Source organism: Eschrichtius robustus, unplaced genomic scaffold (assembly GCF_028021215.1).
Source record: "Eschrichtius robustus isolate mEscRob2 unplaced genomic scaffold, mEscRob2.pri scaffold_201, whole genome shotgun sequence".
Classification (NCBI taxonomy): domain Eukaryota; kingdom Metazoa; phylum Chordata; class Mammalia; order Artiodactyla; family Eschrichtiidae; genus Eschrichtius; species Eschrichtius robustus.
In genome coordinates, this window is record NW_027175210.1 from 464,532 (window position 1) to 536,620 (window position 72,089).

Sequence of the window (72,089 nt, forward strand, 5' to 3'; positions counted from 1 at the left end):
TTAAGACTGTCACTGTATTGTGAGAACATTTCAAACACAGCAATATTTTGACTTGAAAATGAGAAAAAAGCTAAGAAGTACCTTTTAAATATTGCTGACTGTGGGGCTTCCCTGGTGGTGCAGTTGTTAAGAATCCACCCGCCAATGCAGAGGACACAGGTTCGAGCCCTGGTCCGGGAAGATCCCAGATGCTGCGGAACAACAAAGCCCGTGAGCCACAACTACTGAGCCTGAGCTCTAGAGCCTGCGACCCACAACTACTGAAGCCCACGCACCTACAGCCCGTGCTCTGCAACAAGAGAAGCCACCGCAATGAGAAGCCCGTGCACCATAACAAAGAGTAGCCCCTGCTCACCACAACTAGAGAAAGCCCATGCAACAACGAAGACCCAATGCAGCCAAAAATAAAATAAATAAAATAAATAAATTAAAAACAGAATGATTTGTAAAAATAAATAAAATAAATAGTGCTGACGTAAAAAAAAAAAAACACAACATGAGAGTTGTGAGTTAAGTTTTATTTGGGGCAAAATAAAGACTATATCCTGGGAGACAGAATCTCAGATAGCGCCAAGAAACTGCTCCAAAGAGGCAGGGGGAAGGTCAGTGTATATGTCATTTTGGTGAAGTGGGAATACACGCAATCGAGCACATATATTTATTGCAGAAGGTTTCTGCTCGTCTCATACAGGCTACGGCTAGTCACGAGGAGCAGACGTCACCATGAAGGATTTCAGTGCTTCTCTAGACACGAGGAGATACAAGAACTGGGCTCATAAAATCAGCTCCTGCAAGTATCTAACTCTCCGAAGAGCCTTCCTGCCAGCTTCCCCCGAGCACAGAGCGCCTCATTTAACATAGTGTGTTAACAACATTGCCACAGGGAGAGTCCCCATGAGAATTTATGTTCCTCAGTTCAGGTACAGAGAGGCATCTGTCAAGTCCCCCAGCCAGGGGGGAAAGCAGATGAAAGCTCTAGGGCTCAGGCTGAACATGTGCGCAGATGATCTTGGTCTCGAGCGCTCACCTCTCATCCTGCCAGCCACGACCTGGGTTGTGGGCATGACAGATGCCCCAGGCTGCCGACATCTATCAACCCACTTCTGCCCTGGAAGGACGTACCCCTCATCCCCTGCCCCCGCCACCCCCTTCACACACAAACAATGCTGGGCTGCGGTATGGAGCTGGCCTGCACTGGGCTGCCCTCTGTTACCTTTCGGTGCCTCCTGCCAAATGGCCAGAGGTATCGGTGATGAGGGCTGAGCAATGTCCACAGCGACAGAAAAGTCCCTCAGCCCAGAGCCTCTGAAAAGTGGGGCACAACAGGAGAATAGATTGTTCTCTTGAGAGTCTCCAGTGGAGTTAGCTGTTGGGGGGCTCTCCCTATAATGTGGGTACCTCGTTACCAGTGTTTAAGTTCTGCTGGGACCTCTCACCAAGGAACTGAAGTCACTTATTCAAGAGTTTATTACCTGGGATCCTCCCTTCAATCAAATCTACCCAAATCCGCTTCTAGGCTGTTAACTGCTCCCCCCACCCCCATATCCTCTTTTTTGTACACGATGAGGTGACACAGCCCTGGCCACAGCTGTCTGGAAATGTAATTAGGGTCCTAACTTTCAGGAGACAGAGCTGAAATCAGTCCGTTTTCTCACCAGTTCTGTGTCCTGGAAAACACCCTGCTCCTCTCAGCTGTTCCTCAGTCTTCCAAACTGCACAGTGGACATCGGGCTAGAATGTGCTTTCTAGGAGCATCGCCATGTGCATTGAGATAATATCTATAACAGCTGTGGCTGGTGTCACGTGTGTCTAAGGCACAAAGGAGAGACTGAAAAATTACAAGAAGGGGTGGGACCCAGCATAAAATAACTCAAAAGAGGTCTGAGTTTCAGTAAGGTGATATTGGAACTGTCACTTCCCCTCTTTGTCTCACTTTTAGGTCAGCAGCATGAGGGGTTGAAATTAATGGAAATTCACACATTGTCACCCTTTGGAGTAAAGCTGTTCAATTGTTTCCTGTTATCATTTGAATGAGACCCAAGTGACGCAAATTGGCCTGTGTGGTGGGCAGCCTCCACAGGGCACCCAGTGACCCCACCTTTGCTATACATACCCCTGTGTAACTACTAAGTGCTTAGCAAATACCCCAATAAGTAGATTTTACCCAAAGTGATGGAATGTCATGTGTACGCTTTAATTAAAAAAATCGCTCACCTCCCTTTTATTCCCTTTCTAATTTTCCACTTCTCGCTCTCTTATCCCTGAATTGAGGAATCAAGCACAGATGTTTTGAGCTGTCATATAAAGAGTCCCACAAAGGAGAGAATGGAGGCATTGCCCAAGTCAACACACGGAAAGGAACTCAAACTCCAAATCCAACCTGCATCCTGAACCCTGTGAGTAAAGTAGGGACCAAATCCTCTGTCACTTGAGTCTCAGTTGAGGCTGCAGCCCCAGCCTGTGAGACACTTTGATGCAGAGGAATCCATTAAGCTGTGCCCGTATTTCTTACCCACAAAAATTGCGAGCTATTAGATGTATGTAATTTTAAGATGCAAGGTTTGGGGTAAATGTTGTTAGAAAGAAACAGATACCTAACAGTCTACCAGACCCCAGGATATGGCCCTGACTTCCTGACTCCCCCTAACCTCCGCAGGTTTTTTTGCAGTCCCACTCATCACTTTCCAGGTTCTCCGGCCCACTCACTTCTGCCCACAGGTGTCTGCAGCAGTGGCGACTTCTCCCTGACATGCTGCTCCCAGATGTGTGTAGGGCTGGCCCGCTGTTGTCATTCTGGTCCCAGTAACTGTCACTCCAGTGAGGCCTCTGAGACCCTCCTACCCAGGGACTCCCCAGACCTCTCTCAAAGCACAGTCTTTATTTCCAGTCTAGCACTTGCTCTTTTCTTTCATATGTCTTGCTCTTGTACTTTTGGCCATCTCTGCTCCAGGCTGTGAGCTCCTGGAAACTAGGGAACTCTTGGTCATTGTGGGCCCCACACATGGGCACCTGGCAGAGAGGGAGTGCTTGTTGCATAGTTGCTGAAGGAATATATGTGACTATCTTGGCGCCCTCCTCCCTTTTAACCAGTTGGACTGTGGAGGTGAAAGCTACTAACAAGAGTTTAAAGTTGTATGTTGAGCAGGGGGGACCATAAAGTCCTCTGTGTGACCTTCAGTGGGCATCAGTGATGCAAAAGCCTGTCTGCTCCTAGGTGGCCAGCACTACAACTGTGGCTCCGGGCCTGCACACCCCCGAAAACTGGTATCTTTATTTGGGTGTCCTCAACACAGAGGCTCTTCAGAGTCACAGGGGCATAGAGTAGAACATACAGGCTCCAGGGCAGTGCAGTAAAAGGGGTCTCAGAAGCTTCCTTTTCCCCACCTTTTTGTCCATCACTGTGGTGTCTCCTTACTCGTGAGGGATGACCTCAGCCAAAACAATGATATCCCCACATCCAAATGAGGACCACGAGGCCCCAACTAGGACTGGTCTTCTTTCTAGAACCCTGGCTCTGGGTCTGAGGCTCTGCCCACTTCTGCTCACAAGGCTTCATTTCCCCAGCTCATCCCTCCTCTGAGGGACCTCCGTGAAGTGGAAAGCATTTTGCCAAACTCTCAGAACACAGTGGTCAGTGGTGGAGAACCAAGGTTCTCAACAGACTTTCCAAGCATGCGGAACACTTGCAAGCCGCCACGGCAAGCACACAATTTGTAGAGAAGGAAAGCCCTTCTCCCCTGCAGCACTGTCTACACTGGGAAATGGGGTGTGTTCTAAGCCGGGTTCTAGAAGATCAGAATGGTGGACTGTACGACCCCAGGCCCTGTCCCCTGGAGAACACTAGGGAGATGGCCCACGCCCAGGCAGGACTCTGGGAACTTGGAGAATTCCCCTCATGCTTTGGACCTCTGGACACACTGCCAGGGCGGTGGACGCCCCTGTTCCATGGCAGAGCTGTCTCCAACCTTTTCCTGCTCTCCTCAGCACTTACATTGTGTTTTCTCTTCCGTGACCACCCTTGCATCATCCCCAGCTGTGAACCCTATTTCTATTTGTACATACTTGTGTCTGTATGGAGATGCGGAGAGAGTAATGGTCCAAACTGTGCCGGGTTGGCAGGAGTTCACCAGGATCTTAGGGGCTCTTATTTCAAAACCAAACATGATGAGAGGGACTGAGTACTGGCTTAGAGAGCTGGATTCCTCACTTTTCTTCTGGCCTCTGCTCACATATGGTGTCCTAGACAAGTCCCTGCCTCTTTCTCGGCTTCAGTTTTCAAATTATATAAAGAGGGCTTCGATGCAGAGATGCATAGGCGCATGCACAGCCAGACTGGTTCTCAGGCTCCAGCAACAATAGATGGGTTGTTGGCGTGAGTGAGCTCAGGCAGGCACAGGTGCACAGGCCTCTTAACATGGGCAGATGCAGGCGGACATGTAGCAGGAGTGGCCAGGACACCTGTCGATGTCGTAGCACAAGCAAGAGACAGTTAGGGCACCTGTAACCCACCTCCCTGCACCAGCATGAACACAGGAAGAAGGGTTCTGCTCAAAGGTGAGCTCTTTCTGATGCCCCCACATGCAACCTCTAAAAGGCTCACATCCTCTGGAGCCTTAAGGACGAAGATCATTCACAGTGAACTGGTTCCCAGCAAGTAAATTGGGGGTGGAAGTGATATTTGCTGTGTATAGGCTCAGGCACTGAAAACACGCTCCATGATGTGCCATACATTTCCCCTTTACAACTGAGTGGAATAAACCCAAGGAACATACCCGTAGTTGAAAGCACATGTTGATGATGGAAAATCCACAAATCGAAGGTTGCTGGGTCCCTGAATCTCTTATTGGAAGAATATCAACAAGCAGAATCATTTGCTAATTCAAAGCCTTTGTTAAGCTGTTATATGCTGTGAGTGTAAGTTTATGAAAGGTTCAAACAACTGATATTTTCATGTATATCTGTTAAGCAGCTAACTGTAAAAGTCTGTAAGAAAAGTATGTTCTGACGAAATTTTTTCAAGAAAAATTACATTCCAAAGTCTGAAAACAGCAAATCCCACGTGAAGTTCTGAAAGGATAAGTTTTAAAACGTAATTCATGAGTTTGTTTATTTAAGAAACTGAGTTTGAATTTTGTAAATCATTTTGGATATTAGAAATGTGTATCTTAAGTACATTATCATCTTGTTTTCTGATATTTTATATTTAACGTATTTTACATTACTTTCTTGTGCATAAAAATATAATTGAATAAAGATGGTCATAAGCAGAATGTTTTTTCTTGTTTCCTTATTTTTTGAGAGGATTTGCTAAATGAGGGAAAACACAGTTTGATTCCCTCCCTGACAAGCTCCAAGGTATGCCAGCTGTATTCCACTGCTTCAGATAGCTAATGATTTCTGGGAATTAACTGTGGACTCCTATCCTCAAATGAGGAAAAGTCCATAGATTTTCCACTCTCATCTTCTGTTTCAGTTCCTTGTGATTGTGATCAAGTCTGTATATTACTTTAGAGAATTTTATTCCAAGCAGAGCAGCTGTCCTCTGTGTCTAACAGGTTGAAGATCCAGTGGAGAGTCTGATGGTGGAAATTGGTGGCTCTTTTCTAGGGACCTGAAATGGATACTGTCATTGTGGCATAGAATAGAGGCTATTATCATTTTTTTTGGATGACCTAAAAACCAGATGACATGGCTCCAAAGAGCGGGGCACATCCCAGGCAAGAGAGCAGGCATGGCTGGATCAGAGCATCACGAGTGCCATCAGCAGAGAGGCTGAGGCACTGCGATTTTGAGTAACTTAGCATCCTGGCTGGGAGGGGGCACATGTTCTCCAGTGAGTTCTGAGCATCCTGCACTGCCCCCAAGGGCCTGCAGGGGGGGCGCGCAGCCACTATGTCACAGGAGATGCGGCGCATGCGCAACTTCACCCGGACTTGATGGGCGGTCTTCCCTGAGGACGGAGAAGAGGCGCCATGGCGGCTGCGGGCCCGCGCGTGGGGCTGGCTGGTCTGCGGGAGGAAGACGTTCCCCGCCCGCGCCCCGGCCGGTGAAAAGGGGCTGTGCCCGCTCCTCGCGGCTCCGCGCCTTCCTTTCCCGCCGCCCCGCGCGGTGTATCCCCACCTTCTCAGGTAACGTTCGATGTCGCTTGTTGTCCCTCGGATCCGGTCTCCGAGGGGCCGGGGGCGTGGAGGCTGTTCCCGGCGGGGCGTCTGTTCCGGACGCGGGGCGGTTGGCGGGAGGAGCCCCGCCCGGGGCGGAGCGCGGGAAGCGCGTGTCCTAGCGGGCGGCGCGGCCGCGCCCCGGACCCTCGGGCGGCGGGGAAGGAGCGGGGGCGCGGGCGACGGGGAGAGTTCGCCGTCGCGGACAGACTGCTGCGTTTCCTCAGACGCCCCCGGAAGGTTGTAAAAATGTCCCTTTTTCTTAGTGGCCAAGAGAAATGTTTCCGCCCCTTGTCCTCAACAGCACGGAATTATCCACTTATTCCTTTGTTCAAAGACCTTAACTAACAAACTATACACGGATGATGTGCAGGTAACGTGGATGTAGTTGAAAAAATATTGAAAAAGTAAAAAAATGTGTAGTAAAACACACTATGTTAAGTTTTATAGTTTAAACATGTCAGAATCAGAATTTAGTGTACTTTTACTTTCCTGTCTTAAAGGAATAAAATTATTTGGAGCGTATTGTCAGCTATGGATCGGCACTTGCCATGTACCTCGACAAGGATTAAATCAGGTGCTGGCGCAGCTGCTGCAGCCGCTGACCTTCAACACCCCCTGAAAGGAGTTCAGGGTGGAGAGCAGAAATGAGGCGCTCTGTGCTTGGGGGAAGCTGGCAGGACAGCTCTTCAGAGAGTTAGATACTTGCAGGAGCTGATTTTATGAGCCCAGTTCTTGTATCTCCTCATGTCTAGAGAAGCACTGAAATCCTTCATGGTGACGTCTGCTCCTCGTGACTAGCCGTAGCCTGCATGAGACGAGCAGAAACCTTCTGCAAAAAATATATGTGCTCGATTGCCTGTACTCCCCCTTCACCAAAATGACATATATACTGACCTTCCCCCTGCCTCTTTGGAGCAGTTTCTTGGAGCTATCTGAGATCCTGTCTCCCAGGATATAGTCTTTATTTTGCCCCAAATAAAACTTAACTCGCAACTCTCATGTTGTGCATTTTTTTTTACCTCAGCAATATTTACTATTTTTGTTTTACAAATCATTATTTTTTAAATTTATTTATTTTATTTATTTTATTTTTGTCTGCATTGTGTCTTCGTTGTTGCATGGGCTTTCTCTAGTTGTGGCGAGCGGGGGCTACTCTTTGTTGTGGTGCGCGGGCTTCTCATTGTGGTGGCTTCTCTTGTTGCAGAGCACGGGCTGTAGGTGCGTGAGCTTCAGTAGTTGTGGGTCGCAGGCTCCAGAGCTCAGGCTAAGTAGTTGTGGCTCACGGGCTTAGCTGTTCCACGGCATGTGGGATCTTCCTGGACCAGGGCTCGAACCCGTGTCCTCTGCATTGGCGGGTGGATTCTTAACCACTGCACCACCAGGGAAGCCCCACAGTCAGCAATATTTAAAATGGACTTCTTAGATTTTTCTCATTTTCAAGTCAAAATATTGCTGTGTTTGAAATGTTCTCACAATACAGTGACAGTCTTAAATATTTATACACATATGCTCATTGAAAAATCTTCTGCAATATTCCAATGTGACTAGTATTATTAAAAATCATAATATTCAGGTCAATACCAAATTTTTATAAGAATGTAATTTAAAACATTGTGAATCACTTTTAGAAGTTCCAGACACAGTGACGATTTTTAACTACCAACCATTGAATACTTCATAAGACCATTTAAGATGAAATATATTAAAACTTAAAACTTCAACAGAATACTTAAAAGGTGAGACAGGGGCTGCTTTTTGTAAATTAAATACATTCATAGCAAACAAATTTTCTCCTAATACAGGATATGAAGGTTTTTAGCTTAATTTTGTATATCTCCATTCAAAAGGTAAAATTAGGATATCTATAATCTCCTTATTATTTATTTTAAGCCTCTTTCCATAAGAAATGATATTTCTATCTGTAGAATCTTCATAGTTTATTCTTTTACTTTTTTTTTTGGTTTATTTTCTTCAACAGAAAGAGTATTCGTATGTCTTGTTTAAGTGTTTTTTCTCCTAACCTAGTTCAAGGTTACTTTCTGACATTGGTTGTAAACAAGGGGAGAGGCCTTATAATAAGCATGCGTTTTTTCCTATACTCAAGATTTTTTTCTTGGACAACTTTCTTTACAATTTCCACTTTGGTGACAATATTATCCCATTGTGACAACTGCATAAAAATTTGTAATCTATTTATACCTAGATGCTTCTGATTTCACCACAGTGCATTTGCTAATATGATTTTACATTAAATATTAATATAATAGAGTTGATTTTATTCATATATGCTAACATGTTTGATGTAGGTGCACACATATATGAATATTTGCTACATGCCATTCATATGCATGGAATGATAGCTGATTTCATCTGATCTTGCTGACTGACAATTGGATAGTCTTATGTGTGTTTAAAGTACTACTTAGAGCAGACATTAAAATATCACACCCTCTCATTATACAGTATTTTCAAGGTCATATTTTAAATTGTGGGAGCAGAAATTTTGTCCATGAAGGTTAAGAAATGAATCAGGTCACAAATTGGGCATCGTCATGTTGAGTGGAGGAACATGGCTTCTATGTCTTCGTACATCTGCCACAGTTGCACCTGTATAATATCTGTGACCATGAGCATTTTTATGTCAACATTACCTTTTTCCAATATACTCATAATTACCTGAGGTATATCATATCTATTTTTTCCTTTTACTACAGTACAATCAATAAAGCTTTCTTTTGCAGTGATGGCATTGTTTTTAACATGAAGGTACCTTGTCATCTGACATATTTGTACAAGATGGACTACTGCTCTTGTACAAAGCAAGGAAGAGTACTTTCATTTCATATTTTCGTCTGTATTCCAGATCTAACCTGATTTCTTAGGAGCATTATATACTTTTTTAAACTGTATTAAACACAGAAGAACAGATCACTTTTTATCTTTACCTACCTCATTAGCTAAATGGATATAGACATTATAATAACATGTAAGTCTAACAAAATTGGGAAGCATTCCAGGGTTTGAGCTTCAAGTAATTTTATGTAATCTTCTAAGAGGTAATTTATTTCTGGCACATTATATGGCAACATCTAAAATCACTTTCAAGTTTGTCTGCCGCTTGGGGTTTCTGATTTTGTCACTTTCAGCTATCCCCTAGGAACTGACTTTGAATATTTTAAAAAACACTTCTGATTAGAAAATATCAGGATGAAACATTGAATTTTTGTGGTCACAACTCTGTCATTATTCTAATGTGATATTTGAGTTGGCAGATAATTTGATTTTGTTCCATTAGTATGAAATGTAAACATGGAAACAAAATTTTTAAAAAAGCATTCTTGGAATAAATGAGCCAGTCACAATGAATTATTAGTTATTTTATTTTTATTTTATAAATGGGCTGTTTGAATATATTCAGCCAAGAAGTGACATGTAGAGTCACTTCTGAGTCCTGACAGACATCTCTGGTGAGTAACTTCTTAGAAAGTGACCCAGGACACAGCCATACCAGTAAAATGACAACAGCCAGAAGAAAAAAAAAAAAAAAAAAACCTCCCAAATAACATAATATATAATAAATAATTATACACATGTGCATTAATAATTTAACATAGAATATGTAAAATTGGTGTTATTGGAAATTTTCTACTATCATGGGTTATTTACTTCTCTCTGTTATAAATCCTATTTAACAAAATGAAACAGTACAACTAGGTGATAGGGGAAATTAATAGTAATTACTGGTAGGACAATTTAAAAATAATACGTGTTAGAAAAAAATAAAAATTTTGTTTAATCCATTTTCATTTTAAAATTGTTTTAGATTTATAGAAAATTTGCAAGAATAGTGCAGGATTTCACAAGTAGCCCAGACTCAGTTTCCTATCTTATTACAGTTTCATGTCATTAGGGTACATTTTTACAGTTAATGAGCTAGTGTTGACACCTGATTCTTAACTACAACCCACTCTGTTTTCAAATTTTCTTAGACTCACCTTTTTCTCTTCTAGGATTGCATTCAGGATATCTCACCCTCATTCCATTTAGCTGCCATTTCTCTTCAGGACACTGTTAGTTGTTCGAGTTTCTGAGACATTTCTTGTTTTTGATGACCTTGACAGTCTCCAATTGGGATTTACCTGTTGTTTCCCTCGTGATTAGCCTAGGGTTATGTGTTTCTGGAGAAGAACAAATGGAATTCACACTTCATATCAAGGGCACATGCTCTGCAGATGACTTATTACTGTTGATGTTGCCCTTGATCACCTGGCTGAGGTGGGGTTTGTCAAGTTCCTCACTGTAACATCCATCTTTTCCCCCATCCATTCAGTGTGTACTTTGTGGAAGGATGTCACTGCGTGCAGGACACATTCAAGGAGTTGGGAAGTTATGTTCCACCTTTCTGAGAGTTAAACCTCTGTATCTATTATTTGGGATTATGCCTGAGCGATACCTACACTCCCATATTTATGCATCTGTTTTTTCCAGAAAAAATAGCCAGTAAGTTTATGAAGTGAGGCTCCACCTCAGTAAGATCAGAGAGATGCTCGGTCCAAACCTCTGTGCCTTGAATAGTGTCTGGCACATAGTCTTGCTCAGTAAATACCTGTGAATAAGACTTAAAAGATATGAAGGAGGCCATACATAGTGTGCATAGGTGGCAAAAACAGATTCCAGGCAGAGGGGACAGCAAGGTAAAATGCTGTAAAGAAGGAACATGGCTGGCTTGTTTGAGAAAAGTTGGGAATGCTGGGTGGTTGAAGTTAAGTGAGCAATGGATAGAGCCCATGGGGGTGTCAACAGATTGTTGGCCATTTAAAGGACATTGGCTTTTACTCTGGGTGAATGGTTTTAAACAGATGAGGGCTATCATCTGACTTCTTCTGGCTGTTGTCCTACCAACTGACTGAGGGGGAAAAAGCAGAATTGGGGCACCAATTAGGAGACTGCTGCAGTAACCAAGGTGGGAGCTCAGGCAGGTTGTTAGCCCTGGTGATGGGGACCAGTGGTCAGATTTTCATTGTGGTTTTGCAGGTAGAACTGGGGCCAACTACATGGATATGACACAAGATTCTTCACTCAGAAATGCCCATGCTTGATTTCATGCTCTTGTATCCATCTTGAAATCCTTTTTTTTTTTTTTTTCCTTCAGACTTATTGAGGCACAATTGCTATAAAGCATTGTGTAAGTTTAAGATGTACAGTGTGGTGATTTGATACAGATATATAGTGTGAAATGATTACCACAATAAGGATTCTTCCATAAACTCACATCATTAACTTTTTTGTGTGGTAAAATTTTTGAGATCTGCTCTCTTAGCAACTTTCAAATATATAATACAGAATTGTTAGCTATAGTCACCATGCTGTACATTAAAGTTCCCAGAACTTACTCATCTTAACGCTGAAAGTTTATACTCTTTGATGCAACATATGATTTGCAGATATTCTCTCCTACTCTGTATGTAGACTTTATATTTTTTATATATATAAAAAGGTTTTTAGTTTGATATAATCCCATCTGTTGGTTTTTACTTTTCTGGCTTATGCTGTTGGGACCATATCCACAAATTATTGCCCAAACCAGTGTTAAGTAGATTCTTCTTTATGTTGTCTTCTAGCAGTTTTATAGTATCTGGTCTTATGTTTCAGTCTTCAATCCATTTCAAATTAATATTTGTGAGTGGTATAAGATAGGTGTCCATTTTCATTTTTCTGCATGTGGTTTTCCACTTTTCCCAACAGCATTTGTTGAAGACACTATCCTTTCCCCATTCAAAATTGCATTAAAACCAATCAATATTTAAGAATAAATTTAACGAAGGAAGTGAAAAATTTGTACTTTGAAAACTACAAGACTTTGATCAAAAAAATTGAAGAAGACAAAAGAAGTGGAAAGATATACAGTACTGTGTTCATGGATCAGAAGAATTATTGTTGTTAAAATGTCCATACTACCCAAAGGCATCTATAGGTTAAATGCAACCTCTATCAAAATTCTAACAGCATCTTTTACAGATATAGAGAAATCAGTTTTAAAATTTTGTGCATGACCACAGGAGACCCCAAATAGCCAAAGCAATCCTGAGAAAGAACAAATTGGGAGTCATCACACTCCCTGATTTAAAACTGTATTACAGGGGCTTCCCTGGTGTTGCAGTGGTTAGGAATCCGCCTGCCAATGCAGGGGACACGAGTTCAAGCCCTTATCTGGGAGGATCCCACATGACGCAGAGCAACTAAGCCAGTGCACCACAACTAATGAGACTGTGCTCTAGACACCGTGAACCACAACTTCTGAACCCACGTGCCACAACTACTGAAGCCCGTGTGCCTAGAGCCCGTGCTCTGCAACAAGAGAAGCCACCACAATGAGAAGCCCTTACACTGCAATGAAGAGTAACCCCCGCTCGAAGAAACTAGAGAAAGCCCGCTCACAACAACGAAGACCCAGCGCAGCCAAAAATAAGTAAATAAATAAATAAATTTATTTTAAACAACAAAAAAACCATATTACAGTGCTGTAGTTATGCGACACTATGTTACTGACATTAAAATACACACATAGACTAAAGGAACAGAATAGAGAGCCGAGAAGTAAACCCCTGTGTATAAGCAACTAATATTTGAGATGGGAGTAAAGCACACTCAGTTGGCAGGACAGTCTCTTCAACAAATGGTACTGGGACAACTGGATACTACTTATAGTTTTGGGGGGAACCTCCATACTGTTTTTCATAGTGCTTGTGTTAATTTACATCTTTACCAACAATGCACAAGGATTTTCTTTTCTCCATGTTCTTTCAAACACTTGTAATCTCTTGTCATTTGGCTGTAGCCATTCTAACAGGAGTGACATGATCTTGTGGTTTTGATTTTCATTTCCCTGATGATTAAAGACGTTGAACATTTTTTTCATATATCTGTTGGACATTTGTATGTCTTCTTTGGAAAAAATATCTATTCAGATCCTTTATCCCTTTTTAATTAGTTGTTTTTTGTTTTGATTTTCTTTTGTGTGTTGTTTTTTTTTGTGTGTGTGTGTTTTCTGTGCAGAAGGTTTTTTAGGCTGACTTAGTCCTACTTGTTTATTTTTGCTTTTGCTTTGTTGCCTGTCCTTTGGGGTCATAACCAAAAAATCACTCTTCCCAAGACCAAGGTCAAGGAGATTTTCCCCCAGAATTTTTTTAGGAGTTTTATGGTTTCAAGTCATACATTTGTGTATTTAATCTCTTTTGAGTTAATTTTTGTGAGAAGTGTGAGATAGGGGTCCAATTTAATTCTTTTTTTAAAAAATTTATTTATTATTTATTTATTATTTATTTTTAGCTGTGTTGGGTCTTCTTTTCTGTGTGAGGGCTTTCTCTAGTTGCAGCAAGAGAGGGCCATTCTTCATCACGATGCGCGGGCCTCTCACTATCGCAGCCTCTCTTGTTGCGGAGCACAGGCTCCAGACGCACAGGCTCAGTAGTTGTGGCTCACGGGCCTAGTTGCTCCGTGGCATGTGGGATCTTCCCAGACCAGGGCTCGAACCCATGTCCCCTGCATTGGCAGGCAGATTCTCAACCACTGCGCCACTAGGAAAGCCCCAATTTAATTCTTTTACATTCATTAGACTGTACCAGTTTACATTTCCACCAAAATTGCACACGAGTTGCCGTTTCTTCACATTCTAACAAACATTTGTTTTTACTTGTGATTTTTATAATAGCCATTCTAACAGGTGTGAGCTGATGTATCATTGTGGTTTTGATTTGCATTTCTCTGATGATTAGTGATGTTGAGCATCTGTTCATGTACCTGTTGTCCATCTGTATGCCTTTTGGGGGGAAAAATGTCTTTTCAAGTCCTTTAGCCCATTTTTTATTTAATTTTTGACTGCTATTATTTTATGTTACTTATATATTTTGAATATTAAACTCATAAAAAAAAGGGTTGCACATATGTTCTTCTGTTCTATAGTTGCTTTTTGGTTGCTGATTGTTCATTTTGCTATGCAAAGTTTTTCCTTTGTTTGTTTGCTGTAGTTCCACTTTTTTGTTTTGTTTTGTTTGCTTTTGCGGCTTCCACATTTGGTGCTATATCTGAAAAATATTTGCCAAAACTATATTGAGGAACTTGTTCTTTATGCTGTTTTCAAGTAGTTTTACAGCTTTAGGTCTTATATTTAAGCCTTCAGTCCACTTTGAGTTAATTTTTGTGACTGGTACAAGAAAGGGGTCCAATTGTATTCTTCTGTAGGTTGTTATCTAGTTTTTTTCCAGCACCATTTATTGAAGAGACTGCATTTCCCCTACTGCATCTCCTTGGCCCCCTTGTCAAATATTTATTAACAGTAAATGACTGGTTTTATTTCTGTGCTCTTGATTCTGTTTCATTGGACTAGGTCTCTATTTTTTTGCCAGAATCTAGTGTTTTGATTACTATAGCTTTGTAATAAAGTTTGAAGTTAGGAATTGTGATGTCCCTAGATTTGTTCTTCTTTGACCAGGTTGATTTGGCTATTAGTGGTGTTTTGTGGTTCCATACAAATTTTAGGGTTGTTTTCTCTTTCTGTGTAAAAATCATTGGAATATTGACAGGGATTGCACTGAATTTATAGACAGCTTTGGGTAGTATAAATATTTTTACAATATTCTTCTGGTTCATAACCATGAAATTAAACTTTTTTCATTTATTTGTATCTTCAGTTTTTTCATCAGTGTTTTGTCACTTTCAGTGTGTGGATATTTTACCTACTTGGTTTAATTTATTCCTAAATGCTTTATTTATTTCTGGTACCATTTTAAATATGATTGCTTTTTACATTTCTTTTTCAAATTGTTAGTATGTAGAAGTACAATTTGTCTTCACATGTTGATTTTGTATCTTGCAACTTGACTGAATTTGTCTATAACTTGTAATACATTTTTTTGTGGAATCTTTGGGATTTTCTCTATATAAGATTATATTAAATGCAAACAGAAATAGCTTTACTTTATCCTTTTCAATTTGGATTTCTTTTATTTCTTTTTCTTGCCTAATTGCTCTGTATATGACTTCCAGTATTATGCTGAAAAGGAGTGGTGAGAGTGCACAAACTTATTTTGTTTATATTTTTAGCAGAAAAACTTTCAAACTTTCACCATTGAGTATGATGTCTGCTGTGAATTTGTTCAATATGACCTTTATTGTGTTGAGGTACATTCTACGTATAACAATTTGTTCAGTATTTTTTTACCATGGAAGGTTCTTTAATTATTTCACATGCTCTTTCTGTATCTATTGAGATAACCATATGATTTTCATATTTCATTCTCTTAATGTAGTGCACCACATGTTTGATTTACATACGTTGAATTACCGTTGCATTCTAGGGATAAATTCCACTTGATCATTGTGTATGATCCTTTCAATATACTGTTGAATTTTGTTTGCTAGTATTTCACTGAGAATTTTTGCATCTATATCAGTAATACTTGACAATTTTTTTTTCTTGTAATGTTCTTATCTAGCTTTGGTATCAAAATAATGTTGGACTCATCAAATGAGTTTGGGAATGTACCTCAAAGTTTTATAGAAAAGTTTGACATGAATTTGTTTTGATTCAACTTAAATGTTTCGTTGAATTTCCCAGTGAAACTATCTGGTCTTACCATATTTTTCTTTTCTTTTTTTCTTTTTTTGTAAATTTTTTATTACTGATATAATCTTTTCACTCATCGTTGGTTGGTTTGGTTTGTCTATTTCCTCATGATTCACTTTTGGTATTTTTTATGTTGCTAGGAATTCATTTCTTCTAGGGTATCAAATTTGATGGTATATATTTGTTGATGGTCACCTCTCATGAGCTGTTGTATTTTTGTTGTATCAGTTGTCATGTCTCCTTTTTCATTTCTGATTTTATTTGAGTATTCCCTTTTATTCTTCATTAGTAGAGCTAAAAGGTTAATTTTGTTTTCATTTCAAAAACCACCTCTTGCATTGATGTTTTCTATTGTTTGCATGGTCTCTGTTTATTTATGTTCTCATATTTCTTATTTCATTGCTTTGCTACTTGTGAGCTTAGAGGTTTGTTCGTTTGTTGGCTAGTCCCTTGAGAAGTAAGGTGGTTTATTTGTGATCGTTTTTCTTATTGTAGGCACTTGTTGCAATAAACACTCTTATAACTGTTTTTCTTGCAGCCCAGAAGTTTTAGCAAGTTGTGCTTCCATTTCCTTTTAAGATTTTTTTTAAAATTTCAAAGACATTATTGTAAAGCTGTTGTAATTTCCCCCCAGTTTTATTGAGATATAATTGAACACAGTACTATTTAAGTTTAAAATGCACATTATGATTTGACTTCCATATATTGTGAAATAGTTATTGCAGTAAGATTAGTTAACATACATCATCTTATATAGATGCAAGAAAAGAAAAAAAAAGAAAAAGAAAATATAGTTTCCTGTGACGAGAACTCTTAAGATCTACTTGCTTAACAGCTTTCAAATATACCATATGGCAGTGTTAACTCTATTCATCATGTAGTACATAACATTCTCAATACTTATTTATCCTATAACTGCAAGTTGGTACTTTTGGACTTCATCAAATTCTCCCTCTTCCCACCTCACTCCTCTGGTAACCAAAAAATCTGATCTTTTTCTATGAGATTTTTGTGGGCTTTTTTTTTTTTTCACATATAAGCTTGTTCTGAGGTCTCTCACTTAGCATAATGCCCTCAAGGTCCATCCGTATTGTCACCAATGGCAGGATCTCCTTCTTTCTTATGGCTGAATAATACTCCATTTTCTAAATATACCACAAGGTTTATATCCACTCATCTGTTGATAGGCACACTTTTTTTCCCCATGTCTTGGCTATTGTAAATACTGCTGCTATGAACATGGAGGTGCAGATATCTCTTCAACATAGTGTTTTTAATTCTTTCAATATATTCCCATAGATGAAAATGCTGGACCATATGGTAGCCCTATTAAATTTTGAGGGCCTTCTCTAGTGTTCTCCATAGAGGCTGAACCAATTTATAAGACAAACAAAAGCACACAAATCAACCCTTTTCTCCACATCTTTGCTAGCATTTGCTAGCAAATCTGTTGTCTCTTTGATGAGTTCCATTCTAACAGTCCTGAGGTGATCTCTCATTGTGGTTTTGATTTAATTTCCCTGATGTGTAGTGACGTTGAACACATTTTCAAGTATTTGTTGTACATTCACATATCTTCTTTGGAAACATGTCTATTGGGGTCTTTGGCACAACTTTTAATTGGCTTAATTTTTTTGTGTGCTATTGAGTTCTATGATGTATTTTGGATATCAACCCCTTATTAGTTATAAGGTTTGCAAATATTATTTTTGATTACATAGGCTCTTTTCATCTTGTTGATTATTTATTTTGCTGTGTAGCTGATTTTTGTTTGATATAGTTCCACTTGTTAATTTTTTAAATTGTTGCTTGTGCTTAAGGTATCATCAAAAATAATATTTAAGGCCTGTGTTAAAAAGATTTTTACTGTTTTCTTCTAGGAGTTTTATGACCTCCCGTCTTACAGTTGTCTTTACCTTATCTTATTTCTCTTTAATTGTCATGAGTGGTGTTAGACAGGAGTCTAGTTTTATTCTTTTGCATGTAAGTATGCAGTTTTCCAAGCACTGTTTAATGAAGAGACTGTCTCTCCACCGAGTGTTCCTGACTGCCTTATCAAATATTTGTTGACCTTATATGCATGGGTTTATATCTGGATTCTCAGTTCTATTTCATTGTTGTGTATGCCTTTTTACATGACAGTACCATACTATTTACCTTACTATAGCTTTATAATACTGTTTGATATCATGGAATGTGATACCTCCAGGTTTGTTGTTCTTTCTCATGATCGCATTGCATATACAAGTTCTTTTGTGGTTCCTCATACATTTCTGGTTTTTTTTTTTCTACTTTAAAAAATGCCATTGGGTTTTGATAGGAATTGCATTAAATCCATAGATGACTTTGGATAGTATGAACATTCAAAAAATATTAATTCTTCCAATTATGAACAAGGGATAACTTTACCTTTATTTCTGTCCTTTGCAATTTTTTTCATCAGTGTATTATAGCTTGTATTGTAGCTATCTTTCATCTCCTTAGATAAATTTATTCCTTATTATTTTATTAGTTTTGATGCTGTTATAAATAGAATGGTTTTCTTTTTTCAGATCATTTTTAGTATATAGAAGTATGACTGATTTTTGCATTTTAAATTTTTACTGTGTAACTTTACTGATTACGTTGATTAGTTTTAAGAGGTTTTTGGTGAAGTTTTTCCGAGTTTCTGTATATAAAATCATGTTATCTTAAAATAGACACATTTTTACTTCTTAATTTCCAATTTTGATGCCTTTTATTTCTCTTCCTTGACTGATTGCCCTGGCATGGACTTCCATTACTATGTTGAATGAGTGGTGAGAGTGGACTCCCTTGTCTTGTTTCTGATATTAGAGAAAAAGTTTCACACTTTCACTCCTGAGTGTGCTTTGAACTGTGACCTTGTCATATTTGGCCTTTTTAAAAAAAATTATTTATTTTTGGCTGCATTGAGTCTTTGTTGCTGCACGTGGGCTTTCTCTAGTTACGGTGAGCGGGGGCTACTGTTCGTTGTGGTGCGTGGGCCTCTCATTGCAGTGGCTTCTCTTGTTGTGGAGCATGGGCTCTAGGTATGTGGCCTTCAGTAGTTGTGGCACACAGACTCAGTAGTTGTCACTCACGGGCTCTAGAGCACAGGCTCCATTGTTGTGGTGCACGGGTTTAGTTGCTCCTTGGCATGTGGGATATTCCTGGACCAGGGCTTGAACCCATGTCCCCTGCATATGCTGGCAGATTCTTAGCCACTGTGCCACCAGGGAAGCCCTGATATTTGGCCTTTATTATGTTGAGTTACATTCATTTTATACCTAACTTATTAAATGCTTTTTCTGTGCCTATTGATATTATATTTTTCCTTTGTTCTGTTGATATGATGCATCACATTCATTTGATATGCTAGTATTTATTCAGAATTTTTAAACCTTTATTCATCAGTGTTATTGGCCTGTAATTGGCAGTGTCCATTTCAGATTATAATATCAAAGTAATGTTGGTCTTGTAAAATGAGTTTGAGAGTTTTCCCTCCTCATCCGTTTTTTCTCTTTCTTTTTTGAAGACTTTGAGGATTGGCATTAATGCATTAAATATTTGGTAAAATTTACCAGTGAAGCCACTTGATCTTGAGTTTTTCTTCATTTGAAGAGTTTTGATTACTGATTTAATTTCCATACTACTAGTTGCTTCATTTAGATTTTCTCTTTCTTCCTAATTCACTTTTGGCAGGTTGTATGTTTCTAAGAATTTTTCCATTTATCTAGGTTGCCCAGTTTGTTAGCATGTAGTTGTTCAAAGTAGCATGTTATCCTTCTTATCTCTGTAGTAGAGTTGTAATGTCTTCTCTTTTATTTATAATTTTGTTGATTTGGGTCTTTTCTCCTTTTCCTTGGTTAGTCTAGATAAAGGTTTGAAATTTTATCTTTTAATGAACCAACTCTTAGTATTGCTAATCTTTTCTGTTGTTTTCCTCCTTTCTATCACATTGATTTCTGCTGTAATCTTTATAATTTTCTTCCTTCTGCTAATTTTGGGCTCAGTTTTGTCTTTTTCCAGGTCCTTGAAGAGAAGAGGTAGGTTTTTAATTTGAGGTCTTTCTCAATTCGTAAGGTAGGCATTTGTTGCAATAAACCTCCCTCTTAACGCTCCTTTTGCTTCATCCCATAGCTTTTAGTATACTGTTTTTCCATTTCAGTTTTTCTCAAAATACTGTCTTATTTCTTCTTAAATTTACTCTTTGATAAGTTAGTTGGTCAGGAGAGTGTTGATAACTTTTTTGTATTCATTAGTGTTCCAGTTTTCCTCCTGTTATTGATTTCTAGTTTAATAATATGGTCAGACAATATACTTGGTATAATTTAAGTCTTCCTGAGTTTACTAAGATTTGATATGTGGTCGATCATGTGGTCTTTTCTAGAAAGTATTTTTTCTGCACTGAGAAGTCCGTGTATTCAGCATTTATTAGATAGGATGTTCTGTATATGACTCTTAGGATCATTTGGCCTTTAGTGTAGTTCACATCAACTGATTCTTTTGTTTTTTTTTTTATAATTGAAATATAGTTGAGTTAAAATGTTGTATTAATTTTTGCCGTATAGCAAAGTGTCTCAGTTATACACATATATACATCTGTTTTATATTCTTTTCCATTATGGTTTATCTCAGGATATTGAATATCCTGTTCCCTGTGCTATACAGTAGGACATTGTTTTTTATCCATTCTATATGTAATAATTTGCAACTACTAACCCCAAACTCCCAGTCCATCCTTCCCCAAGCCCCTCCCCCTTGGTAACCACAAGTCTGTTCTCTATGTCTGTGAGTCTGTTTTGTCTCATAGATAGGTTCACTTGTGCCATATTTTAGAATTCACATATAAGTAATACCGTATAGTATTTGTCCTTCTCTTTATGGTTTACTTTACTTAGTATGCTAATCTCTAGTCACATCCATGTTGCTGCAAATGGCATTATTTCATTCCTTCTATGGCTGAGTAATACTCCATTGTATATATATACCACATCTTCTCTATCCATTCATCTGTTGATGGAAATTTAAGTTGCTTCCATGTCTTAGCTATTGTAAATAGTGCTTCTATTAACATTGGAGTACATGTATCTTTTTGAATTGTGGTTTTCTCTGGATATATACCAGGAGTGGGATTGCAGGATCATATGGCAACTCTATTTCTAGTTTTTTTGAGGAACTTCCATACTGTTCTCCATAGTGGCTGTTTCAATTTACGTTCCCACGAACAGTTTAGGAGCATTCCCTTTTCTCCACACCCCCTCCTGCGTTTGTTATTTGCAGACTTTTTGATGATGGCCATGCTGACTGGTGTGAGGTGGTACCTCATTGTAGTTTTAATTTGCATTTCTCCAGTAATTAGAGATGATGGGCATCCTTTCATGTGCCTATTGGTCATCTGTATGTCTTCTTTGGAGAAATGTCTGTTTAAGTCTTCTGCCCATTTTTTGATTTTTTTTTTGTTATTGAGTTGTATGAGCTGTTTGTATATTTTGGAAATTAAGCCCTTGTTGGTCACATCATTTGGAAATATTTTCTCCTAGTCTGTATGTTGTCTTTTCATTTTGTTTATGGTTTCTTTTGCTGTGAGAAAACCTATAAGGTTGAGTGGGTCCTGTTTGTTTACTTTTGCTTTTATTTCTATTGCCTTGGGAGACTGACCTAAGAAAACACTGGTACAATTTATGTCAGAGAAAGTTTTGCCTATGTTCCCTTTTAGGAGTTTTATGGTGTTATGTGTTATATTTAAGTCTTTAAGCCATTTTGAATTTATTTTTCTGTATGATGGGAGAGTGTGTTCTAACTTTAATGATTTGCATGAACCAACTTTTCCAACACCTCTTGCTGAAGAGACTGTCTTTTCCCCCATTGTCTATTCTTGCCTCCTTCATCAGAGATGAATTGACCATGGATCTGTGGGTTTATTTCTGGGCTCTCTATTCGGTTCCCTTGATCCATATGTCTGTTTTTGTTCCAATACCAGGCTGTTTGATTAGCATTGTAGCATTGTCTGACGTCTGGGAGGGTTATGCCTCCTGCTTTGTTCTTTTTCCTCAGGATTGCTTTGGCAATTCTGGGTCTTTTATGGTTCCATGTACATTTTAGGGTTTTTTGCTCTAGTTCTGTGAAAAAATGTCATGTGTAATTTGATAGTGATCACATTAAATCTGCAGACTGCTTTGGGTAGTATGGACACTGTCATTTTAAAGAGCTGCAGCCTGTTCTCACTGTCAGTGGAACTAGCTCCCCTCTGGAAGCTGGTGTCCATACAGGGCTCTTAGAAATAAGACAGACAACACCACCCACGTGGACTCTTCGTACACACGTCTGACCACTGTCTTTCCTTTCTAGAAGTAACCTCCTTAATCGAGTGGGTGGCGTCTGGGGATGTGGCAGCCATCACCCTGCAGGAAGAGTCAGTGCCCCTCCTACCACTGGGGAATGAGTGGCCCTGTACCTCATTCCTACCAAGGGTCCCAGTTTCAGGAGTTTGTTGAGCTTTTATTTTGCTGCTTTAGTGGATGAGAAATGACACGTAACCCATTGTCTTCTTTTCACTTCTCTTCTGATGATTGAGGCTGGACTTTCATCACTTACAGTTATTTCCAGAATGCAGCTACTTTTCCGAGTTCTGGGGGAGACCACTGAACATGCCTTCCTGGGTGTTCCCAGCCACAGACTGTGATCCACATCTAGCGAGGAATCTCCACTCTTTGTGCAACTACTATGTAGCTAGTGACTGGCTTCAGACCAACAGAATATAGCAAGTCATGTGAGGTCAGTGTTAAGATTCATTGACAGAACCTCTGTCACTTCTCTCTCACTTGCTGCATCCTGTGTTCTCTCTCTGTTTTTGTCTGTCTCTCCTATCCCTGGAAATGGGGAAGCCTGCAAGGGTGTTAGTAGCTGTCGTATGGAGAGGCCCACATAGGAGAGAACACAGGGAAGTCCCAGGCCTCCAGACAGAGGCACTAGGCTCTCAGCTCAGACTGCATGCTGCCAGTACCCATCTCAGTGAGTCTGGGAGCAAATCCTCCCCTGTGGAGCAACAGCTGAGACCTCAGCCCCAGCTTCATAGAGACCTTGAGTCGAGGGCACCCAGCTAAGTACCGTGGGAGCTCAGGAGTAACTAGGTGTATGTATTTTGTATGTTGGGAAACCCTCCATAATGATCTTCAGTAAATCAGACAATCTTTAGCAAAGAGCAGATCTACTCAATGTTATGTAAAAACAACCACAAAGATAATGCATATTAATAAAGGTAATAAAATGGACTAAAAACAATAATAGTGAGAATTTTGATGATATTACCATTACTACTGTTAAAGAGAAATATAAACCTAGAAAGAGGGCAGATTTGCATACAGACTCCTCTAATTAAATTTCAGGGTATCTATATCAGACGTTCTCTGGGGTATTTTAGAGTCAGAATCCTAGGTTTGCACAAAGAAATTTGTTCTGAGAGGAGAAAACAAGCAGGAGGGAGTAGAATACCAACGAGGAGGAGGGTGTGGGTGACCTTGGGAACTTATATGCAAACCAGGGTAGGGGAGTCCTAAGGGACATAGAATAAGTACCCCGGTCCATAGTAAATGGACCTTGTCCTGCCTGCCTCATAACCACCACCAGATTTCAGAATATTAGCCAGTTGGCTAGGGGCCTAGGCTCCAGGCAGGAAATTCAGGAGCTCTCTGCACTCCCTACATGCAGAGGCCTCGTCTGTGATACATTCTTAACCCCAGCACTGTCTCAGCATCAGCACCTTGCCTGCACTCCTGCCATTTGTACCTACCCGATCCCACAAAGTCCAGACACTTCGGTTTGCATATGTCACACCAAGGCTATTGGAAGATGTCATCCTAGGTGATCCTGGGTCAGCAGGGAGGATGATATGTTGGCACAAACAGTGCAGGGGCTCCCTGGGGACTTAGAAAAATAAGTGGTTACTTGAGCAGGCATGTCACCAACCCGATGTCTGCCATTGCCACACCGGCTTTTCCTGGACACCTGAGTGAATTTAGAACATATCCCCAGGTTCAGGCATACCAAGGATACTCTCCTTACTCCTCACTTGTCACAATGTCAGTTCCTAGGCTGACTTTTAAAATTCGGAGGACTGGACTCCAGGAGGGACAGCCTCTCCATCCTTCCCAGGAGATGTGAGAGTGGTTCCTGGCCCAGAGTTGAGGTGGAAAATCCTGTGCTGAGCCTGGCAGGACAAGGGTGTCTTCCAGGGCTCTTGCACTGGCACTACTTTCTGGTCCCTAAGAGGACTTAAACATTGTTCTAGAGTCTCAGGAAAGTTAAGACTGTCTTCCCTGGGGCTCACTTAACCAGTAACAACTGTCCGTTCTTCCAGTGGGTAAGTCTGAATATCTCAGGAGGCTCTCTGACCAACAAGTACCCATAAGTACAGCAGGAACCAGGAAGCACCATGTGTATGTAAGTCTGTTGAAAACCCTCCACACTACTCTTCAGTAAATTGGATACATTCATGAGCAGAGAAACTTAATAAGAAATGCAATAACAACAGTAGTGATAAATAATATCAATAGTGATTGCAATCATAAAGATATTAATTGTACTACTACCAATAATAGTACTAATAAACTTAAGGACTGAAGGATTACAGAGTTCCCTAATTGAATGCCAAGTTTCTTGGGGTATTTTGGGATCAGAGTCCGAGGTTAGCACCGGCTTTGGAGCCACAGTCGTAGGTTTGCATAGTAAGGTATAAAATAAGCAGCAAAAAAGAGCAAAAATAAACAGCAGCAGGTAAAATAAGTCCATGGGATGGCGTGGGCTGACTTAAGTCTCATATTCCAACTCCAGAGGAGAGAACTATGTAGAAGAGAAAAGTTGATCCAGCCCTTTCCTGACACATGGAGCCACAAATCTCATGAGTCCTGACGACTGGTGTCTGCGGCTCTTACCCGGGAAAGAAAAGCAGGACTCCAGATACACCTTCAATACGTGAAAAAAACACATAAAATGTACATAGAGCTTCAGCTCTATCTCTACCCCCACTGCCTGGCAATTGACAAAGTGGCAGACCAGGGCTATTGATTGCCTTTTGATGCACCTACAGACTTACTTGAAATTGGGACGAGAATATTAGTTATGAATTTGCATGTAAAATTTTTATAATAGCCAATCTGGAAGTTGAATTACCACTTTCTTGGGAAATTGATAGTTTATTTTACACAACACCTCATATGTTTCCTTTAGTAACATTTGTTCACAGTATATGTATTTCTGAATATGTATGAAAGGTACGTGCCATATCGGCCCAGAGGAGCCATTGACGGGGCTTTAGAAATCAGTGACCTTTGAGGACGTGTTTGTAGAACTCACTCATGAAGAGTGGGACCTGCTGGACACATTGCAGAGAAAGATGTACACAGATGTGATGCTGGAGGACGTGCATTGTCTCATCTTCTGGGTGAGTCTCTCAATATTTATTTACTTCCTTATGCATGTCTTATTGAGATAGGCTCTGCAGCTTCCACATATGCCGCTGCACTCATGGCCCTGACTCATGCTTCTGTAGCACTTAGAGAAACCTGGAACGAATGTGTTCCTTTACTTACCACAGCACATGTGTCCCTGCATGGAGATACAGTCTCCATTACCACAATCGCACGTATTCCTTACTAGTCTGCCACCAACACGCAGAATAATGCTGAACACAGATAAGGGCTATTTTATCTAACAAACAAGTGACTTTATGTTGCTAAGTAATTCTACTGCTCGGGGGACTATTATGAGGTTTGAACACAGCAAAAATACATAACAGCTTGCATCCCCCTTTCTACGTGAACTCCACATAATAATCTCATGGGTCTTATGTTTATTGGATTCTGTTAGAAAACAGTTTTAACCACATTATGAAAACGTTGCTTCCTTCCTGGCTGAGACGTCTAGGCAGCCTGCAGTCTGTCTTTCCTCTTGGGCAAGAACAACAGCAGCCAGAGACTTTTACTGTCTTTGAGTGATGTGTCAGGTGACAACCTTCAGTGTTTTCCCCTTCAGGGTGCTCGAACCTGGGCTGCCATTGATGCCTTCACACTTGAGCTTTGGCGTCTTGTCCTGCACTTGCATTGCATGCACTGTTCTCAGCACAGAACTTTAAATCCATCTAGCATTTCCCACATGTATCAGGGCATCAGCTCTGCAAACGAGATGTAGTTCCCCAGTTGGAGCAAGAAGAGTAGGTGTGGAGGGACGAGGAGGGTTTCCCCAGGCTGGGGTCCAAGTCAGCTCCAGACACATGTGCTCAGTGTGGGGAGGGAGCAGGACACTTGGAATGTCAACTGGAGGTTTGCTCGACTAAAGGATATTTTTAGAAATGTATGTGAAGCCACTGAGTCAAATTATCCAGATTCTGTCATTACTCATCACACATCAATTTCTCTTCACGTTTCCCCCTGTACTTTTCACCTTAGAGAAGCAAAATTCCTGTCCTTGTGGGTGTTAAAATTTCATGTTTTTGTCTTTGCCATGGTCTCTTTAATAATGTTTCCTCTCTTATTCCCTGTAGCATCTGAATTTATTTTATTTTTCTTTTACTTAAATACTGAATATCTTATTAACATTTTTCTAAACCATGTTTCTATTCACTGGTGTATTCCTCAAATTCATGTTCTTTCCCCATGTAACGTACTTTTCAACAATTTAATCCCCTTAATGTCACATGTGTCATTTCTTATTAATTTAATTTAATTATTATTTTTGTCTTATTTCAAGCAAAAATTGTGACCATTAAAAGCAAGAAATGATATCCAGGTAAATTTTTTTCTTTTTTCCTGGTGGACCAATTTAGTTGTAAGGAAATAGTAAATTTCTTCAGGTGTGAACCCTGGTCATCCAGATGTGAAACCTAGGGATGAGGTAAGTTAGGAATTCAGCAGAGTCATATAACTCAGTTACAGTGTCGTGTAAACAGTAGCCCAGCATAAAGTGTTCACTTTACGGACTAAATTAGACTGAATTTTGATGATAGCTAGTAGAAATGCTGCAAAGGGGGATGTCCATGCAGAAGATTTACATACTATGTGTATGTAACTGACATGGAGATAATTTTAACTGGAGACTATCATTGAATAGACTTGCATACACATGAGTTTTCACAGCATAGAAAACACTTTTACTGTAATCAGTGAAGGAAAGCCCTCAGGGATTTTTAATTCCTTACTCAACGTTGAATTCTCACACTGGATGTATCAATGCTAAAATCAAACTGAAAAGCCGGAGTTCATATCAAAATTCTCAGACATGGAAAAACTCTTATCAAGAATGTTTTACCACACATTTCAGCTATGAATTCATAATTTTGGCTAATAACCTATTACTGTATAAATAAGCAGAATAAAAATATAGACTTGTTAAGTTATCTTGGAATGATAAATAAAAAAATTTGTAACAATAAGTACTTTTTTAATAGGTTAGTGTTAAGAAATATATATAAACAAAGTTATATGTGACAGTTATTATGATCCACTTAATTGTGATCGTCAGTAATTTTATCAGTTGCTTTTTCTCATCAGAAATGTTGCAGGCCAGAAGAGAGTGAAACGATATGTTTAAAGTACTGGGGGAAACTACCTAACAACAATTCTATATCTTACAATATTATTCTTCAAAAATGAGGAAAATGAAAGACAGTCTCAGACAAAAGCTGAAGGAGTTCAATAGCATAATACCTACCCTTCAAGAAATGCTAAAGGGAGTACTTCAAGTTCAAATGGAAGGACACCAGTAACTTGAGGTCATATGAAAATATAAATTTATCTGATAAAGGTAAATAAATGGACAAATAGAAAACAAAGCTATAAATTTGACTTGTAACTACACTTTTTATTATTCTGGGATATTTTCTAAATCCAAAATATTAAAATAATTATAAATTTATTGGTATTGTGTGATTGTTTCCCCTAAAATTCATGTTAAAAATATAACCTCCAAATGTGGTGATATTAGGATGTAGGGCCTTTGGGGGGTGCTTAGGTTATGACGGCAAAGCCGCCATGAATAGGATTTGTGTGCTTTTATTTATTTTTAAATATGTATTTATTTACTTAGTTATTTGGCTGCATTGGCTCTTAGTTGCAGCACGTGGGATATTTGTTGTGACGCCCAGGCTTCCTATCCAGCTGTGGCATGGGGACTCGGTAGTTGCACAACATGGGCTTAGTTGTCCCGTGGCATGTGGGATTTTAGTTCTCTGACCTGGGATTGAACCCGTGTCCCCTGCATTGGAAGGCAGATTCTTAACCACTGGCCTACTTGGGAAGTCTCTCCTGTGCTTTTAAAAGAGATTCCAGAGAGCTCTCTAAACCCTTCCTCCTGGTGATGATATAATGAAAAGTCTATGACTCAGAAAAAGACCTTTACCTAACCACCTTGACCTCACACTTCAGCCTCCAGAACCATGAGAAAGAAACTTCTGTTTATAAGCTACCCAAGCTGTGGCACTTTGTTATAGCATCCCCAAATAACTAATTCATACATCTACATTAACAGAAAACAATGTATAAATATGTGATTTGTGACATTAATAACATGTAATTAATGTGTAATGTAATAGGAGATGTAATAGAGATTTTGCATGTGATTAAAACTATGTTGATGTCAGTTTAAGCTAGTTTGATAGGATTTTATATGTAATCTCCATGGTATCCAGAAATTTAATATCTATAGAATATATACACAGAAGGAAATTAAAAGTCAGGGGACTTCCCTGGTGGTCCAGTGGCGAAGACTCCATGCTCCCAATTCAGGGCGCCTGGGTTCAATCCCTGGTCAGGGAACTAGATCCCACATGCCACAACTAAGTGTTAGCATGCCGCAAAGAAGATCAAAGGTCCCCCATGCCACAACTAAGACCTGGCACAGCCAAATAAATAATTTTTTAAAATGAGTACAAAAAGTAAGCACAAAGGACGTCAGTATGGGAGAAAATGTGGGACAGAAAAGGTATATGACATTACAGAAAAATTGGCAATTAAAAGTCATTCCATATCAGTAATTTATATATATATATAGCTTAAACACATCAGTTAAAAAACAAAGGTGGACAAGCTAGACATAAAAAGGGTCCAACTTATGTTGTCTACAAGAGACTCACTTAGAAGTAAGGACACTCATATGCTGAAAGTGAAAATATGGGAAAAGATATTCCATGAGAACAGTAAGCAAAAGAGGAGAGGAGTGGCTCTGCTGCTTCTGCTGCCAAGGCTGTGGCCCCTACTTTGCAGGGAGTAACCGGGGGCGGGTGCAGGGGCTGGGGCGCCCCTCCCACCCTCTGCACCGTGAACCAGGGAAATCAGAGGGACTTGGTGCCCCTCCTGAGTTCCATTCTTGTTCCAATGAGAATGGTGCTAATCAATAAAGACCAGGGTAGAGCTGATTCACTTTGTTATAAAGCAGAAACTAACACACCAGTGTAAAGCAATTATCCTCCAATAAAGATGTTAAAAATAAATAAGTAAATAAAGACTTGGGGAAAAGAGATGGTCCCCGTGGAGAATGCCTATGTCATAAGTTTATCTGCTGTCAGGTTGGCTTGAGAGAGAGGAGCTACATTGGTGTGTTCTCTCCCTTCAAATCGATTACTTTTTCTTTCTTGATGTGCACACACACACACAGACACAAAACCATTATAAAGCCCATACATATAGAATGCAAATGGGTTGGTCTATGAGCTTGAAAAGAGGGAAATAGAACACTTGAGGTCGACTGCAGCGATGTGTTTGTGTCTGTGCATGTGCATTACTAGGTGGAGGGTCCACAGTATCCATCAGATACTTAAAGGAAAACATATCTCCCAAGTGTTCTGGATTTCAGAGATAAATTATCATAGGACAACAGTCTTCAATAAAAATCAGGTAGCTCTCTCACACACCACTCATTAAAGTAACAAATATTCATTGAGAGTCTCCAGGATTCCAGCATGTGAAATTTTCTGGAGACTAAGAGGTGAAATGTATAACATTACCACCTTCACCAAGTTTATAGCTCAGTGGAGGCAATAAAATTTAATATCTCACTTTTTTTCTATTTAAGTATGACTCTGGGTTTAATTTTTCTGCATCATGTCCACAGTGTCCCAGGACTGACGCCCTCCTCAAGCTCAGCACCTAGAACATAGATCTGATTGAGCAAAACTGGTGATGCAGCTGCTTCCCAGTGAGTCTGTGGCCTCTAATGGCTGTCTCCTGCTCCTGTGTCTGTGGCCTGCTCAGCCCATGGGAGACACTTAGGCTGCTTCCTCAGTGCGTTGTGTACCTTCCAAGGCCAAGAACTTGCTGAGCAAAACATAACTTCTTTACTTTCGTGAACACCTGGCCTGCAAAAGGATGAAATATTTAGTGACAGTATACTGAGGACGTAATTTCTTATTCATTCCCTGACCTACACTCTCAGTCACAGAGACATGTGGTAAATACAACAGGGACTCATGCTTATGGTCATGACTTGGCTGGGTCAAGAAGTTCTAGGCCCTGTGGGAAGACTCCTCTCTCCTCTGAGATTTCTGCTTCAACCAACGGGGAACAGCTGCCCTTAAGGTCTGAACTGGAACCCTATAAATTCATATGTTGAAGTCCAGACCTTTGTACCTCATAAAGTGACTGTATTTGGGAATAGGGCCTTAGGAGAGGTGATTAAGTGAAAATGGGTCATATGGGTGAGCCCTAATCCAGAGCTGTGCCCCTATAAGAAGAGAAGATTAGGACACAGCCACGCACACTCAGCTCATAGAGGTAAGTCCATGTGAGGATGCACCAAGAATGCGGCCACCTGCAAGCAAGGGAGAGAGGCCTCAGAAGAAACTGAACCTGTGGACACCTTGATCTTGGACTCCCAGAGCTGTGAGAAAATTAAGCCTCCCAGTCTGCAGTATCTTGTTCTGGCAACGCTAGCAAAACACTAATACAGCTTTATTTCTCCTATATTCCTCTTTCTTGCAAATAAAAATTATGAAAATAGCACCAAAAACACACAGTATATATAAAGTATTTGAAAAGAACAAAAAGCAGGGGAACCACGGGGGGGGACTGATGAACTACACAGCAGTGATTCCCCTGGTTTTGTCTCCTACCAAAGCAAAAGAAAATAGTCAAAATCACCATGGAAGGCTTGAGTAGACATTTTAGAGCAGGCAAATCTCCATGGTAAAAGAAACGTGAAATGTACTCACAGTTGGTAGAAATAGTAAATGCATTTTAATCTTTGATGGTTTAAGAAATTCATACGTACATGGTTGAAGGTCCTGAAAATATAAAATAAATACTTTGCATTACATTGTGCCCCTCCCCCACCCCCCCCCCCACCTCCCCCACCACCCCCCCCCCTTTGCCCAGGAGCCCCTGCCTTCCACAGGTAGCCATGTATCTGGTTTCCCACACATACCTCCATGGTGCCTTTATGTGCAAACAAGCAAATATGAATATATATTTCTCCTTGACCCTATTTAAAATCACAAATAGAATACTAAGCACGGTGTTTTGTTATATCTTGATTTTATTCATTTGACAATATCTTGCAAATTATCCTCTATCAAGACAGTTTCCTGCACGACAGTGCACTGAATGGATGATGTACTATAATGCACTTTGCCAATCCACGTTGGGATGAACGCTGATATTCAATAATCTATATTACAAACAATGCAGCAATGCATAACCTTGGCGTGCATTATTCTGCTGCTAGCAAATGTGTAGGATATGTTTCTAAAGGATTTATAACCTGGAGTGTTTTTAACTGAGAGCATTTGAGAAGATGTTACAGATACTCTGTTGCTGAATCCTTCTGCAGAGACTAGCAATGAGCCTTTCTCTTTAAAGTGCAACCTATCAGATCTATACCCCACATGCGTTTAAAAATGCTTTCCAACCTCTTCTACCTTCAGAAACCCTCCATAATATTTCTTCTCAGCACTGCCCTTTATTCTCACACCCATCACAGCCTTACCTGGCACATACCTGTTGTCTCCACCTTGCTCTCTGCCCATTTAGGAGGATTTAGAAATACTGAAACCCCTCTTTGATCATCTTCAATAAATCAGCTACTGTGTGAATCTCTACTGTTTTTTCGCTAATTACTATGTTAATAATTACAATAATGTTGAGTAACGATGACAGTATTAATTTACAATTCTGTAGGTCTCAGAACTTATTTCACCAGTGTGTACGCTAATGGATCTCAAAGCAACTTCTCAAGTCACTGAAATTTTTTCTTGCCACGACACAGCTGTATGGCCATCTAGTCGTCCTTGCAGCAGTGGAAGCCAGGTAACAACCAAATGGATGGAAAACCACCAGGATAGATCTGGATGGCATGCCAGAGAAGGTGCGCCTCCATTCCTCTGCACTCGTCCCCTCTGGGTCCACCACGGGTCCCATTTCTCTCTCCGGGTTGTCTCCCCGTCCACACTCGCGTTCAGAGGCCATTCCAGGACGAGATTCTCTCGTGGAGCCGCCTGTGACAACCGCGCACGGCCTCGTGCCTCCTACGACCGTGATCACCAGACGCCCCAGGCAGCTCCCCATTTCCCATGCTTCTACCGACCACCAAGCCCCAGGCGTGACCATGGACGCTCCTGGAGCTCCCCCCCGCTCGCCCCGTACTGTCCATGTCGTCAACAGCGGTGAGGGGACCTGTGTGTGGTCGACACACAAGCGCTTCGCCAAAGAAACCAACAGAAGAGGGAACGCCGGGCTCTCCCCCGTAGACTCACATCGGCCTGCGTGGGAATCCCATCTGCCCAGCCCCTTGACCGCTTCTCGCGGATCTCGGAATAAGTGCCCGCTGTGGAGGAACTACGGCGACGGGAACGGGACGCACTGGATCACCAAGGTGGCCGGAACGCAGCACCGGCGCCCTACTGGCCGGGGCGTCGCCTTCCCGTGGGAAGGAAGACGGGGAGGCCGCAGTCGCCCTCCCAATGCCTCTTCATTTCGCCATCCGGCCGTACCCACTGCGGAGAGAATCATATTTGGGAATTAGGGCGAACGGTATCCAGAGAGAAAGCCGGCGGAAACTTGGCGCCGTCCAAGCCCGTAAGAGACTTTCAGCCATCCACAGGCGTACTTGGAAAACAAAAGTACGACCACTTGGACACACGGAGGACGACGCCGGGCACAGATACCCTCTCGTGAACACGCGCAGCAAATTGGGCGTTCCCCGCGCTCAGACGTCACCAGGGAGTGCCGGTCGAACCGCCCAGACCACCACTTCACGACTTCTAAGGAGTGCACTGCAGGCCTCACAGTACACGGGTCTGCCCGTCCAAAACGCGAAAGCAGGAAGCGCCCATGCACCGTAGACCAGGACCCAAGCGCGCCAGCCAAAAAGCACGTCGCGCCCTACACCGACCTCAACGCCCGAGCCCGGTCCGTTCCCCACCTCCGAAGTGGGACGCTGGGAAAACGAGGTGGTAGAAAATGAAGGCCCCTAAAGTGACTCAGAAGAACGGACCATCAAACTTCAGGCACTCCGGAGGGCTCGGAAGAACCACTCCCTTCACAACGCGGCGGCGGGCCCAGATCGTGTACAGTCCGGTCGGCCCCCGCGGCTGGAGGGGCACGGGCAGATGCTGGTCGACCAAGCAAGGCAACCCCTAAACTTCACTCGCGAGCGCGGCAACGCTCACACCCTCAGAAACCTGCATGCCCAATCTCCAGCGACAACAGGTGGCGCACAGGTCTCGGAGCCACCGGGATAGACGCCACCAGCGTCGCCGGCCTCCCGGAACTCTTCCCCGGGCCCGGTGGCCGAGTCTCAGCCCTCGCGAAGATCGCCGAAGCTCCGGAGACAAGGGACGATATAAAAGCGGCCGCCAGGTGGCGCCCGACAACCGGCTCGAACGTCCCCGGGCCTGATCCCGGTCGCCGAACGGCGAGGGTGCAGCGCGGGCCCTCCAAACGCCCGAGCTCGTCTCGGGGCGTCCGCCTCGGAGCTAGCTCGCGGCTCGGCACGACACGGCGTGACCCCGGCAGCAGACGGGGGACAAGGAGCTGGGAGGATGTTGCCGGGAGGATGTTGCCGGGAGGCTGCCGCGAGGGAGACGCGCTCTTCACGCTATTCCTGGGCCGCGGGCCACTGTAAACAAGGAAAATTCTGCAGCGGGATGGACTGAGTGAACTGTAAGCTGAAAGCAAAAACACTACCAATAGAAAACACGGATGACATTTTATTCTGTAATTGCAGAGTGGAGATGGTACTAAAACATAAAAACCAGGGCCCAGAAGCCATAAAGGAAACGATTGATAACTTGACCACCTAATTGATCTTTACATATTCCACAAGCAAAGTCAAATGGCAAGAAGTGGGTGGGTGGGAACATTTGTGCAAATACATGTGTAATAAGAGTATTGATATCAGTATTACTTAAGAATAGAACATTTAGAAAACAGCCATTAAGAGGGACCAGGTAAGTAAATTTCAAGTACATTCAGACAATGCAGTACTATCACTTTGTGCTTTGGTTTACTGATATATTTTTAAATGCGCTAGATCTATAGGTACTGACTTGGAAAAAATGTTGATGACAAACTGTTTAATGAAAAGAGCAAGTTTATACATATCTTTTGAAAAAAGTAAATGGAAAAGTAAAGGATTGGAATAGGTAAAGCAACTTTGAAAAAAAGAATAAATTCCTCCTTATAGCCTGGGGTCAAGAACCAGAAAGATGAGTGTGTCAGAAACAAACATAAGCCACACTTCCTGCTTTTCTGCCCCCTCCTTCTGCAGTCCTGGGACAGGCAGCTGGCATCTCAGCCCCTCAATGTCTCTCCTCCAGCCACACCCAGAGCCACCTACAGGTAAGTAGAACTTTCACTCTGCAGGCGTGGGCTCCCTATGTCCTCAGCCTGTTTCCTCATATCAGGAGCCCCTAGCAATTCACTTGGTTTGCCCAATCGTCCATGCCGAGGGTTGCTGGCCCCAACCTACACCTGTGCAGGCTTTCTCTGCAAAAGTTTTGAGCTGATATCCCAAGGGAAGAATATTCCCCTTTTATAGCAGGTATAAGCCAAGGGGACAACTGGAAGTTTGCGCCTGGATCCATCATACAAACTTTGTGTGCACTCAACTCCCAAAGACACAAGAGCGACAGAGGGTCCACTGTATTCTTAGTGCAACATGGCCATTGCTTTCTTCAAACACGCAGGCTCAATCAGCAAGTCCAGCTGTGGCATGAAGAAAAAAGAAACACACACACACACATAACGGCAGGAAATCCGTACTCCTCCCAGGTCTGAGAGTGGTGGGAGCAGAAAAGAGATCATTGTTGCCACTTCTTGGGTCCCCTGTGCTGACAAATCCTGGCTGCTGTATTGATGTCACTGGCGGGGAGTGAGGGCTTGGAGCTCCCTAATCTATCATTTGCTGTCCAGTGCCCTACATTTCATTCTATCATACACTTTCTCCTCAAAACACAGTTACAATTAAGAAAATAATAATCTGCATATGTTACATTCAATTTTCAAGTTTGAACAAAGGTGAAGAACACATAGGGAGGGACTTGCCTGGTGGTGCAGTGGTTCAGAGTCCGCATGCCAATGCAGGAAACTCGGGTTTGATCCCTGGTTTGGGAGAATCTCACGTGCCGAGGAGCGGCCAATCCCATGAGCCACAACTACTGAGCCTGCACACCTGGATCCCGTGCTCAGCAGTAAGAGAAGACACCACAATGAGAAGTCCGCACAACTCAACGAAGAGTAGCCCATGCTAGCCGCAAGTAGAGAAAGCCTGTGCTCAGCAACAAAGACCCAACACAGCCAAAAATAAATAATAAATAAATAAATTGGAAACTCTTTAAAAAGAAAAGTACACATAGGATAACTGAGTTATTGTGAAGAAGTTTAGGAAGGAAATTTTATTTATCTTCTTTTGTAGATATAACAATGTTCAAATATACTCTATAAAAAGTTTAATATTTTAAAAATTAGAAATAGTAAATAATTCCTCATTACTCTTTATTGCCCAGCACCCATCCCCACCCCAGCACCTTTCACACTAAACTCACCTGATGTCACATCTGCTCCCCCTCGTCTGGAAACTTGTTTCTCTCATCACTATCACCTGTGTTCACCACACACCTAAGGCCCTTGTAGTCATTCACATGGTAGTTAGGGAATTTTTCTCTACTGAGCCTAAGGGCTGTATGTATTGTTTTTAGTGAAAATCTCTCCCATCTGTTCTGTGAAGTCACAGCCTTAATGAAGTCTGGAACAATTGGGTGTGAATGACGGAAGGAGATTATTTCCACATCAGTCTCCCTAACAGGGTGTTGAACGTAACTGGCATTAGTATTTCATGGGTGCACTTAGAAGATCCAGGCCAAAAGGAGAAACCTGACCATTTGGCAAAAGATGGAGCAATTCAAGAATAAAAATAAGTCTCTTCTCACCTGTTGTTTCATTGTCAGGAACTCAGCCACCACTTATCCTCCTCTGCATCCTCATGCAGGGTCAGATGAGAAACTGAGCAGATAAAGATGAGGAAAGAGAAAGCAACCAAGAGAATCCAGGCATTTAAAGCATTGTTAGGTACGCCAGGCATGAATGCCCAACCACTCACCTGGGAATGAGCCCTACCACCTAACCCACAGGCATGTGTAGATATGGTGAACCCCCCTCTCTCCAGGATCAACAATAAGGCAGTGTAGGCTACTGCACATAATCAAGACAGTAATATTTTCATTTACACATAAAAAATGAAAATCCTTGGGTGTTGAATTTTTTTTTTAATAAATTTATTTATTTATTTATTTTTAGCTGTGTTGGGTCTTCGTTTCTTTGTGAGGGCTTTTGCTAGTTGTGGCGAGCAGGGGCCACGCTTCACCGCGGTGCCCGGGCGTCTCACTATCGTGGCCTCTTGTTGCGGAGCACAAGCTCCAGACGTGCAGGCTCAGTAGTTGTGGCTCACGGACCCAGTTGCTCCGCGGCATGTAGGATCTTCCCAGACCAGGGCTCGAACCCGTGTCCCCTGCATGGGCAGGCAGATTCTCAACCACTGTGCCACCAGGGAAGACCCTGGGTATTGTACTTTTATTAGAGCTACTTTTTCAGAGTTATTTCATTAATGTTCAATTTCTAGGATTTACACCAGGCTCCAGGAAACCCGCACAATGATCAGTTGGGGAATGTTGACTCCACAGAAAGAACACCACTCTCAAATGTTTCCTGAAGTAATTCTTGATCAAATGCACCAGGATTTTTTCTCCAACACCCGCCCCAGTGCTTCAGAGCCCCCACCCTCCCTGCTGTGCCCTGACCCCATCCCCCAGATGCTCTTGCCCTCAGTCACCTTGGTTCCTCCCCATGTGGGAATCAGGCAACACGAGAGCCTCAACCCTATTGCTGCCCTCAATGGCCTTGGACATGTGGCCAGGCCACGTTGGATCTACTTAATGGTGGGGAAAACAATCCAGGGACTCATGTCTTGTTGGAAGGTCTTGTCACACAAATCAGGACTAAAAACCTCTTGCACAGGAAAGCAGCAGGAGTATGTACATCAGAAGCCCACTGTTGGGTACCAAAATCCACACAGGGCAGACACGCTCATCAAATATAGAGTGAAGTTTAATTTGGGGTGCAATTTAGTCGACACCTTCAGATACATTAGTGAAATAGTAGGTGGAGTTCTGTCCTACTAAATGTCATGGGGAGAAACATTCTTCATTTCATAATTTTTCTATGGGAAAGTATGTGTAAACTGTCAAGTGCTACCTAAGTCAATGTTAATCATTAACTACTACGTAAACAAATACTGATAATGTGTCAGGAACAAGGGTGGATCACAGCCCTTTGATCCTGAGATCCTGAAAAGAGAAAACATTCCTTTTGGGACCCTGTGATTGAGAATTACCTACGTTTGCTCATTTGTCTTTAGTACAACCCTGTTACTTATAGAGTAGTTACCTTTTTAACAAGTTACATAAGCTAGGTTCCGAAATTTTGCTAATTTGAGAAAATCATGCAGCTAGAAAATGACAGAGCTAGAATTCAAACGTAGCTCAGGCTGTTTCTGAATCTCAAATTCCTACATATGCTGGTGTTGAGGTGTGGATCCCAGATTCAAGTTTGACCTGGATATGTCACCTACCAAATCAGTGGTTGGAATCCTCCCTGTTATCACAACACTTCCCCTCCAGTCTGTTCACACAATGAATACCGTGCTTAGGTTCTGCCTACACAGGAATCCTCCAGTGCACTGACCCAGCCTCCCAATCAGTCCCATGTCGCCTGAGTTCTATGGAACAATTCTCAGGTCCCTCTGACCTCTCAGCACAGCTGATGATCAAGACCCCAATCAGAGATGACAAAAAATCTCCCCTTCCTATGGCTGCATCTATCATAGGTATCTCCCAATGAGTTTTATAAATATCTGGCATCCTACTAGGACGTGATAATAAATCATTCTCCCATGCTTTACACACACTTCGAATGTTCCCCTCGTTTTTTTGAATCCCTGAAATTCTCACTTTCCCTCACTTTCAACAGTGTGCTCACCTCCTCCCATGCACATGCAGTAGATAATTTGAAGAAATGTTTCAGCTCACTGTCATGAAGTCAACACCTATTCCTGCATCTTCACCCATCGGCGATGCTGCTCCTATTTAAACTGAAAGTCATTTCTACGCCTGGATAAGCCCATTTTTCTCAAATGTATCCCCTTCTCTCCTGCTCTCTGGAGAATGTTTGATTATTAATTGGAAACTGAAGCTCTTCTACCAACAAACACCCATCACTTCCCAGTCCATGCCCTTTCATCTTTTTCAGTTTCTTCATTCCTGAAACAAAATCTCTGAGTCAATTTTTCTCTAGTTCCTGCCCAGTGTATTTCCTCCTTCCAAAGTAAACTGAAAGAGCAGTGCAGGATTAGTGACAATCTCTGGGTGCCCCTCCCACAGTTTGATTTACTAGGGGTGATCTCCCTGTTACTATTGACCTCCGTATGCATAAACCTTTATAACATTATAGTTATCTCTCCGTAATTAAATCCAATGAATGTTTCTCAGTATTTTACTTGGACCCAAGCAGAATTGGACTATGACCTCCGTCAGGAACTTTATATTTCCAAGGTCCTCTGACATCACAAACTCCCCACTGCCTTTAAACTAGTCAGTTCCTCCTAGAGTACTGTGTGCGGGTCTCCTCAAACAATACTATTTCAACATCTCAAGACTCCATTGTAGCCCTCTTCTCTCTTTTTACTATATACACCATCTTCGAAAACTGTTATAATTATTCAGTCTTCGACTGTTACCACTATGATAATGATGCGTAAAAATGAATGCTAGATTTCATTTCGGAGGCGTCATCCATACTTGCATGGGAAGCAGGCACCTACAATGAAATGTATATCAGACAGAAGCCAGGAACTTCCTCCCCAGATAAAAACTACTTCTCCTCTCGTCTGCAGTCTCAGATAGCGGCTCCACTAATTATTTGGGGCTCAGTCATTGACATAATGTCCCAGAACCACACAAACAGAACGAAGCATCGATTTTAGCTCTACAATGAGCGCTCTCGTCTCTGTTCATCTCCTCCCTGATATCCACATACATAGTTCCAGCTACACTTACACTGCTTCACTTTCAGGTTAAATGTCAGTGCCTCAGAGATTCCTTCTTTAAATTACTAGCTAAGTAACTCTCCTTTCCCTGTTGTCTTGAATAGAACCTACAGGCAACACATCTAATATTTCACGATATCTCTACTCGTCTGTTTTTTTTCTTTTCTTCTTTTCCTGTTTTCCTCTCTGGACTAATTGCAGAAAAGTCAACTGTAGAGTCATAAAGCAAGTTACTCTTGAATATTACTTATGAATTGTAAATCCACAGAAATTCCATTTACACAGTAACCTAATCTACTCTCAGATGGCCTGTGACCAAAGGTCTTTAATCAAATTAAATAAACTTCCTTAGATTTAAAATTCCTTGAATAATAAATGACTTTGTTTCCTCCTGGGGAAATTTTTCTTTAGTAATCACCAGGAACAAAGTGTGTGGGAAAACTGTGCTTGTGTCTTTGCTTAAGTATGCAGCTACCACACTCCTGAGTTCAAAGTTTTAGTCTCTTTCTATAGAATCAGGCATAGAATTGTCTGTGGGCTCCTGTTAATAGATTTGATAACCTCATATATTTTATAATCATGAAGAAAGAACTCCTTTAATCTGGATGCCAATCAGGATAAATCTAATCCAGGAATAACTTCCCTAACACAAGCTTTTCCTTCTCAACAGGTTAACCACTTAGATACATGTAAGGAAAGTATAAGTGATTCCTTTAATTTGCTAATATTCTAAAAGCCTCCGAAAGCAATCTTGATGCCTTGGGCCAGATGTCTCACTGTTTTGTGAATTGTGGCCAGTTCTGGGAAGAGAATTTGCAGCAAGAGGATCAGTCTTTATATAAATGGGTTTAGCCTACAAACAGTCCTTCAGGCTGTGGGTTTTGTGTGGCTTTACATAAAGACTGGTGTTTTTTGATGATATCAAACATTCAAGGAAGATATTTTTAGTGTTTTAAAGCATTTGTATTTTAATACCAAGGTAAATAATCCTTAAATTATAATCAATTACATGACGTTTCCAGGGATGCAGGAGAGAAAAGAATACAAGTGGAGAAATTCGGCTTGGCCAAGGAAGAGATGATTCTTCAATTCTTCCTATGGGCTTGGGAGTCAACAATGAGGAATATTTGCAGATTTTGTGACAGTGAGCTGAAGAATTTCCTCATATTATCTGATTAATCTGTCTAGTAGAAGGTGATTCCCTTTGTGGAAAGTGAGGAAAGTACTGAGAATGATTAAAAATCAAAAGATATGGAGAAAGTCTGAAATATTTGTGAGGCATAGAATAAGACTTAATTTTCTAGATATAGTACAATGGCCAGAGATATTTGAAAGATGTTGGGAGATTTCTGAACCCCACCAGATTTAATATCCTAGTTAGATTCAGTCATGGAAGAAGCAGGTAGTTGGAGCCCTCCAAGACTGGAAACTTGATCAGCAGATGTGATGAATTTGGAAGGAATATGAAAAGAGGAACATGTAAATTGTTGGTCTTCATAACTATATGTTGAAATTACTTAATTTGATTAATTTGGAATAAGCATGAAGACAGGTTGGCACAGATGTTAGGAGAGTGGGGTCAGTGCACTGGAGGTTCTCCTAGCATTTGGGGTCAGTGAGGAAACTGAATAATAACTTGGAATATCATGGGTTAATTACCTTTAAAAACTCTTTGATTTTTATTTCCTAATAAGTAAATTTGGGATACTAATATTTCCCTTATGAGAAGCAGTAGCCAAAGCCTTCCTAGTTTGACCCTGGGAAACAAGATTACTCCCCTTTTCTCGTTGACCGCTTCATATTTGCAGGTGGGGTGGTTTTTCACACCCAGATAAAGGTTTATGGATTCATGACTGTTACGTCTGAAAACTCTAGATAAAATTCAAGTGTCATGGCTTTCTTCTCTTTCCTTCGATTTCCTGCTTAGAGTAAACAGTGTCTCTGAGAGAGAATCCTAGCAGCTGTGTTCTTGGCAACGTGTCCCCAAGTGAGTGGGGACTTGCTCTTTCTTCTGAAATGGTAACAGTTTCCAGTGGATAGAAAGGTGTCACCACTTGGACTGAGTGCTCTAAGTGTATCCAGGAGGGAGTCAAGGCTCTGAGCACTAGTCCTGTCATCTGGCATCTCTGTGAGGATCGTGGAGTAGGGCAAGCGCTAATACAGCAACCGTCTCCTTTCCAACATTTACACCGACGTGCTCCAGACTCCATGAAGGCAGTGATGGTAAAGAGGGCACATGAGAGGTTATATTTCTCTCCCCTCAGCCATGGTCTTGACAGGGGTGTGACTCACTCCATAAGCGAGTCTGTGATGCAGTGAGCTCTGTCATGTGATGGACACAAGTGGAGGGATGAGCAAGAGCAGAAGTTCAAGGCCTGGTAGGGGAAGTGGTATGTGGACGGGTGAGTTCAATACGTCCAGGGTCATAGGTGCTGGCTAGAGGGCTGTGCAGGGCTGAGGGGGCAGGAGAAAGAGAAGAAGCCCTTCAGCAGGACTGGCCCAGAGGGCAGAGTGGAGCAAATTTTGCTTTTTTTTTTTTTCTCCAATTTTTAATCTGCTTTCTCAGAATACAATTGACAATTTTGAAAACTCTAAAAAGTCAAAACAAAATATTCCCTTTCATTCTTGTTCCAAACCAGCCATTTTCCCCCTGTTTAGGTAACCTTTGTTCAGAAACTGGAAGCACTTTACAGAAAGCATTTTTTCTTTAATTGATGCATTGAGGAGGATATAGTAGATAGAGGAAAACTTAGAAAACTGTGGCCATATTTGAAGCCCTGGAGAGGCCTGAACCATCGAGAGTCTCCTATTAGTCTGTGAGCAGGGAAGACAGGAGGAAGGTACAGGAGACACAATGATAGTCAAAGCGGTGAGGTCCCAGGAAACGAGGAGGGAAAGAGGGACCTCAATCCACAGGAAAGGTCAGTCGGGGTTCATCTTACAGTTTGGTAGCCCCGAGACCACTGGCTTGTGAAGTTGAGCCCGTCTGTCCTCATATCTGGTCATGAATGCATGGTATGTGTCGAGGTTAAGTAGACAGCAACTGCGGACCCCATGTTGTATATACAGTCTGTTCACTCACACAAAATGGTGGGCATTGCATCAAGACTCTCTGACTTTTTAATGACTAATTCACCTGTAGCTTTTATTTATTGGGTTTTGTTATGTTCAGACATGTCATGTCAGCTCATTTAATCACTCAACTCTCTTGAGAGGTTATTAAAGTATTTCCCACATGAGAACAGTGAGGATTGTATTGGGGAATACTTTGCCTGTAGTCACTGCTGATAAGTGGCGGAACATATATATTGCCTGCCTTGGGCTTAGTCTGTAGATTTAACTGGAAGTAGTGGGTAGAAGGGATATTTATGAATTCCCAAGTACACACTTTTTAATTTCCAGTCAGCTCAGAATTAACATTCTGTTGTGGACTATGCAGGTTATTTCACACCACCCCACATGTGATGCTCCTTTATCATGAAAGTCACTGTATTCAGAGTGTGCCCATCTCTGTGATGCATCTGAAAGGCATAGGCCAAGTCAGCCCAGAGGAATATTGGGCTTGACGTCAAACAGGGTTTGAGCTTTCGATACACACAGCTGCATTTTCTCAGTACTGTCATCCTCGACCACCACCTCTGGATATTTGGGGACATGGGGCAGACTGAACCAGAAAGTCCAGCATGTTTTTAGGAATCAGTGACTTTCAAGACATGTGACTGTGAACTTCATCCAGAACTGGGGTAATGTCAATTGCAGGTTTCTCTGAGTGAAATGTCTCTGGAATCTTGTTGAAGTCAATATAGAAAAATCCCTCATATAGTGCCACAATTCTGTGAACGTATCAATCTTATTAATCTAACCTTCTGCATATTCTTTGGCCTTAGAGGAAAGGATGGCTCTGTTGTTACTGGTGCTAAACTTCAATGCAGCGCCCATTGTTTCAGTCCCTCCCTTTCAGCGCTTTTCCTCATCTTGATGTCGCCAACATACCACCCATTTTATTTTTCGTTTCTTTTACCCTTAAAGATATATTCTAATTGTCAATATCCTATAATATGTTTCCAATTACTAGTATATTCCTCCATTTCATACCTTTTCTCTGTGTTAAAGATCAATATTTTAAACATGTTCACAGACGGTAGCTTCAGGAGGAACCCATTTATCTGAAGGTCAACAGTAAGTTTATGAGGATGAACTCCACTGTCCACATTAGAGACATGATCTTAGGGTAAGAGGAATTCAGCACAACCACCTGACTGAAAGTGGACTTAAACGCAGGCCCAGCAGAGGTTTTTGAATAGCTTGCATTTGGAACCATATTGCCCCAAAGACAAACTGTACCTTGAATTTCAAAAGGGCAGTTGCTTAAATGTAGCTCATGTATATAGTGTTTGAAAAATAAAGAAGACCTAAAATTAATCAGAAAACGATGGCAGTGAGAGGCTATGAAATAGAAAAATCTATGTGAACTCAGCAAAATGAGGCTCTATGTGAATATAAGTACCATGGTGGGGGCGTAGTTAGTGGAGACCATCACTGAGGGAGCAGCCTAGAATTCATGTGTAGAGAACTAAAGAAATGAATTTTATGTGAGCAAACTTTTAACAGTCTTTCTTTTCCTTATCAATAGCAGAGACTTCACACTGGAGAAGATCCCACTGAATGTAACAAATCTGAGGAGATTTCACATAGAACTCAACTTTCACGCCTCATGAGTGGCCTCTCACAGGACAGAAACCCTATGCTTGCAATCAATTTGGAAGAGCCTTCAGCCTTTATTCATCATTGAATTAGCATAAGCTAATTTATACTGGAGTGAAACCATGCAGGTCTCATCAATGTGGGAACGCTTTCAGGCAATGCTGTAACCTTAGATGACATGAGAAAACTCACCTTGAAGTGAACTCCTATATATGTTATAAATGTGGAAGATAGTTAACTGGAGCCTCACATTTAAATACACCAGAAACTCACACTGGAGAGAAACCTTAATGTGATAAATGTGGGACACACTTCAGCAGAGCCTTAACTTTTATTCACACTGATGAACTCACAAGGTCAGAAACACTCTCTCTCGAAACACTGTAAAACCTGGTGCTTCAATTATTTTATTCCTTTTATATTTTCACTTAATGTGCCCTTTATAACTTAAAATTGAATTACAGATAAATTTAATTTTTCACAAGAGTCCTAGTCCTGGAGGATTTGTAGACCCGGCCATGAAAATCCAAAGAATTCAGTTAGACAGGGATTTATTCCTACATCAGAATTTTTTAGCCAAAAGGTTTTTTTCCCCACCAAGAACAGATAGATATGTCAAAACCGAGAAGTTGGAAGATCATTCCAAAAACACAACAATGTAAAGCAACTATACCCCAATAAATAAAATAAGGTAAGATAAAATAAAATGAATCATTGCAGACATGGAGAGTTCCATTTTCAGATTTGGAGATGGTAGGGGTTGCATGAAGGTCTGGCTCCTGAAGGTCTGGCTCCTCTTCAGATAAATTGCTTTTACTTTGTTTGCCTAAAAACATTCATTATAACCCTAAAGCCCACTGACGTCTAATGGGTGAAAGCATGGTATTGTAGGGATCTATAAAGCATGGGATGTTGCCTGCAACCTTTGTGTGTCTGTGTTCCTGTCTGTGTACGTGCACACGCACACACACAAACATGCAAACAAGGGAGAGAGCATATAACATCCATCTGATCCTAAAGAGAAAATGTGAGTCTGGAATCATTTGCATAAATGTGTCATCAGGAGAAAAAGCATCGCCGCTTCGCTGTCTGCACGCTGCGCTCAGGGCCGGCACTGGAACAACAACGTGGGGGCAACTACACACTGCACCCCGCGTGCTACTTCTTTGATCCTTGTCTCTGGTGTGAAAGGGCCCAGATTTCCCATCCTGGGCGAAAGAAATGTTCTTTATAAATGATGTGTAGAAGGTGTTCTGTCTCCTGTCAAAATAAGATGTTTGGTGACTTGAACTGTCAGAGTCATCCGCTGGAGCTGGCCGTGAGGCTGAAGAACAGGTCACGGCCCCTACCCCCTTTGGGTGCACAGAAGCCACAACAGCTGCCAGACTCCGCTGGCCATTAGCCCTCAGAAAAGCTGGACTCGGAGCGGCTGGACTCCAAGCCAGGGGTGGAGCTGGAAAGGCTGCTTTCTGTCCTTCTGGGAGCCACAGAACTTAGTGGTGAATTGATGGATGAGGAACTGTGCCCAGCAAGTAACTATTGCTCAGAACTCTTTGGCCCTCTGCACGCAGCCGGACAGGGAGCACAGGGGCAGGACAGTCTCACTCACTGCTGGTGACTGGGGACTCCAAAACGAGGGGACCATACATGAGCAGAGGCGGGCACCCTGGGGGAGGAATTTATCCCCTCACATCTTGGGCAGATTTTGGTAATTTGTTTTTTGTTTTGATTATAGTTTTCATATTTTCTGGCGCAGGGCTAGTACAATCAATTCGTTTTGGAATGCTGGTCTCTAAGGAGGGATGTTTGCACTGTAACTCGAGAGAACAGGCATTGCCTCCTACATCCCATCTGCCAAATGCCACACCCAGCTTGGCTGGTAGGAACTGCAAGCTAAGAATTGTTTTTATATTTTTAAATCGTTGAAAATCATTCATAAAAAGATTATTTGCAACACACGAAAATTATGTAGCATTCAAATTTCCTTGTCTATAAATAATGTTTATTGAAACACATTTATACTCCTTTATTTACATTTTACTGTAGCTGCTTTTTGGCTACAATGACTGAGCTGAATAGAAACAACAGACATCATATGACGAATCTAAAATATTTACTCTCTGGTCCTTTACACAAGTTTGCCAACCCCTGTTCTAGAAAAGCGGGAAAATAAATTTTTTTGAAACATGTATGCTGGAATTTATACTTTTAAAACAGTTAAACTTCTAGCGTATTTTGTTCCTGGAAACAAACTTTAGGTAGAAGTAAATATGTTACATTACTCTCAGTAATCTCAGTTAGAACAAACACTAATTCACAATTATTCCTGCCTTGAGGAAGGGAATCCACCTGCAGATTTTTTTATTTTCATCTAAGAAATAATCACAAATTAGTGTAACTAAAACCTAGCACCCATCTGAATTAGCATCAACTGCCAAAACTGCTAGATATTTCTGAGCCTAAAAATAGGACATTGTAAGCCATAGAAATATTTACTTAAAATTTTGGTTTGGCGACATCTGTTGACTGTGGCAGTGTTGTTTACCAAAGTTAACTGATCATGGAGAATTTCAGCAAGAATCATTTTCTCATAGAAAACTATCAAGAGTTAATGCACTATACTTCACACTAGAGTTAAATAAACTAGAAAACAATCACATTGATGAAACAATGAATATGTAATTTACATAAGAATATAAAAATATATAACAACAAAATATCACTTATTACCTTATTTTCTGTTATTAAATATAAAAACATATTATGCAACTTCCAGGTATTCTTGCATCTGGTAAGCCATTTCTTTCTTAAAAGGGCATTATTGCATAATGAAACACAGGTAAATGCATTTTTAGATTTTTATTTTGCATTTAGGAAAACACAAGTTCAAATTTACCAATAGTGTATATAATCGCATTGGGACTATATACACTACAGAACACACTGGGAAATTCTGGATTTTATGATAATAATGTGTTATTTTGGATTGTTTCGGATTATCAAAAAAAAATAGACAGAAATTAAGAGTCCAATATAAAGAGCAAGATAGCAATCCTCTTGTCTGTTATCCTTCAAAATGTTAACCGGTTGAAATTTGAATAAAATCTATGATGAAAGTAATTTTAAGAGGAACGTACAGCAGAATTTTTATCCTTATAAAAATCGTTACTGACTTTCAAACATATAGTTTTGAATTCTAACAATATTAAAAGTACTTATTTTGGAATATAGAGAACAGCAAACCTGGATCCTAAGACAGGAAATCTAGCTGTGCTCTCCCCAATTCATGCAGACTAGCTTTTCCAAAATTGAGAATTTTGTAAAATATTTTTACTAACCAGTCTTTCTAAAAATATATAACCTTTCAAAGTTCCAGAATTGAGACTGTATTAAATGTCAATTTTATTTTATGAAGTGCCAACTTTTTATTGTAGACTAGTAGTGATATTTTGTAACTATACAATGTATGAACATGTCTTTTTTTTAATGTCAGAAATTTTATTTTGCAATTTATTCTTATTACCTGCATTAGAATACAGAAGAGAAAGGTGTTGTGTTCTTTACAGTTTAATCATCATAATAATCCAAGTTCTGAAATGTTGGAAGTTCTCATTAAATATTTAATAATTGAAAAGTTGATAAATGAATGAACAAGGTGATTTAGCATATTTCTCTCCTGCATGAAACTTTTATGCCAATAATTCCTGAGTCGCATTTCCCCTTTATGATCAGTTAGCTGTTACAGTGTCCCTCCCTTGCATGGGTGTGTGTGTGCTCTCAGATGCATGTACACACAGTAATGTTGCAGCTAACATCTTGGGGTTTTTAAAAAAATATTTTTTTAAGATTTTTTTTTTGATGTGGACCATTTTTAACGTCTTTTATTGAATTTGTTACAATATTGTTACTGTTTTATATTTTGGTTTTTTGGCTGTGAGCCATGTGAGACCTTAGCTCCCCGACCAGGGATTGAATCCGCACTTCCTGCATTGGAAGGTGAAGTCTTAACCTCTGGAATGCTAGGAAAGTCCCCATGGTGGGCTTTATAGGCCCGAGAATGCCATTTCTCAACCCATTACACTTCAATGGACCTCAGGGCTATAACGAAAGTTTTGGTCAACAAAGAAAAAGAAATTGAACTGAAAAAGGGCCGGAACTCATCATGCAGCCTGTACGCTCTCCGTAGCTAGCCTTCTTGAAGGTTTAATTGACAAAATAGACATTGTCTCTATGCTGATCTTTCTCCCGGAACGTTTTTTACTACCATTTTTCTAGATCAAAGAGTAAAGCTTTAAAGGTACACTTACCAATGGCTCTCTGAGGGATCTCCTTTGTGTTTACATGATTTAGTATATGCACCCCTTATTGTTCGAATACATTCTTAAAGTACAACTCTTTTTTTGTCTGCAAAGATCTTTCACCTTCTCAGTCCTGAAGATATCTATCTTTTCTTCTTGGACAAAACGAACAAAGAAACCCTTGGCTACAAAATGCTAAGTAGGGATTAAACCACCGTCTGACTCTGAATTCTTGAGTTATTCCTGTCCATGTACCCACAAATATTCACCTTTGTTTAAATATAATTAATATATAATTTTTTTTTAAAGTCATGTGGGAAACAGTAAATGAAAGTTAAGTAATAGAATTAATTGAAGCAGCAGAGGTTAATCACAAAGTATGTGTGTATTTATCCTTGAAGCCATTCATCCTGAACCTGTATACACATATTTGGACGCTGATGTAAGCGTTAACACACATCATACTATGTTTTGCATTTTCAGTTAACATTCAGGGTTGTTTCCTGATTGATCCCAGTCTTTGTAATTATGATTATAATTTTATAAAGACAGAAAGTATCTAACTGATCAACAGTGACAAAATATTAACAGAAAACGGGCCCATTCTTACTCATCCCAAAATTTCATGATTTTGAATGACACATACCCACTAAGTAGTGCTTACATATTTGCAAATACTGATCTACTGAAGCAGGTTTGCTTCGTTTCTTCTTACTTGATACTGAATATTGCTTTCAGCACTTCTCAAAACCCTTCACCATCTACATCTTCATATTGTATATTTAATAAAAAGACAATTGCTGAAGGACTTCATTATTGTCTCAATTGCATGCTAACACATTCTTTATAGACTATTTTCCCAGTATGAGTTTTTTGATATGAATAGCAAGTGAAAGATTTTCCACATTGTCTTTAGAATTGGCATCTCCTCAGTGTGAGCACTTTCTTGTTCACTCAGGAATAAGGAATCACTGAAGAATGTCCTTCCTTCATTACACTGAGACTATTTTTTCAGTGTGAACCCTCTCATATCAAATGACTCCATGACTAATGGAACTCTAGCATTCATTTCATCGGATTTCTTCTACAGCAGTGATTAGATGGTGTACCCCAAGAGGGCTCTCCTCGTAGTCAACCTTGGGCTGCCTTCTCTACTGTGTCAAGAATGCATCCCACTCTGAGTTCTCTGTGTATTCTGAGTCTGGAGCTCCAACTGAAGGCTCTTCCACCACGATTCCAGGGTCAGGGTTTCTCTCCACATGACATTCCTGGTGGTTTAAAAGGGATAATTTCTGGCTGAAGGCTCCATATCATTGATTACAGACACAGGGTTTCTACTCTGCATTAATTCTCTGGTGTTTATAAAAGTGGGAGCTCTGGGTAAAGGCTGCAACACATGGATTCCAGACATAAGGAGTCTCTCCTGTCAGTGTTCTAGAGCATATAAGCGTGAGAGCTGCGTTTAAAGGCTTTTCCACGTTCATCGCATTTGTAGGGTTTCTCATCAGTGTGAATTCTCCCCGATGACTAAGGTCATGGTGCTGACTAAATGCTTTCTCACATAAATGATATTCACTGTTGTTTCTCTCCTGTGTGAATGTGTTCATGACATCGAAGGGTTGGATGGTCACTGAAAGCTCTTCCACAGTCATTCCAAACATAGGGCTTCTCTCCCGTGTGAGTTTATTGGTGTGAATAAAAGTCAGCTCTCTGGCTGCATTACCTTTATGAGGTTCGTCTTCTCCAGTGTGAGCTGTTGGTGTATAAACACGAGGCTTCAGCTGAATTGTTTTCCTCGTTCAGGATATTTGCAAGCGTCACTCCAGGGTGCACTCTCTCATGTTGTCTAAGGTTGGAGGGTGATTAAAAATCTTCCACATTCTGAGATCTGCATGATTTTTCTCTAGTATAATTAGCTTATGGTAATTCAGTGATGAATAACGGCTGAAGTCTCTCCCATTTAGGCTGAAAGTATAACACATGTGGAGTTAAGGTTGTTGTATGTGAAATGTCCTCATATTCATTGCATTCAGTGGGCTCTTCTCCAGCATGAAATCCCTGCTATTGAGAAGGAAAGGGAGGCTGTTAAAAATTCCTCACATAATATTCATTCAGTCATTTCTCTACATGTGAATTCTAGGCGGCTACCTCAGTGATGGTCTTCATTGAAAATCTCCCAATGTTAGTTACATTCACACGTACTGTTACTTTGCTGATTTCACACAGATTTTATATCTGGTAAACCCTCACTGGTCATAGCTTTCTGAATAAGTTTTAGGTCTTCTTTATGTTTCAAACACTATATCCATGAGCTATGTTTAATCAATTACCTTTTCATTGAAGCCCAGGTTAGAGTTTGACATGTAATGTCAAATGACATGGGTCCTCAGATTGTTCCATCCTCCATTACATTGATAGAAAATCTCCTGGCCACATGTCCAAAGTCATGGAGGGCAGAGCTAGGTTTGAGGCTCTGATGTTGCTGATTCCCACATGGGGAGGAACCAAGGTGACTGAAGGTAAGGGCATCTGGGGTGGCGGGGGGTGCAACAAGGAAGGTGGGGTGCTAAAGGCCTGGAATGAGTGTTGGAAAACAAATGTTGGTGCCTTTCATCAAGAATTATTAAATGAGAATTTTGCGAGAGGTGTCCTTGCTGTGGAGACAAGACTCTCCAGGAGACCATGGTAAGGGTACCTGGGAATTAGTGTTAATCCTAGGCACTGAATATTAATAAAATAATAACTTTGAACAGTAAGTCAAATCAAAGTATAACACCCCATAATTTGCATTGTTTTCTGCAAAATGGGGATATTATATCCTCCTTACATGCCGAGTAGGCAATGCAGCCTTGTTTTTGACCATGGGAAGAAAAAGCGTTCCTTCTGTCTGTGCATGCCTGTGGGTTAGGTTGGAGGGTTCACTCCCAGTTGAGTGGTTAGGGATTCATGCCTGGTGTATCTAACAATACTTTGAAAGGCTGGGTTCTCAAGGCTGCTTTCTCTTTCCTCAGATTTACCTGATTGATTTTCGGATTGCCCCTGCATAAGGAAGCAGAGGAGGACAGGTGGTGGCAGAGTTCCTGATAATGAAACAACAGGTGAGAAAAAAACTTACTTTGATTCCTAAATTGATCCATGTTTTGCCAAATGGTCTGGTTTCTACTTTGGGTCCGGATCTTCTAAGTGCACTCAGGAAATATTAACGCCAGTTATGTTCACCACCCTGTTAGGGATATGGCAGGTCAGGGACCAATGTAGAAATACTCTCTTTCCCAACATTTACTTTCACTTGTTCCAGCCTCCATTAAGGCTGTGACCTCACAGAAGACGGGAGAGGTTTTTTCCTTCTCTTTTTTTACAGGTCCTCCCTTGGGCTCAGTGGCCTCCTTCATCATGTTACTGGCTGCAGTGGACTTAGGAATGCTGTGAACACAGGGGATAGAGAATGACTCAGAACAGAAATCTCTAAGCCAGTGGGGAGCAGGCGTTTCATCAGGTGAGTCCTGTGTCATAGGTGCTGGTGTGAGTGGGGGTTTGGTGAGAGATAGCAATAAAGAATCATTTATTTTTCCTAATTTAAAAAGATTAACTTTTTACAGACTACTCGTAAACATTCTGATAGCTTCAAAAAGATAAACGTAAGTTCCTTAACAAAGTTGTTCACATAACCCTTATCCTTTGTGTTCTTAACCTTCATTCAATTTAGAAAGTTGAATGCAATGTCTGCAGATTCTTATTTTCTTAATTTTGACTGTGTATAGAGGAGAAGGGGCATAGTACACAGAACAAGATGTAGAGCACTGGACAGCAAACCACAGTCTGGGGAGCTCCAAGACCTCACTCCGCCACAGTGATATCAATAAAACAACCAGGATCTGCCTGAATGAGTTAGGGTTCTAGCCCAGGGAACCCCAGAATTGGCAACAATGGGCTTTCTGATCCCCCCATTGGCAGCCCTTGTAAGTGTTCCTATTAGACCCAGGGATGTGTGTGTGTGTGCTTCTGTGTGTGCGTGTGTGCGTGTCTTTCTTCTTCCTGGCACCCCTTAACTTGCCGAGTGTGCGTCAGTGTTTCATGAAAACCATGACCATGTGGTGCTAAAGTTATAAGACTCTCTCAGTCTTGTATCTTCCTGCGTTGGATACATAAAATTTCTCTAATAGGTCCAGATGCAAATGTTCACTTGTCTCCTTGGCTCCTACCTGCAATGGCATTGGGATGTCTTTTCCTTGGGAAAGCACCTCTAGGCTCATGGAGAGAAGAGCTGCACAGGTGTAGGCTGGGCAGAGATAATTGGAGCAAGCAAGTGAATTGCTAAGGTCTCCTGATAAGGAGGTAAGAGGCTGGGCACTAAGGGAACCCAGGTTTGCAGAGTCAGGGTTCCGACTGCAGAATTCTCCACATTAGCGTGAGGAGCGCGTCTCCTTCGCGGCAGCCTCCTGCCCAAATCTTCCCAGCCTGGTCGGCTGCTGGGGTCGCGTCGTTCCGTGCTGAGCCGAACCGACAGTTAGCTCCGAGGCGGACGCCCCGAGAGGAGCTCGAGTGTTTGGGCGGTCGGAGCTGACCCCTCGTCGCCCAGCGATCAGAATCCATCCCGCTGACGTTCGAGCTCGTTGTCGGGAGCCACCTGGCGGCCGCTTTTATATTGTCCCTTCCCTCCTGAGCTTCGGCGATCTTCGCGAGGGATGTGACTCGCCCGCTAGGCGCGGGGCAGAGTTCCGGGAGGCCGGCGACGCTGGCGGCGACCATCCCGGTGCTGCGGAGTGGTGAGCGCGTCCTGCTCTCACCGGAGATGGAATGTGGAGAAAAGTGTGTTGTGGGGCTGGCGCTGAGCTCCCTGGAAGGATTGTGGGAAGGTCTGTGCCGGTCGACCAGCACTCCCTGGTGTCGCTTGGCCCGCGGAGACCTCACGTCGTGCTACGTGTGACCAGGAGAGCATGTCCGTGCCCGACGTCGTCCTCCGTGTTTCACGATCCGTTGGTGCGTCCTCGCCGGCTTCGGGACCCGGGTCCATCCCGGTGCAGTCGAGGCGGTGGGGCTGCTCACCGGGGGCCACTTCAGTTTCTCCAGGTTCCACGCGTGGCGATCACGGGGGCGGATCTTGCCCCGAAGCAGGAGCACGGGATCTGTGTCAACAGACTGGATCCACCCGGCAGATTGAACCGGCGTCTACGCTGGGAGCTCCCGCCCCCACTCCTTGGTCGCCTCGTCAGCGTGGCGCTTGCGTTTGTGCAGGTCTCCTCACGGCGGACTGTCATGGGCAAGCGGGAAGGGTGCTCGTGGAGGGCCGGCAGTCCCTCCTAGGCTTCGGTGGTCGTAGGTCGTAGTCGTTTCTCTTTGGGAAACAGGGACCGCCCGGGGCATACGGTGATGGTCGGGAGGAGACACGAGCCTGGTCGCGGTCCTGGTTGGGCGCGGTTGTCGGTAGCTTTTCTGAAGAAGCTCTGCATACAGTGAACGGCCTACAGACGCGCGGGCGGATGGGAGGATCCCCCAGGGCAAGAAATGGGACCGATGGTGGCCTGAGTCCAGGACAGGTGTCAGGGGCGTGGCGGTGCGCCTTCGCCGGTGTGCGATCTGGATCCTTCCTGTTGAGGTTCACACCAGTTGCACGTCACTTGGCGTCTGCAGCGCAAGGTCGACCAGATGGCCGGATTTCGGCATTGGGGTAAGAAGAAAATTTAATTAATTAACATTTTCTTTGTTGTGAGATTCACTACAACGTGAACATTAGTGAAATGAGGAATCCTAATGTTTATAGTAAATCGACATTACTGTAATAATTACTATCGTTTGCAGTTTTTTTCACAAAATGTTGATTTATGAAATTTAAAATATATTTAGTACAATTTTTTGTGATACAAATCTGCTAATGAGAAAAATGGAATTCTTTTGCAAGGGGGTTGCCATTTAGCTTATTACAGATTCCTATCATCAAAATTTCAGTTGTTAATCCTGACTTATAAGGCGATTTTGCATAGTTTACATATTTCATATTTGAAAATTCTTTTCACACAGATATGTACTACCAAATACTGCAGTTCATGAGCATATGATTTTAATTGAGCAAATTCATTGCTTGGAAGGAACTTATAAAATTCTGTTAGATTCTTCTATTGATATTTGCCTTTTAATATGTCATTATATTGTACATTAGTCATTTCCAATTCTGTTTGCAGTTAATTTTGAAAACATTGATTCAAGTTTATCTATCCACAGAGGATCTGATTGATTGAAGATGATGAAGGAGGATTTTGGGATGCAGAATTTTCTAAATCCACCTGGAAGTCCGGGAACCTCTCCCTCCAGCCACAAGGCCCTGCCCCACACCCTGCAGCAACCAATCTGGAAAACCAGATTCCAACCTCTGCAACAATAGGCCCCAAGGGTCAGGACTTGGTCAGTGGCTCACAGCTTCATCATTTTCAGTCTTTTCCATGTAGAACCAAATTCAGGGAAAGCCAAATATGTTCCCCTAAGTAATCACTTAGGGCGCCCCTCTTCCTAACAGCTTGTTTCCAGCCTCCCACGTCACAAGCTCTGAGCAGGACATGCTTTCCTTTTTTTGCCACCAGAAAGTGTCCCCACTCTTATGTGTGCCCTGAGTCTCAGCCTGATGTGAGTGGCGGTGGCTGACTCCCGTGCTCTATAGATAAGTTGTGAGTAAATAGTGTCCGTTCTCATTTGGGGGTGTGTCTTTTTTCATATCTACAGAGCTTAGTATGGCAGGAAGCAAATAAAACTCATGATAATGTTTCCATTGTTATTTTAAAAATCACATTTATTAATCACCATTTTTTAAGTTGAGACACAATTCACGTACCATAAAATTCACCCTTTGAAAAGTGTAGAATTTAGTACTTTATAATCTATTCACAAAATTGTGCAACCATCAGCACTAATACCAGAACATTTCATCACCTCAAAAAGAAACCCCATCCCCATTAGTCTCTTCTATTCCACCTATGCTCAGGCAGTGGCCACTGCAAATCTGCTTTCTGTCTCTACGGGTATGCCTATTCTCAATATTTCATGTGACTGGAATCATACAATATGTGCTCTTTATGTCTGGCTTCTTATACTGAATATCACGCATATGAGGCTCATGTTTTAGAATGTATCAGTAATGTACTCCTTCGTTTGGCCTAAGAATTTTTCCTTTTAAGCCATAAGATTTTACGTACATTCACATGCCACCAGGGTTTTTTGTTTTCTTGGGCTTTTTTTTGTAAAAAATATATTTTCAAATTTAACCATTTAAAGTCTACAGTTGACTAATATTAAGTACCGCTTCCCTGCCTGACCCCAACTTACCCCACTCACCTGGAGCTGCCAGTAGGCCCAGAGGACACAAGCCCAGCCATGCTGCCCTTCCTTGGAACCCCAACGTCATCCAAACTGACCATGACCCCACTATTAGCGCCCTTCATTGTAGCAAAAAGAACTCTAGACACTGAGAGACTCTAGTGAAGAGGGCAGCTGTCCCCAGGCAAGTTGTTGTGCTTGGGACAAGGAAGCAGTGCCCTGGGACCTGCAGTCACTCAGGGGCCCCAGGAGGTACAGTGCTGGTGTCCTGAGGGCGTATTCTGCTTAGATCCCTGCCAGGCCCCTATGGAGGAGAACCAGTGAACACTTGGGGACATCTCTTGTCATTGTTTTCTTCCTTCCTTCTTTTCTTTCTCTTTTTCCCTTTCCACCCGGAAGAGGTAAAGCTTGACAAGAAAAAAATAAATGACTTTCTAGACCGTCCATATTTCAGGGCTGCCTCATGGATCTGTCCTTGTTTTCTCAACAAAAACCCTCTAAAGGAACTAAGATGTGCTACGTGTTCCATGCACACTCACCTGTGTGCCTGCCCCGCACAGTCCTCCATCTTCCCTTCTCTCTTCCAACACTTCACTCCCTTGTGGGGGCTTATTCAAGGGCAAAGATTGCTGTGAGTTCCAGCATGATGTCTGCCTCACCCCCTTCATGACTGTCTTGTTGACTCAATAGCCTGTGTTCTGGCTGCACAGGAACCCTCGTCTGTCCTCTGCTCAGGGACACTGCTCATCTTTGGCAACACCCACATGTATTCCTCACTGTTCAGGCCCTGGGAACTCGGCTGTCCTGACCTGGGACAGCTTTAAACATAAGAAATTGCTACCTTCCACTGCTGGGGTCAGAAGGCTGGGTGTGTGGTCCAAGGCTCTCGGAGGTGTTTTGCATCCTCCCAGAATCTCCTCTCACCTCCGTAAGAAACTCTACTACCAAGACACCTCCAACCAACGCTCTCCATTAGGTGCTGAGCTGTCAATATTTCCAGCCCAGAAAGACCACAGCCTGTGCTTTGCAACAGGGAAATCCCTCCCCTTTACCTCCAGTCCATCCAAGTCGCCCCCCGTTCCTCAGCTCGCACAGCCCACAGACGGCTTCTGAGTCTGTTCAGCAGGCGAGGTCCCATAGGTGTCAGGTCCTGAGTCTCTTCCAGCCACCAGGTTACCCCCAACCCTACATGATGAGACCACAGTCCTCTGGGAGTGCAGGGGCCCCTCCCATGTGCCTCTTCTGACACTGTTGTTGGATCTCCTTCCTCCTTAAATCAGGGCAAGGAACGTGGTTTCTCTGGGCCTGTGAGTGGGGAAGGGTAGGAGGGGACAAGTGGCCTAGAGAGTCCAGTCCATCCTGCATCCTGTGGGCCCATGACCCCGGTGGGTGGAAGCAGAGGGAGTAATGAGACAGAGAGGCTCTTGGCCTGCTTAGTGGCTAGGGATTTAGGGCACATTCAAGTGCAGGCTGAACCTACTGGAGAATGTTGGTCAACAAACAGTTTCTGCATGTGTAGGAGCTGAACCAGTTCACCAAGCTCTCTCAAAACTATCATCCATTTATAAACACTCTTCTGGCAACAGGGGAAGGGCAGATGATGTTCCAGGAAACTCCTCCCTAAACTCCGGGAACATTCTGACAGGGTCTTTGAATATGCAACAAATGTCTGCTTTGGTTAAGAAGACATTGGATGATTTGAAGGTACATTTTGGAAATGTAGAAAACTACAGTACTTCAAAATTAAAATCCTATTTTATGATTTAGAATCTACTGTACTTAGATGACTGATAAATTGTTTAATGAAGGCATTGGTAAAAATAAAAGCTAAGAGTTAAACAGTTTTAACATTACTTTCTATTTTCATAATTTTTACATTATAGTCTAATACTGTGACATGCTTAACTATTTGTCCATCTATCTCTCCTTCTACCTCTCTCCGTAGTTTTAAGATGTTTGTCACTATTTGGTAGGTGCTAATTCTTCTGCAACACGCACACTTCATTGTGTAGGAGAAGTGGTAACGTTTGTTCACAGGAGTGTAAGTGAGGAGGTGATGCACGGGCGGGCTGGGCCACTGCAATGTGGTGAAAGAAGGGCAGGCATTGTCCAGGGGGGCTGGGCCCTGGCCCCTAGGCTGCTGTTTTTATCCAGACATCTTGGGTGCCCTGATTCACTCTTGACCCAGTAAACAGGGGGCCTAGAAAAGCTCTGTGAACAGCCCTAGCCAGGAGCCCTTCACGTACTCTCCATTTACATCTCTCCATTTACATCGTGGGCATGGAGTTTTCTCAAAGATTTTCAAGTTCTCAGTTCTTCTGATTTCTATAATCTTCGCTTTTCTTCTTGCCAAGGATGTCACTAACTAAATCAGCCTATGTATGATTAATATGAACATATATTATTGATATATTAGTAAATATTATTATATTAAAACAATAGTATATGATATTTAACATTTTATTTACATTATATGTACATATATTTTTGTAGTTTTCTTGTATTATAATAAATGAAATTAATAAATATAAATAAGCTATTAATATGAATATATATTACACCTGCGAGTCAGGATTTGACTCCTGGGTACTCAACTCTGCCACTGAGCCACACTGTTTGCCTGAAAAAATGAAGACTGCAGGGCAAAGTGAAATGTGAGGGGGAGGCGGGCAGAGAAGACCCAACTTGCAATCACAGTGAAGAATGAAGTGTGTCCTCAAGACCAGCTTGAAGCGCACACCTTTAGTGAGGGGAGTAGATGCAAACACCATCGCCCGCCCCGTGCGCCCCGTCTGGAGGGGGGGTCGGGAAGGAAGTGTCCTCCATGCATATCTTCTCAGGCTCCTCTCACCGGACCCCCTCTCCTTCCCAGTCTCTGCTGTGACACTTGTGTTTTGCCACATGGAGGTGAATTTACCGCCCTCCCACTGTTCTCCTCCCTCCTGTCTCTCTTTTCTTTCCCTTCTTTGAGGCTCTCAGGCCTGCTGTCAGCCAGGCTGGGGTCCACAGCCAGTCATAAGCACCTTCCCTGCAACCAGCGTGCTGTCCTTGCCCCATCTTCCTCCTTTCAGAGCTGCGATAACTGGGTACCTGCTGTCACTGGAGACTTTCCCTGCTGTTAGTCTCCCTCCGTCAGGTGCTCGGATGTGCAGGACAACTAAAGACCTCTCGGACTTTCCCCGTGTGTGCATGCTAGCACCGATTGGAGGTTGCTAAGGCTTGCCACCTAAGCACAGGCTGTGCGTTGGTTTAAGATATGGCCCAAAAATACAATAAGAAAAAAACTCCCCTGATATGATTGGTATGACTAAATATATTCAGAACTTCATTGAGCCTAGTCTCATACACTCAATTTATTACAGCTTTAGAGCTTTCTAACTTCTACTCAGATTTGCAAAGATTGGTCACTGGGAAATTTATTAGCTGTCATTGTTTTCCAGATGGCAGAGTAAACAGGGACTAAAGGTAGAAACACCTGAAAAATACCTAATATGGTCAAAATTGTCCGACTACTTTTACAATGCTATTGTTTAACCATCCAGACAAATGAGAAATGCCAGAGAAAAGTCAAATATAGATGTGTTTTCGTTCAGCCAAAAAGATGACAGTGAGAGGTGAGGTGAGGAAGCTGGCCCAGTGTGGGAGGTGAGACCAGGAAGTTGAGACCTTATGCAGGCATCTGTGGTGGCAGCTCTACCACGTCCTCCACGGGGCTGGTCTCTCAGCCCCCTAGACGGGCAGCTTTTCTTGGTAAACTCAGTGTCATGATATCAGCCATTCATCAGGCACTTCTTTGGCTTCACACTTGAGCAGGACCCTTGTAGCTGCAAGGTTTACAAATTAGAGCCTGTGCAGTCACTAGTCTGTGCTCTGTGCTCTCCTCAACTGAGGCTTCTTTTGGTGTCTATCACAGCACCTATACCACGTCCTGAGTGTCCAGGCTTACAGTGGCTCTACTTTAGACTGGGCTGTGACATTTCTGTGTCTAGCATGTAACAGGCATTGCATGAACATTTATTGGGGACAAGGAGGCTAAACTGCACAAGCGTCTTCTCCTAAGCTGATTCACACAGCTTGTGACTGCAGCTGAGCTCCAGAGACCTCACTGCCTGTGGTGGGCACTAAAGATCTCACAGCTTGTTTCATCTGCATGTTCTTTTCCCCTTGGTAATATGACCCTTTTAGCTTCTCCTCCTAGAGATTTGCATAGACCAAGTGGGGAGGACCAAAGTTGTTCCAGTCTTGTGTCAGGCTGTTAAAGCTCAAGTACACTGAAAGCTCATGAGAGGTATAGTATCACGTGGGGGTGACTTTCAACAAGAGTTGTCACAATGCTACTAACCTCAACAAGCTTATTCACTTTTTGTATAAAGGTTTTAGTCAAGTACTCTGCTGAAAAAGTGCAGAATGCACATTGTGTGATGTTTAAGCCCTTTGTTCTTGCTCTAGGGCAAGATTTCTCAGTCTGGGGATGAAAGACATTCTGAGCGGGATAACTTTTTGCTGTGGGAGCTGTCCTGTGAGTTCTGGGATGTTGAACAGCACACCTGGCCTCTACCCACTAGCATCTCCTCAGGAGTGACAACCCAAAGTGTCTCCGGATGTAGCCACTTGTCCTCTGGGGATGGGGGATTGGGGAAAAATTGCCCCAGCTGAAATTTTTTTCTCAAGTGGCACCAGTAGATTGCAAGGAGAACCAAAACAACAGCTACAAAAACAACAACAACAAATGACTCACCAAGACTTGCCCAGTGATGGAATTATGACAAACTAAAGAATAGGCTTTCATTGTGTAGTGGCTTCAGGCTATTTTTGGATCCTTCTGTGCAGATCGGACTCGAAGTCTTCCATTCCTTAGTGGTATTTGCCCCAAGGTCCCAAGATGCCTTTACCTAAAGTGTGTTTAATGCCACTTTTGTTTAATATATTCCCTCAGATCTGCCCCTCTGTGTGCCTGCATCAACAGCGTGTATCTGCTTAGATTATACAATGTGAGAAAACAGAATCTTCATTATTTCAATAGCCTTCAAGGTAACAACTCACAATGAACCTAAACTAATTTTACTGATAATAGTGAGACTTTGTTACCAGAATATGTAGTAAATATTAGGAAACAACCTATTTTACAGTAATAATTCCAAATGAAGTTAAAGAAACTTAATCACCATGACTGTTTACCACCAGAATCAGGTAGTGTAGCATGTTAGGTGGTGCAGCAAGGTGAAGATGACAAGCCAAATATCTCTAACATGTTCCCCACTTACTCATCTCTAAAATATGGGGCATCACACAGGGTGCACACTTATGTGCCACCCACACCTCTGGCCCAGAAAACACTCACTGCCCAACTGCTGGAGTGCCATCAACAGGTATCTTCCAGCCAAGATCCCCTCAGACAGCCTCACCCATGCATGGGTCCCTCTCAGGGCTGCCACGCCCAATGGTCAAGTGCAGAGGGGCACTTACAACACCTGTGATGGCCACATATGCTTCAGAGCCCGAATGGGTTGAGCCAAGGCTTCCTCAGGGCTGGACACCTGAAACTATGTCATCTGCCCATACCTGCTCCCTCTTTGCCCTGTCACAGAGGTTGACACCTAACTTGCACCCTGCTTGCCAAAATCCATCTTAACTTTCCCTTCCAGAGAAACTGACTTGTGACGGGGGGAAAGCAATGATGAGAAGTATATGGGAACTAGACTGCTCCACAGTTGGCAGTAACAAGGACCCTCCACGGGCTAGGTGGAGCACCCATAGTGTCTGAAATAGCTGATGGTCCAGGTGTGCAAACTCTCACAGGTGAGAGGGTAATAATTGCTAGTCACCATCGAAGCCAGCAGAGGAGCTTCTGGGTAGAAAGAAAGCAGAAAAAGCTAAACACCCCATCCAGACCCAGGATTTTGATAAAAGATATTTTCACATATTGAGGTATGGGGAAGTCGTCTGGCTTATACATGAGTTAACTTGAATGTTATGCATACTAGAACAACATGCGTTTGGCCTATCAAACATACATTGTGCTTCTGTTTTAATTATTAAAGAAAAGAGTGCATTGACTAGAAGTAAAGAGTGTCCATGTTAAAAATAAAGATGAAATGCCTCCCTTCCTGGGACGCCAATGCTGAAGCTCCTTCAATAATAAGCCTCACTTCCCTGGTGCCAAGGCCATGCTGACTTGCTGTGTATGGGCTGATCTCTTTTTTGTTTGTTTGTTTGTTTTTGTTTTTGTTTTCTCCCCTGAAGCCTTAAAGGAATGTATCCCTGACGTGTTTAATGTTCTTTGTTCTGCCAATATATAAAACTGTACTGAAAACCATGCTTCCCTGGGACAGTTCCTCAGAGCTATCTGAGGGGTTGTCTTCCAGGCTATAGTCCACAGTTTGGCTCAAATAAGATGCTTTTCTATTCCTATTATAGATTGTTTATTGATTATTTTCATCAACAATTTATGAGTTAAAGTAGCCAGGCTCCAAGTCCCAGACGAGATTAGTCAGCCACCCACCAGATGTCTGCTAGCCCGTGGGAGGTTAGGGCCGTGAGAGGGACCCTAACTTGGTAGTGGAATTCAGGAGGATGCCCCTGAGGGTTGAAGCCCACGCTCTTCTGACCCCTGTGAGCCTGCAGAAATGGCCAACCGTCCCTCTGGAGACCAGGTGCTGCCCCTCCATTCTGTTCTTGCAACGAGAATGAGTGCTTTGTCCCTTCTTCCTGCTCAACTGCCTTCCTTACAGCTACCAGCCCTGGGGAGAAATTGGTAACACCCAACAGCCCCCCAAATTGCCGCAGTGCTCACATGAATAGTTAGAGGAAGTAGCTGAAGGACCAAACGGGATGAGATTTCCCTAGAGCCGGAAAAGTGCGGCCAGATGCGTCACTTGCGGGTAACGACCCCAGCTGCCACCGTCCCTTTGGCCTTCCAGGTGTAGGGCGTCTGCCGGCTCCTTGCTAATTCTATTTTTCCCCATTCCCGGCCCTTCCCCATCATCACCCCTTCACCTTGAATCATGTTCAAGAAATTTGATTAGAAAGAAAATGTGTTCAGCTACATCCAGTGGAAAACCTGCTATTAAGGGTATTAAGAACAAGTAGAACCTTTCCCAGGCAAAGAACCACGGCTTCATCCAATCGTGCCAAAGAAGGAACCAGTTAAAAGAGTGGGATGCCATGAACAGATGGAAATCTTTGCAATGATTGGAGAGTTACTCTATTTAGAAAAAGAAAAGTGTCGTTTGATCCAATCCCAAGGTTATTCCACACAAAAAGAGATCAAAAAGACTCTTTTTCCACACCAGCATGTGGATAAAGGAGCCATCAAAGTTGTACTCAGAGGAGTTGATATCACGTGTCTAGGCTTAGCTTCTCCAGGAGTAAGATTTGCTCCACTGCAGCAGATAGGATTGTTGCAATTGAGGCAGAAGGAAAACAGCTTGCTCTGGGTGCTGCAGTCGTGAAGATGTCTGCAGATGATGCTGAGAAAGTCAACACAGCAACTGGCATTGAAACATGTATTATTTAAAAGATGGGCAGTGGCACGTAAAAGCGTGTAAATAAGCCTCAGAAGGAATGCACTTGGGCTCCACATGGATGCGGTGCAATATCTGTGTTTGTGTGTGTGTGTGACAGGATGACGACAACACCCCTGTGATTATGCTGAATAAATTCAACACATGCAGAAAAGAGAACCCAACAAACAGGTGTTACCGCCTTGCTTGGAAACAGTGCAGACGAGCTGCCCCTGTGTCCTCTCCTGGCCATCAGGCTGTAAATCTCCCGAAAGAGCTTCATGACCCAGCCAGTGTGCTGGTGGTGATGCGAGAAGACAAATGGGACTGAATTCTCAGTGTGTCAGCTGAGGTGCCCTCATGTGAGCGTCTGGACAAGACCGAGCGGGAAAGAGTCAAGTGTAGGGGCGCTGAACTGGCTGGGGGGCTTCTCTTCCCGCATAACTCCTGAGTTAGAACCCCTCTCAGCCCTTCATGGTGGAGAAGAGAGACGAGGAGACATCTCAGCCACTACACACGGACAGGCAGCTCCCAGCTCCTGCAGACTTCCAAAGCCTCATGCTATGAACTGTCTTGTAATAACTTTGTTTTTGTCATTAATGTGCTAGATATTTTTACTAGGATTAATCTGAAAACCGGTTATTACCACCAATGTCAGTAATGGAATTAGCTGTGCTAGAGACAGCCTACAGTTTAACCTAAAGTTTACAACGAAGTTTTCGCCTCAAAGTTTTAATGATTTCAAGACGAGACTAGAATAAGACAAGACACCACAGAAACTGCTTGGTGAATGGGCTTTATATTCACTCTAAGTAAAATTATCTTTGAAAACTTAGAAACGTTTAATTATGCATATTGTTAGTAGTATGAAGGTGAGAGATCGAAATGAAATATGAACCTGGATATGCTTATAGCAGTATTATGTGGTTCTGTGGAAAGCTTTCTGCAGTGTTCTCAAATAGCAGTGGAAAACCCCAAAACAAAAAATGGCGAAACCTCAACGTCATGCTGTTACCTGCCAAAAGCAAGCTGCAAGGCAACACAGAGTATTCAAGACAAGTAAAAATGTAACTGTATTATCTGTGAGTAAATAAAAATATATTTGAAAATGTGTTTTTTTTGTTGTTGTTGGAAGAATATATACAAATGAACCAAGGATACCTTGATACGGGTGAACGAGAAATTGTACTTTTACCCTGAATTATCCAGTTTTGTGTGTGTGTGTGTACTTGGAACTCAGGATGAACTTGAACAAGAGTGTACACTGTTTGTATTTAAAAACACACGCACACACGCACAACTTTACATGTGATTACATAGAAATGTCTTGTCATACAACCTAGAGTCAAGTCAAATAGTAAATTATGTGGAAGAGAATGGGTCTTTATTTAAGGATTAAAGACAGAACACACTCGAAGCACACATAATGAAACCCTCGCTGCACAGTAGTCACTAGAACATTCCTTGAGCACTCGCTGGGTTTAAGACAGCCTGGAAATCAGTTATTTGTCTAAAACAAGTGAGAATTTATGCCAGGTTCCTAGAAAACACATGTTTTAATTAACTTGGCTGCCAGTATCTCTCTGGGGAATAAATGTACATTTTATTCTCAAAACTCGTTTGGGCCTGTTCTATCATGGATTGGTCCATTAACAACAAAACTCCCAAATCAATATTTAAAAATACCATTTTTGCGCACCTGAAATCTTCCTCCTTTTTAGAGCTTTTTCTTTTTCTGTCATCTGTTCAACACACTGTAAAGTAAATACAGTCGAATCCGCAGCAGGAGCCGCTACTCAGGGGGCTCTGGGCTTCGGTCATCACTAGAGTTGAAATGTCAAAGAGCAAGTTTGATGCAGAACCCTGAAGGCATTTTGCTACTGGATAATCTAGATCTACAGAAAGCACATGACAGCCTGATACTGTTTCCTACATCTGCCACCATTTAAAATAATTTTCTAATGTTTTATTTTCTGTAACCTGAGATTGGGGATGTTGGGGAGAGAGTATCAATATAACTATTTACATAACTCATTATTAATAGAGTATAAATAGAAAGTATAATTAGACGTGAGTCTAATTCACCTCCATATCCTAGTTCCTGTGGCTCTCAGTAGATAAGGCTCAGGTTACATTCCCGTCTCATTTCTACTGACTGGACAGTAGGTGGCACCTTCAGCTAGTTTAAAAAACAGTTCACTGGTTTCGTTTGTTGTTGTTTTTTAACCAGTTTACCACACTTGGCCAGGAACCTTAACAGTTTGGTGCATAAGTGCATTAAGTCCTGGCCATTGTCACGGGAGAGTAATTTTAGAAGAGCACAAAGCCATTGACATAGATCTGTATGAAGTATTTACAAATAACCACAGGAAGAGACTTTGCCTCTCTGTAGATTGAGATTATCCAATAATGAAATGCATTTAGGGTTTTGTGTCATAAATATTCTTTGCAAATTAAATTTCTGGTAATCACAAAAGTCTGCCTGTGACCAGCCCTCAACTAGTTTGTCCTTTGACCCAGGCCAGACACAGAGACTTTATATAGTTAGGTTGTCTTGTCCCAGGGAAAAAAACTTGACCTAGCTGCTCACAAGTGGAAAACAAAGTATTAGACCTTAAAATGTTCCAGTAGAGTGCAGGTCAAACACTCCTGATTCTAAAGACTTCATAGAATGTTTTTAAACCTTTTCAGCCACCAGTCACTCTTGATTCTGAAAGCTTACTTTACTTTGTACTGTTCACAATGGAAATGTGTTGAAATCACTGCAGCTATGTTCTGCTCCAATGCACAAGGATCTCTACAGACTAGGAACAGTGATTAAATATTCTGAAGGCGTAAATCCAGGGCATTTAATTTTATTTGAACAAAAATCTGTGCGCAAACACATTTTATACATGACTTCAGGGAGGCCACAGGCTCCGTGGGTTCCCTAAGCCCCTCAGATGAAGAGCTCCTGACCTGGGAGTGAAAGAAAAGAAAGGCACCCCTACCACCGTCCCCATTCTGACCTCTGGTCTCATCTCAGCCACCCCCGTGGGAAGGCAGGTGGGTGCACAGCACACGTACTGTCCCAGCTGCACGGCGGTCAGACGTGTTATACGAAGCAGATCCGCCGCACTGCACCTCTGCTTCCTACATCCTGCTGGCTCAGAAGGAGATTTAGAAAAAGCACAGAGGAGAACATCAACTCAGCAGAGCAGGCTGGAAGCACAAGGGAGTGGAGAAACAGGAAGCACAAATCAGCACAGGGAATGACTGACTTCTGACGGTTTTGTTGATAACAGATGTGGGTGAAGCCATCCTGCTCCCTGCTGATGGCATCTCTGTATCTGCAGGCACTTTCTCTTTGCCTCGCAATGAAATGCAACTGCTTGTCAGAAGGCCGATCTCTTTTGTCATCCATAGATCGTCTTCTCCTGGCTGTCACCACTGTAACCCAGGACCGTAAGCTCATTGTTTCATTGGCTGTTAACCCTTCTATAAACGGAGATCTAACTGCCAAGTGTTCAAAATCCCAGGGGTCTGTGAGGTCCCACCACAAATTCACTCCCCAGAGTGATCTTTGAAGTAGGTAAAAATGCCACAAACTCAGGATTGAAGATACTACTGTGGGAACATGAAATAAATTTAGAACCTTAGAAAGTCTAATTGTAAAGGTATTTGTTTTCCTTTAAGGTCTGATAAGAAAAGACCCTCTTGCTTATCTTGTCTAAAGAATACAGATGGACAGGTACTTACTGGAGAAAAGCTACAAAATTTGAGACTGAAGAATGGAATTAAAAGCGAATGGTCTCATGCAGAATAACTACTCTGGGTTCGACAAGTTGAGAGGAAAAAGAAATGGATTCAAGAAAAGATCTTATTATTAGAGCTGAGACCATATGCCATATAGTCAAATTTCTTTTTCTGAAGGCCAGATCGCCTTGCACAGGCTTGTACAGACACAAGGCTGCAACTATCTTCTTTGTTGATCTACAGAGGGGTCCACAGCCACCACTCCAGACCACCACATTGTGTAGCACTCGAGATGCTCAGGACCCTGTCCTATGTATCCCTGGGGAGTGACTCCCAAAGGGTCCATCCACTGGGCCTAATTCTACATGTTTTAAAACACCCTTTAAACCTCGGAAGAGAGCTCTCCTCTCTCCCACAGGAAATATCCCCTCCCGTGTCACATCTCCTCACTGTCAACATGGCTGCTGGTGTTACAATCAGTCTTAAGATATGGTCTCCTGAGTAATATTTCTTATTATAATAAAGTCAACGGTTTTATACAATATCTTACTGGCATTATTAATATGTCAGATGCAGAGAAAGAATTCAAGTATTAAGGCAAATAATTGTCCTCCAACCATTTGAATTATCTAAGTATTGTTTCAACTGATAATGAATGCACAGAGCCTTTTCATAGGGAAAAATGGGACAAAACGTAAGAAAATTAGATCATTCGTAGCTCATAAAATTAGCAGTGGTAGATGTTCTTTGAAAAGAAGAACACAAAGGATTATTAATCAGAAAACTGCTTCCAATGTGAAAGAAAATAAGGAAAATCCACCAGAAAATTCTCATGAGTAGACACTGTAGAGAATCCGGAAAATCTTTCTGGTAAAACAAATTTGACTTCCATTCAGTTGTTAGAAATCGTACTATAACTTTTAATCTTTAGAGGTTTAAAAAAAAATTAATGTCCACATTCCTGAGAAGTTGATAATATGTGTACAATGTTCAAGAACCTAAAAATATTAAATACTTTATATTGTATTCTGCCCCCTACCCTTGCCTAGGATGCCCAGTCTTAAAAGTCAGCCACTATGGTTGATTTCCCAGGTATCATTCCAGAGTGTCTTTTTATGTGTATACAAGCAAATGTGAATAGCTATTTTTCCTTCCCTCCACATCTTAATACATAAGTAGTTGTATAATGTTTCATTATATCTTCCTTATATTCAGTTGACAATATCTGGGGGAAAAAATTTCTATCAGGACGTTGTTTCCTACCAAGCAGTCCACTGAGTGGATGATGTAGTATAATGCACGTTGCCAGTCCACATTGGGATAAACACTAATATTCAACCATCTTTTGACATTACAAACAATGCTGCAATGCATAACTTTGGCCTATGTTATTCTACTGCTAAAATATGTATAGGATAGTTTCTAAAGGATTTGTAGACTGAAGTATTTCTAACTGAAATAACATTTGATAAGATATTATCAGTAAGATAGCAGGTACTGAGTTTTTCTGAGGAACCTAGAAATGGTCATTTCTCTTTATTTTATTATAAATTCAACCTCTCCTCTACCAGATTTCTCCTCAATCTGTGCTTAAAAACATTTTCCAACCCCTTGTACCCTTGTGACTTCTCTATAATCTGATCCTCTTCTTAGCAGTGTCATTCATTCTCATGCCCACGACGGCCTGACATGGTCTCTAACTGCTGTCTGTCCGTCTCTCTTTGTCCATCATTGCCCAACCCACTCCACTGGAGATAGAGTCAACATGGCCAGACATCTTGTTGAGTATGAAAAAATGGATCATGGATGATTGTGACTCACTGAGCCTGGATGAGAGGAGACATCCAGAGGGGAGTTTAAAGTAGCTGGGGAAGGAAAAGAGGATTTAGGTTTCATCCATGGTCATCATTCATGGGAAGATGCTACTGAGCCTTTACATAGGAGCAGGAGAAGACAGAGTTGAAGGCAAGTACTTGAATGGCCCAGAAATTACAGCTGAACTGAGAGGCAGGGACTCCAACGGGAAGAGCAAGGGAGAAAACACAGTGAGTTGGGAGGTCCAGGGGGTGATAATTTGTGGGGCACGGGTCCAAAAGGAGGGAGCTACCAGGAGAGAAAAGTCCACAACTGCCTGATGATACCTCTGAGTCTTTGTCGAGTACCAATCTGAGCACATACAGGTGAAATTCCACAATCTGTGTAGGAACAATTTCTGTGGAAAGAACAATTACTGGAGAACTGTACATTAACTAATTTCCAAAGTTCATGTATGGCTGAGAATCCTCACCAGCCAGAGTGAAGAAACCTCCTTGAATACATGGAGTATTCAATTAAGACACCAGAAAGTGTGCATATTACAAGTGGAACTAATCACAAGCCCTAGAATAAAGGATACTCTAGGACTGTATTAAAGGATACTCTAGAACTGTACTAACACACCTTAAAAATAAGACTTGAAAGGGTCTATGTGATATGCAAGTAATCGTTTCTACCAGAAAAATTTTTTTTAAATTAACACTTTAAAAAAACATAGAAAAAAACCCCACTTCTATAACCCAGGAAAGTCCAAGGGATTTAGGGGCCTTGTGTGAGACCCCAGGTCATATAGATATATATATATGTATATATACATTAGAATATTCAAGAAATTGACTACTTTCTGGAAAAATATGAATTCTCAAGACCAGTATTTAAAACAACTAAAGCAAAAGTAAAATATGCAAGGAAGGATATAAAATAAAAATTTTCAACAATTACTTTTGAAAATCAAGTATGGGCTATGCAAGTAAAAAAAAAAAAACAGCTGACTACAAAAGTAACAAATAGTTTCAGAGAATCAATAATAGAAGTATAGAGGAAACCTGTGTTTTGTGAAAATAATTTAACCCTGATATCAAACATAAATTATATGAAACAAAACCACAGACCAATTGTACCTGTTGGTGGGAATGTACATTGATACAGCCACTATGGAGAACAATATGGCCGTTCCTTAAAAATCTAAAAATAGAACTACCATATGACCCAGCAATCCCACTACTGGGCATATATCCTGAGAAAACCATAATTCAAAAAGACACATGCACCCCAATGTACATTGCAGCGCTATTTACAATAGCCAGGGCGTGGAAGAAACCTAAGTCTCCATCAACAGATGAATGGATAAAGAAGATGTAGTACATATATAAATGGAATATTACTCAGCCAGTGAAAGGAATGAAATTGGGTCATTTGTAGAGACGTGAATGTACCTAGAGACTGTCATACAGAGTGAAGTAAGTCAGAAAGAGAAAAACAAATATCGTATATTAATGCATATATGTGGAATCTAGAAAAATGGTACAGATGAACCTATTTCCAAAGCAGAAGTAGAGACACAGACATAGAGAACAGATGTATGGACACCATGGGAGGAAAAGGGAGGTGGGATGTATTGGGAGATTGGGATTGACCTATATACACTACTATGTATAAAATAGATAACTAATAAGAACTTGCTGTATAGTACAGGGAACTCTACTCAATGCTCTGTGGAGACCTAAATGGAAAGGAAATCCAAAAAAGAGGGCATACATGCATACATATAGCTGATTCACTTCACGGTACAGCAGAAACTAACACAACATTGTAAAGCAACTATACCCCAATTTTAAAAATCATATCTTATTAAAATACTAATTAATAATATATGAATTGTTGAATGCTAAAGGACATTTTCCGAGATTATGAGATTTTCCAATAGTTAATGAAAAGGCACTGAAAATCCTTAAAAATATAACAGCTCAAAGGACAAGAATCATTAAAAAATGCACAAATAACTGACTTTCTACTTTTAGTATATAGAAAACATATGTATAAATCTCATCCATAAAAAAACAACTAAAATTTAACATAAACATATTTTAAAGGAATATAGAGAATGAATAAGTAGAAAAAAATCAAATTTACAAAATACCATTTAAAAAGACCAAAAAAAAAAAACAAGAAAATGCCATGATTCTGTAGAAGACCAAATATTATAGACATATCTAACTTTCTAGATTTTAATTCTAATAACCTTCCAATCAAAATCCTAGTGTGTTGTTAAGAACGTGATTAAGATTTAGCTGAAAGTCAAGCTAGAAATTTTTTTGAAAAGAATGAGTGAAACGTGCCTTACTAATTATATATATAAAGCTAAATTAAGAGTGTGGTTCTAACACAGAAAAAGATAAACTAGTGTCGACTTAAAAAAATGCACAACGTGAGAGTTGCAAGTTAAGTTTTATTTGGGCAAAACGAGGACTATAGCCCAGGAGACAGCATTTCAGAGAGCTCTGAGAAACTGCTCCAAAGAGACAGGGGGAAGGTCCGTATATATGTGATTTCGGTGAAGGGGGAGTACATGCAATCGAGCACATATATTTTTTGCAGAATATTTCTGTTAGTCTCGTGAAGGTTACTGCTAGTCTCGAAGAGCAGACCTCACCATGAAAGATCTTAGTGTTTTTCTAGATATGAGGGGATACAAGAATTGGGCTCCTAAAATCTTCTCCTGAAAGTATCTAACTCTCTGAAGAACTTTCCTGCCAGTTTCCCCAGAGCACAGAGTGCCTCATTTCTGCTCTCCACCCTGCACTCCTTTCAGGGGGTGTTGAAGGTCAGTGGCTGAAGCAGCTGCACCAGCACATGATTTAATCCTTGTCGAGGTAGATGACAAGTGCCAAATCGTAGCTGAGACTAGCGTTACCCTAAATATAGATTCTAGGATGAGAACCTATACGATAAAGGTATTACAATCAATAGAAGCCATTATGGACCATACCATAAGTGGTGATGAAAAACTGAGTAGTTAGTTTTCTTTAAAAAGTATTTACATCTTCACTCAAAACCATACATAAAAATAAATTTGAAATAAATTTAAACAGGGTTTTATTTAAATAAATAAATATATATATATATATATATATATATATATATGTGTGTATATATATATATATATATATATGATTTCTAGATGGAAAAATCTCAAACATAAAAAGGATAGAAGAAAAATTACATAAAAATGGGAAACTTCAAGAGGTTAATATCTGTATAAGTTAATATTTTTAACATTAAAACATTAATACAAGTTGATTTAAACACAAAGAATAAAACAAATCTGAAACTCACACACGAATGATGTGCACAGAAAATT

General features: G+C 41.6%; 1 protein-coding gene across 9 annotated transcripts; it reads left to right on the forward strand.

The window, feature by feature from the left end:
* Positions 1-5,939: 5,939 nt before the first annotated feature.
* LOC137757690 (uncharacterized) lies at positions 5,940-33,260 on the forward strand. 9 transcript variants are annotated; one of them, XM_068534304.1, is made up of 6 exons: positions 21,389-22,563; positions 24,146-24,228; positions 25,059-25,228; positions 26,533-26,571; positions 27,333-27,585; positions 31,950-33,260. In XM_068534304.1, the coding sequence occupies exon 6, from the start codon at positions 32,125-32,127 to the stop codon at positions 32,791-32,793; it is 669 nt and encodes a 222-aa protein (XP_068390405.1). In that variant the 5' UTR covers positions 21,389-22,563; positions 24,146-24,228; positions 25,059-25,228; positions 26,533-26,571; positions 27,333-27,585; positions 31,950-32,124; the 3' UTR covers positions 32,794-33,260. The 9 variants fall into 9 exon arrangements, with proteins under 9 accessions (XP_068390403.1, XP_068390406.1, XP_068390404.1 ...); XM_068534302.1 differs by lacking the exons at positions 21,389-22,563; positions 24,146-24,228 and adding an exon at positions 5,940-6,128; XM_068534306.1 differs by lacking the exons at positions 21,389-22,563; positions 24,146-24,228 and adding an exon at positions 7,849-7,897.
* Positions 33,261-72,089: the final 38,829 nt, after the last annotated feature.

Excerpts from the sequence above, each read along its gene's own strand:
- LOC137757690 (XM_068534302.1), top strand. The coding sequence starts at position 32,125 with ATGCCAGAGAAGGTGCGCCTCCATTCCTCTGCACTCGTCCCCTCTGGG.